The following is a 72,089-nucleotide window of genomic DNA, read 5'->3' as shown; positions in this document are numbered from 1 at the left end:
ACATGTCTTCCACACATGTCTACGAAATCACCTTCACATTCAAATACAGTTTCCTTGTGACTGACAGAGAGGTAGGCAAAGTTTAAAGTTGCTATTTCCATTACATCTCCTTAATCAGAAAAACGGTAATTTACATCTGCAGCGGAACAAAATTCCGCTCCGCTCAGCGTGTGGCTCGAACTCAAGACCCTAGGATTAAGAGTCTGACGCTCTACCGACTGAGCTAGCCGGCTACCTCGGTGAATACCTGCCGGATAGCACGTCACACAGTACTCGTTTGGGTTGGGTGGTCCCATACAGAATCTCTCCATGCTGCCTAATGTTTTCCTAACGTCACACTCGTCACGTACTTCACTTTTATGTCATAATCATTTCTGAGAGGTAAAGAAATTGCATGACAGCATGCAGAGCTAGTGGCGTCAAAATTAACACACATACTTTATGTGACTCAAAAGCCGAACGAGTTACTTTCCGACATTGTTTTAGATGTGCAAGTGCCAGTCAAAACTCGCCGTGTCGGCACTCTGCCGACCATTTCGCTAGTTAACACCGGTCTTGTTGTGTGTGTTTCAAGCTCAAGAGCATTTCGAAGCAAAAAATGGTCAACAGCAACATTCAGACGGTTTCGTACTGCTCAATTGCTACATTAAAACGGTATGTTTCTTTTTCAGAACTGGAAAAAAACGAGAGTGACAACATTCGAACCTGTAATCATCAGATCCGAAGTCCGACGCCTTATCCATTAGGCCACATGGTCACTGACGACCAACTATATCATGTATACGACTCGTCTCGAAACGCTCACACCCCTGAGGATTTGTGTTTTCGTTTTACACAGCCGCTGCCCCTTGCTCTTTCCCACCCATTCGTTACATTCAACCTCTTACGAGACCGACCAAATATAGACTGAGAAACAAGACCACACACTTTGTGCATTCGGAATCGAAGGCAGGGCGTCAATCGCCGCATTTTCTACGATGGCCATTTGCTAGTTCTGCAGAAGCGGCGGCGGCGGCTACGACGACGACGACGACAGCGAGAGGCTCTGAGATATGTGAGAAATACGTCTATAAAATGTAATTCAGACTGCCTCGTCCCACTTTATGCTGTACCGCTTTGGCAAATGCTTTATCTGCGCCATTCGCCTTAATCACATCTGAGAGTAATTCTTAAAAAAAAACGCCTGTCGCTAATTGTTCGTCATCACAGATACTGTTTGCTATACGGCCACGACGCGCAACTGATTTCCAAAATTCATCTTTCTCCTGTGTGGATGGAACGTCCGATGCCTGGTTTATTAGAGCAGTGCTCTACCACTGAGCTAAAGAGGCGCGGCCTAGCGGTACTCTTGGGTACTTCGTCCTTACGGTCGTCTGCATCATCAGACTTCAGCTGACAACACTTCATATTACCGGCTAATATTTGCAGCTATGGCGACCCATTACTGCTTGGCTACACATCTGACACGTAACCGATGTGCTCTCCAAACAACAACACTTGCATTTCAGAACATGTCTTCCACACATGTCTACAAAATCACCTTCACATTAAAATACAGTTTCCTTGTGACTGACAGAGACGTAGGCAAAGTTTAAAGTTGCTATTTCCATTACATCTCCTTAATCAGAAAAACGGTAATTTACATCTGCAGCGGAACAAAATTCCGCTCTGCCCAGCGTGTGGCTCGAACCCAAAACCCTAGGATTAAGAGTATGACGCTCTACCGACTGAGATAGCCGTCTACCTCGGTGAATGCCTGCCGGATAGCACGTCACACAGTACTCGTTTGGGTTGGGTGGTCCCATACAGAATCTCTCCATGCTGCCTAATGTTTTCCTAACGTCACACTCGTCACGTACTTCACTTTTATGTCATAATCATTTCTGAGAGGTGAAGATATTGCATGACAGCATGCTGAGCTAGTGGCGTCAAAATTAACACACATACTTTATGTGACTCAAAAGCCGAACGAGTTACTTTCCGACATTGTTTTAGATGTGCCCGTGCCAGTCAAAACTCGCCGTGTCGGCACTCTGCCGACCATTTCGCTAGTTAACACCGGTCTTGTTGTGTCTGTTTCAAGCTCAAGAGCATTTCGAAGCAAAAAATGGTCAACAGCAACATTCAGACGGTTTCGTACTGCTCAATTGCTACATTAAAACGGTATGTTTCTTTTTCAGAACTGGAAAAAAACGAGCGTGACAACATTCGAACCTGTAATCATCAGATCCGAAGTCCGACGCCTTATGCATTAGGCCACATGGTCACTGACGTCCAACTATATCATGTATACGACTCATCTCGAAACGCTCACACTGATGAGGATTTGTGTTTTCGTTTTACAAAGCCGCTGCCCCTTGCTCTTTCCCACCCATTCGTTACATTCAACCTCTTACGAGACCGACAAAATATAGACTGAGAAACAAGACCACACACTTTGTGCATTCGGAATCGAAGGCAGGGAGTCCCTCGCCGCATTTTCTACGATGGCCATTTGCTAGTTCTGCAGAAGCGGCGGCGGCGGCGACGACGACGACGACGACGACGACGACCGCGAGAGGCTCTGAGATATGTGAGAAATACATCTATATAATGTAATTCAGACTGCCTCGTCCCACTTTATGCTGTACCGCTTTGGCAAATGCTTTATCTGCGCCATTCGCCTTAATCACATCTGAGAGTAATTCTTAAAAAAAAAAACGCCTGTCGCTAATTGTTCGTCATCACAGATACTGTTTGCTATACGGCCACGACGCGCAACTGATTTCCAAAATTCATTTTTCTCCTGTGAGGATGGAACTTCCGATGCCTGGTTTATTAGGGCAGTGCTCTACCACTGAGCTAAAGAGGCGCGGCCTAGCAGTACTCTTGGGTACTTCGTCCTTACGGTCGTCTGCATCATCAGACTTCAGCTGACAACACTTCATATTACCGGCTAATATTTGCAGCTATGGCGACCAATTACTGCTTGGCTACACATCTGACACGTAACCGATGTGCTCTCCAAACAACAACACTTGCATTTCAGAACATGTCTTCCACACATGTCTACAAAATCACCTTCACATTCAAATACAGTTTCCTTGTGACTGACAGAGAGGTAGGCAAAGTTTAAAGTTGCTATTTCCATTACATCTCCTTAATCAGAAAAACGGTAATTTACATCTGCAGCGGAACAAAATTCCGCTCCGCCCAGCGTGTGGCTCGAACCCAAGACCCTAGGATTAAGAGTCTGACGCTCTACCGACTGAGCTAGCCGGCTACCTCGGTGAATACCTGCCGCGTAGCACGTCACACAGTAATCGTTTGGGTTGGGTGGTCCCATACAGAATCTCTCCATGCTGCCTAATGTTTTCCTAACGTCACACTCGTCACGTACTTCACTTTTATGTCATAATCATTTCTGCGAGGTAAAGAAATTGCATGACAGCATGCAGAGCTAGTGGCGTCAAAATTAACACACATACTTTATGTGACTCAAAAGCCGAACGAGTTACTTTCCGACATTGTTTTAGATGTGCAAGTGCCAGTCAAAACTCGCCGTGTCGGCACTCTGCCGACCATTTCGCTAGTTAACACCGGTCTTGTTGTGTGTGTTTCAAGCTCAAGAGCATTTCGAAGCAAAAAATGGTCAACAGCAACATTCAGACGGTTTCGTACTGCTCAATTGCTACATTATAACGGTATGTTTCTTTTTCAGAACTGGAAAAAAACGAGCGTGACAACATTCGAACCTGTAATCATCAGATCCGAAGTCCGACGCCTTATGCATTAGGCCACATGGTCACAGACGTCCAACTATATCATGTATACGACTCATCTCGAAACGCTCACACTGATGAGGATTTGTGTTTTCGTTTTACAAAGCCGCTGCCCCTTGCTCTTTCCCACCCATTCGTTACATTCAACCTCTTACGAGACCGACAAAATATAGACTGAGAAACAAGACCACACACTTTGTGCATTCGGAATCGAAGGCAGGGAGTCCCTCGCCGCATTTTCTACGATGGCCATTTGCTAGTTCTGCAGAAGCGGCGGCGGCGGCGGCGACGACGACGACGACGACGACGACGACGACCGCGAGAGGCTCTGAGATATGTGAGAAATACATCTATATAATGTAATTCAGACTGCCTCGTCCCACTTTATGCTGTACCGCTTTGGCAAATGCTTTATCTGCGCCATTCGCCTTAATCACATCTGAGAGTAATTCTTAAAAAAAAAAACGCCTGTCGCTAATTGTTCGTCATCACAGATACTGTTTGCTATACGGCCACGACGCGCAACTGATTTCCCAAATTCATTTTTCTCCTGTGAGGATGTAACTTCCGATGCCTGGTTTATTAGAGCAGTGCTCTACCACTGAGCTAAAGAGGCGCGGCCTAGCAGTACTCTTGGGTACTTCGTCCTTACGGTCGTCTGCATCATCAGACTTCAGCTGACAACACTTCATATTACCGGCTAATATTTGCAGCTATGGCGACCAATTACTGCTTGGCTACACATCTGACACGTAACCGATGTGCTCTCCAAACAACAACACTTGCATTTCAGAACATGTCTTCCACACATGTCTACAAAATCACCTTCACATTCAAATACAGTTTCCTTGTGACTGACAGAGACGTAGGCAAAGTTTAAAGTTGCTATTTCCATTACATCTCCTTAATCAGAAAAACGGTAATTTACATCTGCAGCGGAACAAAATTCCGCTCCGCCCAGCGTGTGGCTCGAACCCAAGAGCCTAGGATTAAGAGTCTGACGCTCTACCGACTGAGCTAGCCGGCTACCTCGGTGAATACCTGCCGGGTAGCACGTCACACAATAATCGTTTGGGTTGGGTGGTCCCATACAGAATCTCTCCATGCTGCCTAATGTTTTCCTAACGTCACACTCGTCACGTACTTCACTTTTATGTCATAATCATTTCTGCGAGGTAAAGAAATTGCATGACAGCATGCAGAGCTAGTGGCGTCAAAATTAACACACATACTTTATGTGACTCAAAAGCCGAACGAGTTACTTTCCGACATTGTTTTAGATGTGCAAGTGCCAGTCAAAACTTGCCGTGTCGGCACTCTGCCGACCATTTCGCTAGTTAACACCGGTCTTGTTGTGTGTGTTTCAAGCTCAAGAGCATTTCGAAGCAAAAAATGGTCAACAGCAACATTCAGACGGTTTCGTACTGCTCAATTGCTACATTATAACGGTATGTTTCTTTGTCAGAACTGGAAAAAAACGAGCGTGACAACATTCGAACCTGTAATCATCAGATCCGAAGTCCGACGCCTTATCCATTAGGCCACATGGTCACTGACGACCAACTATATCATGTATACGAATCATCTCGAAACGCTCACACCCCTGAGTATTTGTGTTTTCGTTTTACACAGCCGCTGCCCCTTGCTCTTTCCCACCCATTCGTTACATTCAACCTCTTACGAGACCGACCAAATATAGACTGAGAAACAAGACCACACACTTTGTGCATTCGGAATCGAAGGCAGGGCGTCCCTCGCCGCATTTGCTACGATGGCCATTTGCTAATTCTGCAGAAGCGGCGGCGGCGACGACGACGACGACGACGACCCCGAGAGGCTCTGAGATATGTGAGAAATACATCTATAAAATGTAATTCAGACTGCCTCGTCCCACTTTATGCTGTACCGCTTTGGCAAATGCTTTATCTGCGCCATTCGCCTTAATCACATCTGAGAGTAATTCTTAAAAAAAACGCCTGTCGCTAATTGTTCGTCATCACAGATACTGTTTGCTATACGGCCACGACGCGCAACTGATTTCCAAAATTCATCTTTCTCCTGTGTGGATGGAACGTCCGATGCCTGGATTATTAAAGCAGTGCTCTACTACTGAGCTAAAGAGGCGCGGCCTAGCGGTACTCTTGGGTACTTCGTCCTTACGGTCGTCTGCATCATCAGACTTCAGCTGACAACACTTCATATTACCGGCTAATATTTGCAGCTATGGCGACCCATTACTGCTTGGCTACACATCTAACACGTAACCGATGTGCTCTCCAAACAACAACACTTGCATTTCAGAACATGTCTTCCACACATGTCTACAAAATCACCTTCACATTCAAATACAGTTTCCTTGTGACTGACAGAGACGTAGGCAAAGTTTAAAGTTGCTATTTCCATTACATCTCCTTAATCAGAAAAACGGTAATTTACATCTGCAGCGGAACAAAATTCCGTTCCGCCCAGCGTGTGGCTCGAACCCACGACCCTAGGATTAAGAGTCTGACACTCTACCGACTGAGCTAGCCGGCTACCTCGGTGAATACCTGCCGGATAGCACGTCACACAGTACTCGTTTCGGTTGGGTGGTCCCATACAGAATCTCTCCATGCTGCCTAATGTTGTCCTAACGTCACACTCGTCACGTACTTCACTTTTATGTCATAATCATTTCTAAGAGGTAAAGAAATTACATGACAGCATGCAGAGCTAGTGGCGTCAAAATTAACACACATACTTTATGTGACTCAAAAGCCGAACGAGTTACTTTTCGACGTTGTTTTAGATGTGCAAGTGCCAGTCGAAACTCGCGGTGTCGGCACTCTGCCTACCATTTCGCTAGTTAACACCGGTCTCGTTGTGTGTGTTTCAAGCTCAAGAGCATTTCGAAGCAAAAAATGGTCAACAGCAACATTCAGACGGTTTCGTACTGCTCAATTGCTACATTAAAACGGTATGTTTCTTTTTCAGAACTGGAAAAAAACGAGCGTGACAACATTCGAACCTGTAATCATCAGATCCGAAGTCCGACGCCTTATGCATTAGGCCACATGGTCACAGACGTCCAACTATATCATGTATACGACTCATCTCGAAACGCTCACACTGATGAGGATTTGTGTTTTCGTTTTACAAAGCCGCTGCCCCTTGCTCTTTCCCACCCATTCGTTACATTCAACCTCTTACGAGACCGACAAAATATAGACTGAGAAACAAGACCACACACTTTGTGCATTCTGAATCGAAGGCAGGGAGTCCCTCGCCGCATTTTCTACGATGGCCATTTGCTAGTTCTGCAGAAGCGGCGGCGGCGGCGGCGACGACGACGACGACGACGACGACGACGACCGCGAGAGGCTCTGAGATATGTGAGAAATACATCTATATAATGTAATTCAGACTGCCTCGTCCCACTTTATGCTGTACCGCTTTGGCAAATGCTTTATCTGCGCCATTCGCCTTAATCACATCTGAGAGTAATTCTTAAAAAAAAAAACGCCTGTCGCTAATTGTTCGTCATCACAGATACTGTTTGCTATACGGCCACGACGCGCAACTGATTTCCCAAATTAATTTTTCTCCTGTGAGGATGTAACTTCCGATGCCTGGTTTATTAGAGCAGTGCTCTACCACTGAGCTAAAGAGGCGCGGCCTAGCAGTACTCTTGGGTACTTCGTCCTTACGGTCGTCTGCATCATCAGACTTCAGCTGACAACACTTCATATTACCGGCTAATATTTGCAGCTATGGCGACCAATTACTGCTTGGCTACACATCTGACACGTAACCGATGTGCTCTCCAAACAACAACACTTGCATTTCAGAACATGTCTTCCACACATGTCTACAAAATCACCTTCACATTCAAATACAGTTTCCTTGTGACTGACAGAGACGTAGGCAAAGTTTAAAGTTGCTATTTCCATTACATCTCCTTAATCAGAAAAACGGTAATTTACATCTGCAGCGGAACAAAATTCCGCTCCGCCCAGCGTGTGGCTCGAACCCAAGAGCCTAGGATTAAGAGTCTGACGCTCTACCGACTGAGCTAGCCGGCTACCTCGGTGAATACCTGCCGGGTAGCACGTCACACAATAATCGTTTGGGTTGGGTGGTCCCATACAGAATCTCTCCATGCTGCCTAATGTTTTCCTAACGTCACACTCGTCACGTACTTCACTTTTATGTCATAATCATTTCTGCGAGATAAAGAAATTGCATGACAGCATGCAGAGCTAGTGGCGTCAAAATTAACACACATACTTTATGTGACTCAAAAGCCGAACGAGTTACTTTCCGACATTGTTTTAGATGTGCAAGTGCCAGTCAAAACTCGCCGTGTCGGCACTCTGCCGACCATTTCGCTAGTTAACACCGGTCTTGTTGTGTGTGTTTCAAGCTCAAGAGCATTTCGAAGCAAAAAATGGTCAACAGCAACATTCAGACGGTTTCGTACTGCTCAATTGCTACATTATAACGGTATGTTTCTTTGTCAGAACTGGAAAAAAACGAGCGTGACAACATTCGAACCTGTAATCATCAGATCCGAAGTCCGACGCCTTATCCATTAGGCCACATGGTCACTGACGACCAACTATATCATGTATACGAATCATCTCGAAACGCTCACACCCCTGAGTATTTGTGTTTTCGTTTTACACAGCCGCTGCCCCTTGCTCTTTCCCACCCATTCGTTACATTCAACCTCTTACGAGACCGACCAAATATAGACTGAGAAACAAGACCACACACTTTGTGCATTCGGAATCGAAGGCAGGGCGTCCCTCGCCGCATTTGCTACGATGGCCATTTGCTAATTCTGCAGAAGCGGCGGCGGCGACGACGACGACGACGACGACGACGACGACGACGACGACGACCCCGAGAGGCTCTGAGATATGTGAGAAATACATCTATAAAATGTAATTCAGACTGCCTCGTCCCACTTTATGCTGTACCGCTTTGGCAAATGCTTTATCTGCGCCATTCGCCTTAATCACATCTGAGAGTAATTCTTAAAAAAAACGCCTGTCGCTAATTGTTCGTCATCACAGATACTGTTTGCTATACGGCCACGACGCGCAACTGATTTCCAAAATTCATCTTTCTCCTGTGTGGATGGAACGTCCGATGCCTGGATTATTAAAGCAGTGCTCTACTACTGAGCTAAAGAGGCGCGGCCTAGCGGTACTCTTGGGTACTTCGTCCTTACGGTCGTCTGCATCATCAGACTTCAGCTGACAACACTTCATATTACCGGCTAATATTTGCAGCTATGGCGACCCATTACTGCTTGGCTACACATCTAACACGTAACCGATGTGCTCTCCAAACAACAACACTTGCATTTCAGAACATGTCTTCCACACATGTCTACAAAATCACCTTCACATTCAAATACAGTTTCCTTGTGACTGACAGAGACGTAGGCAAAGTTTAAAGTTGCTATTTCCATTACATCTCCTTAATCAGAAAAACGGTAATTTACATCTGCAGCGGAACAAAATTCCGTTCCGCCCAGCGTGTGGCTCGAACCCACGACCCTAGGATTAAGAGTCTGACACTCTACCGACTGAGCTAGCCGGCTACCTCGGTGAATACCTGCCGGATAGCACGTCACACAGTACTCGTTTCGGTTGGGTGGTCCCATACAGAATCTCTCCATGCTGCCTAATGTTGTCCTAACGTCACACTCGTCACGTACTTCACTTTTATGTCATAATCATTTCTAAGAGGTAAAGAAATTGCATGACAGCATGCAGAGCTAGTGGCGTCAAAATTAACACACATACTTTATGTGACTCAAAAGCCGAACGAGTTACTTTTCGACGTCTTTTTAGATGTGCAAGTGCCAGTCGAAACTCGCGGTGTCGGCACTCTGCCTACCATTTCGCTAGTTAACACCGGTCTCGTTGTGTGTGTTTCAAGCTCAAGAGCATTTCGAAGCAAAAAATGGTCAACAGCAACATTCAGACGGTTTCGTACTGCTCCATTGCTACATTAAAACGGTATGTTTCTTTTTCAGAGCTAGAAAAAAACGAGCGTGACAACATTCGAAACTAAAATCATCAGACCCGAAGTCCGACGCCTTATCCATTAGGCCACATGGTCACTGACGACCAACTATATCATGTATACGACTCATCTCGAAACGCTCACACCCCTGAGGATTTGTGTTTTCGTTTTACACAGCCGCTGCCCCTTGCTCGTTGCCACCCATTCGTTACATTCAACCTCTTACGAGACCGACCAAATATAGACTGAGAAACAAGACCACACACTTTGTGCATTCGGAATCGAAGGCAGGGCGTCCCTCGCCGCATTTGCTACGATGGCCATTTGCTAGTTCTGCAGAAGCGGCGGCGGCGACGACGACGACGACGACGACGACGACGACGACCGCGAGAGGCTCTGAGATATGTTAGAAACACATCTATAAAATGTAATTCAGACTGCCTCGTCCCACTTTATGCTGTACCGCTTTGGCAAATGCTTTATCTGCGCCATTCGCCTTAATCCCATCTGAGAGTAACTCTTAAAAAAAAACGCCTGTCGCTAATTGTTCGTCATCACAGATACTGTTTGCTATACGGCCACGACGCGCAACTGATTTCCAAAATTCATCTTTCTCCTGTGTGGATGGAACGTCCGATGCCTGGTTTATTAGAGCAGTGCTCTACCACTGAGCTAAAGAGGCGCGGCCTCGCGGTACTCTTGGGTACTTCGTCCTTACGGTCGTCTGCATCATCAGACTTCAGCTGACAACACTTCATATTACCGGCTAATATTTGCAGCTATGGCGACCCATTACTGCTTGGCTACACATCTGACACGTAACCGATGTGCTCTCCAAACAACAACACTTGCATTTCAGAACATGTCTTCCACACATGTCTACAAAATCACCTTCACATTCAAATACAGTTTCCTTGTGACTGACAGAGACGTAGGCAAAGTTTAAAGTTGCTATTTCCATTACATCTCCTTAATCAGAAAAACGGTAATTTACATCTGCAGCGGAACAAAATTCCGTTCTGCCCAGCGTGTGCCTCGAACCCACGACCCTAGGATTAAGAGTCTGACGCTCTACCGACTGAGCTAGCCGGCTACCTCGGTGAACACCTGCCGGATAGCACGTCACACAGTACTCGTTTGGGTTGGGTGGTCCCATACAGAATCTCTCCATGCTGCCTAATGTTTACCTAACGTCACACTCGTCACGTACTTCACTTTTATGTCATAATCATTTCTGAGAGGTAAAGAAATTGCATGACAGCATGCAGAGCTAGTGGCGTCAAAATTAACACACATACTTTATGTGACTCAAAAGCCGAACGAGTTACTTTCCGACGTTGTTTTGGATGTGCAAGTGCCAGTCAAAACTCGCGGTGTCGGCACTCTGCCGACCATTTCGCTAGTTAACACCGGTCTTGTTGTGTGTGTTTAAAGCTCAAGAGCATTTCCATGCAAAAAATGGTCAACAGCAATATTCAGACGGTTTCGTACTGCTCAATTGCTACATTAAAACGGTATGTTTCTTTTTCAGAACTGGAAAAAAACGAGCGTGACAACATTCGAACCTGTAATCATCAGATCCGAAGTCCGACGCCTTATGCATTAGGCCACATGGTCACAGACGTCCAACTATATCATGTATACGACTCATCTCGAAACGCTCACACTGATGAGGATTTGTGTTTTCGTTTTACAAAGCCGCTGCCCCTTGCTCTTTCCCACCCATTCGTTACATTCAACCTCTTACGAGACCGACAAAATATAGACTGAGAAACAAGACCACACACTTTGTGCATTCGGAATCGAAGGCAGGGCGTCCCTCGCCGCATTTGCTACGATGGCCATTTGCTAGTTCTGCAGAAGCGGCGGCGGCGACGACGACGACGACGACGACGACGACGACGACGACGACCGCGAGAGGCTCTGAGATATGTGAGAAATACGTCTATAAAATGTATTTCAGACAGCCTCGTCGCACTTTATGCTGTACCTTTTTTTTTTCCTATATTGTCATTTTATACCTACAAAGGTAGGCCGGCAGCGGCCTAATATGCCGCTCTTCGGCCACAAGAAACATACAAGAGATAAAAACAGGAAGACATAATCTCAAAACACAGACATGGAGGACAAAAATCAGAAGACAACAGAGAATAAAAAGAATTGAAGTCGTTCACCGACGCAGCACTGTTTCAGTTTAAAAAAAAAAAAAAAAAAAAAAAAAACGGGCAGCACAGCACGGAACAGAGAACACTAGCACAGGTGAACGTGGAGCAGAAAACGAAGAAACACTCGAGGCACAGACAGACGGGACGAAAGACACGGACACTGCGGAGATGTGCTTCGGCGCTTGCAGGGGCACTGTCCACACCGAAAAGCTGGGGGCCTGAGAAGGGAAAAAACAGGGGGAGGGAAGGAGGGAGGGGGAGATAGGATGCCAGGGAGGAGGAGGGCAGAAAACGAAAAGAAGGGGGTGGAAGCCCAGGGAGAGGGGGAGGGGAGGTAAGGATGGGAGGAGGGAGAGAGGGAGGGAGAGAAGGGAGAGAGGGTGCCCACAGGAAAATGACAGGAGAGGGGAAGGCAAGGCTCAAAGTTGGTAGGAGGGGTAGATGGAGGGGAGGAGGGCATCATCCGGGAGGGGGAGTCGGCGGAAGCCACCTTGGGAGAGGATGTGGAGAGTGTGAAGATGGAGAGCAGGTGGGATACAGAAATACAGGCGCGGCAGTGGGTTGGGGTGGGAGAGGATGGAAGATACAAGCGAGTGTGGAGGATCAAGCTTGCGGGAGGTGTAGAGGATCCGTATCCGTTGGAGGAAGAGGAGGAGGTGTGGGAAGGGGATGAGGTCATAGAGGAGCCGCGTGGGGGAAGGGAGGCGGATGCGATAGGCGAGGCGGAGTGCATGCCGTTCAAGGATTTGAAGGGATATATGTTGTACCGCTTTGGCAAATGCTTTATCTGCGCCATTTGCCTTAATCACATCTGAGAGTAATTCTTAAAAAAAAACGCCTGTCGCTAATTGTTCGTCATCACAGATACTGTTTGCTATACGGCCACGACGCGCAACTGATTTCCAAAATTCATCTCTCTCCTGTGTGGATGGAACGTCCGATGCCTGGTTTTTTAGAGCAGTGCTCTACCACTGAGCTAAAGAGGCGCGGCCTAGCGGTACTCTTGGGTACTTCGTCCTTACGGTCGTCTGCATCATCAGACTTCAGCTGACAACACTTCATATTACTGGCTAATATTTGCAGCTATGGCGACCCATTACTGCTTGGCTACACATCGGACACGTAACCGATGTGCTCTCCAAACAACAACACTTGCATTTCAGAACATGTCTTTCACACGTGTCTACAAAATCACCTTCACCTTCAAATACTGTTTCCTTGCGACTGACAGAGACGTAGGCAAAGTTTAAAGTTGCTATTTCCATTACATCTCGTTAATCAGAAAAACGGTAATTTACATCTGCAGCGGAACAAAATTCCGTTCCGCCCAGCGTGTGGCTCGAACCCACGACCCTGGGATTAAAAGTCTGACGCTCTACCGACTGAGAAAGCCGGCTAAATTGGTGTATACATGCCGGGTAGCACGTCACACAGTACTCGTTTGGGTTGGGTGGTCCCATACAGAATCTCTCCATGCTGCCTAATGTTTTCCTAACGTCACACTCGTCACGTACTTCACTTTTATGTCATAATCATTTCTGAGAGGTAAAGAAATTGCATGACAGCATGCAGAGCTAGTGGCGTCAAAATTAACACACATACTTTATGTGACTCAAAAGCCGAACGAGTTACTTTCCGACGTTGTTTTAGATGTGCAAGTGCCAGTCAAAACTCGCGGTGTCGGCACTCTGCCGACCATTTCGCTAGTTAACACCGGTCTTGTTGTGTGTGTTTCAAGCTCAAGAGCATTTCCAAGCAAAAAATGGTCAACAGCAACATTCAGACGGTTTCGTAATGTTCAATTGCTACATTAAAACGGTATGTTTCCATTTTCAGAACTGGAAAAAAAACGAGCGTGACAACATTCGAACCTGTAATCATCAGATCCGAAGTCCGACGCCTTATCCATTAGGCCACATGGTCACTGACGACCAACTATATCATGTATACGACTCATCTCGAAACGCTCACACCCCTGAGGATTTGTGTTTTCGTTTTACACAGCCGCTGCCCCTTGCTCTTTCCCACCCATTCGTTACATTCAACCTCTTACGACACCGACCAAATATAGACTGAGAAACAAGACCACACACTTTGCGCATTCGGAATCGAAGGCAGGGCGTCCCTCGCCGCATTTGCTACGATGGCCATTTGCTACTTCTGCAGAAGCGGCGGCGGCGGCGGCGACGACGACGACGACGACGACCGCGAGAGGCTCTGAGATATGTGAGAAATACATCTATAAAATGTAATTCAGACTGCCTCGTCCCACTTTATGCTGTACCGCTTTGGCAAACGCTTTATCTGCGCCATTCGCCTTAATCACATCTGAGAGTAATTCTTAAAAAAAACGCCTGTCGCTAATTGTTCTTCATCACAGATACTGTTGGCTATACGGCCACGACGCGCAACTGATTTCCAAAATTCATCTTTCTCCTGTGTGGATGGAACGTCCGATGCCTGGTTTATTAGAGCAGTGCTCTACCACTGAGCTAAAGAGGCGCGGCCTAGCGGTACTCTTGGGTACTTCGTCCTTACGGTCGTCTGCATCATCAGACTTCAGCTGACAACACTTCATATTACCGGCTAATATTTGCAGCTATGGCGACCCATTACTGCTTGGCTACACATCTGACACGTAACCGATGTGCTCTCCAAACAACAACACTTGCATTTCAGAACATGTCTTCCACACATGTCTACAAAATCACCTTCACATTCAAATACAGTTTCCTTGTGACTGACAGAGACGTAGGCAAAGTTTAAAGTTGCTATTTCCATTACATCTCCTTAATCAGGAAAACCGTTATTTACATCTGCAGCGGAACAAAATTCCGTTCCGCCCAGCGTGTGGCTCGAACCCACGACCCTAGGATTAAGAGTCTGACGCTTTACCGACTGAGCTAGCCGGCTACCTCGGTGAATACCTGCCGGATAGCACGTCACACAGTACTCGTTTGGGTTGGGTTGTCCCATACAGAATCTCTCCATGCTGCCTAATGTTTTCCTAACGTCACACTCATCACGTACCTCACTTTTATGTCATAATCATTTCTGAGAGGTAAAGAAATTGCATGACAGCATGCAGAGCTAGTGGCGTCAAAATTAACACACATACTTTATGTGACTCAAAAGCCGAACGAGTTACTTTCCGACATTGTTTTAGTTGTGTAAGTGCCAGTCAAAACTCGCGGTGTCGGCACTCTGCCGACCATTTCGCTAGTTAACACCGGTCTTGTTGTGTGTGTTTCAAGCTCAAGAGCATTTCGAAGCAAAAAATGGTCAACAGCAACATTCAGACGGTTTCGTACTGCTCAATTGCTACATTAAAACGGTATGTTTCTTTTTCAGAACTGCTAAAAAACGAGCGTGACAACATTCGAACCTGTAATCATCAGATCCGAAGTCCGACGCCTTATCCATTAGGCCACATGGTCACTGACGACCAACTATATCATGTATACGACTCATCCCGAAACGCTCACACCTCTGAGGATTTGTGTTTTCGTTTTACACAGCCGCTGCCCCTTGCTCTTTCCCACCCATTCGTTACATTCAACCTCTTACGACACCGACCAAATATAGACTGAGAAACAAGACCACACACTTTGTGCATTCGGAATCGAAGGCAGGGCGTCCCTCGCCGCATTTGCTACGATGGCCATTTGCTACTTCTGCAGAAGCGGCGGCGGCGACGACGACGACGACGACGACGGCCGCGAGAGGCTCTGAGATATGTGAGAAATACATCTATAAAATGTAATTCAGACTGCCTCGTCCCACTTTATGCTGTACCGCTTTGGCAAACGCTTTATCTGCGCCATTCGCCTTAATCACATCTGAGAGTAATTCTTAAAAAAAAAAACGCCTGTCGCTAATTGTTCGTCATCACAGATACTGTTTGCTATACGGCCACGACGCGCAACTGATTTCCAAAATTGATCTTTCTCCTGTGTGGATGGAACGTCCGACGCCTGGTTTATTAGAGCAGTGCTCTACCACTGAGCTAAAGAGGCGCGGCCTAGCGGTACTCTTGGGTACTTCGTCCTTATGGTCGTTTGCATCATCAGACTTCGCCTGACAACACTTCATATTACCGGCTAATATTTGCAGCTATGGCGACCCATTACTGCTTGGCTACACATCTGACACGTAACCGATGTGCTCTCCAAACAACAACACTTGCATTTCAGAACATGTCTTCCACACATGTCTACAAAATCACCTTCACATTCAAATACAGTTTCCTTGTGACTGACAGAGACGTAGGCAAAGTTTAAAGTTGCTATTTCCATTACATCTCCTCAATCAGAAAAACGGTAATTTACATCTGCAGCGGAACAAAATTCCTCTCCGCCCAGCGTGTGGCTCGCACCCACGACCCTAGGATTAAGAGTCTGACGCTCTACCGACTGAGCTAGCCGGCTACCTCGGTGAATACCTGCCGGATAGCACGTCACACAGTACTCGTTTGGGTTGGGTGGTCCCATACAGAATCTCTCCATGCTGCCTAATGTTTTCCTAACGTCACACTCGTCACGTACTTCACGTTTATGTCATAATCATTTCTGAGAGGTAAAGAAATTGCATGACAGCATGCAGAGCTAGTGGCGTCAAAATTAACACACATACTTTATGTGACTCAAAAGCCGAACGAGTTACTTTCCGACGTTGTTTTAGATGTGCAAGTGCCAGTCAAAACTCGCGGTGTCGGCACTCTGCCGACCATTTCGCTAGTTAACACCGGACTTGTTGTGTGTGTTTCAAGCTCAAAGAGCATTTAGAAGCAAAAAATGGTCAACAGCAATATTCAGACGGTTTCGTACTGCTCAATTGCTACATTAAAACGGTATGTTTCTTTTTCAGAACTGGAAAAAAACGAGCGTGACAACATTCGAACCTGTAATCATCAGATCCGAAGTCCGACGCCTTATCCATTATGCCACATGGTCACTGACGACCAACTATATCATGTATACGACTCATCTCGAAACGCTCACACCCCTGGGGATTTGTGTTTCCGTTTTACACAGCCGCTGCCCCTTGCTCTTTCCCACCCATTCGTTACATTCAACCTCTTACGAGACCGACCAAATATAGACTGAGAAACAAGACCACACACTTTGTGCATTCGGAATCGAAGGCAGGGCGTCCCTCGCCGCATTTGCTACGATGGCCATTTGCTACTTCTGCAGAAGCGGCGGCGGCGACGACGACGACGACGACGACGACGACCGCGAGAGGCTATGAGATATGTGAGAAATACATCTATAAAATATAATTCAGACTGCCTCGTCCCACTTTATGCTGTACCGCTTTGGCAAATGCTTTATCTGCGCCATTCGCCTTAATCACATCAGAGAGTAATTCTTAATAAAACGCCTGTCGCTAATTGTTCGTCATCACAGATACTGTTTGCTATACGGCCACGACGCGTAACTGATTTCCAAAATTCATCTTTCTCCTGTGTGGATGGAACGTCCGATGCCTGGTTTGTTAGAGCAGTGCTCTACCACTGAGCTAAAGAGGCGCGGCCTAGCGGTACTCTTGGGTACTTCGTCCTTACGGTCGTCTGCATCATCAGACTTCAGCTGACAACACTTCATATTACCAGCTAATATTTGCAGCTATGGCGACCCATTACTGCTTGGCTACACATCTGACACGTAACCGATGTGCTCTCCAAACAACAACACTTGCATTTCAGAACATGTCTTCCACACATGTCTACAAAATCACCTTCACATTCAAATACAGTTTCCTTGTGACTGACAGAGACGTAGGCAAAGTTTAAAGTTGCTATTTCCATTACATCTCCTTAATCAGAAAAACGGTAATTTACATCTGCAGCGGAACAAAATTCCGCTCCGCCCAGCGTGTGTCTCGAACCCACGACCCTAGGATTAAGAGTCTGACGCTCTACCGACTGAAATAGCCGGCTACCTCGGTGAATACCTCCCGGATAGCACGTCACACAGTACTCGTTTGGGTTGGGTGGTCCCATACAGAATCTCTCCATGCTGCCTAATGTTTTCCTAACGTCACACTCGACACGTACTTCACTTTTATGTCATAATCATTTCTGAGAGGTAAAGAAATTGCATGACAGCATGCAGAGCTAGTGGCGTCAAAATTAACACACATACTTTATGTGACTCAAAAGCCGAACGAGTTACTTTCCGACATTGTTTTAGATGTGCAAGTGCCAGTCAAAACTCGCGGTGTCGGCACTCTGCCGACCATTTCGCTAGTTAACACCGGTCTTGTTGTGTGTGTTTCAAGCTCAAGAGCATTTCCAAGCAAAAAATGGTCATCAGCAACATTCAGACGGTTTCGTACAGCTCAATTGCTACATTAAAACGGTATGTTTCTTTTTCAGAACTGGAAAAAAACGAGCGTGACAACATTCGAACCTGTAATCATCAGATCCGAATTCCGACGCCTTATCTATTAGGCCACATGGTCACTGACGACGAACTATATCATATATACGACTCATCTCGAAACGCTCACACCCCTGAGGATTTGTGTTTTCGTTTTACACAGCCGCTGCCCCTTGCTCTTTCCCACCCATTCGTTACATTCAACCTCTTACGACACCGACCAAATATAGACTGAGAAACAAGACCACACACTTTGTGCATCGCAATCGAAGGCAGGGCGTCCCTCGCCGCATTTGCTACGATGGCCGTTTGCTACTTCTGCAGAAGCGGCGGCGGCGGCGGCGACGACGATGACGACGACGACGGCGACCGCGAGAGGCTCTGAGATATGTGAGAAATACATCTATAAAATGTAATTCAGACTGCCTCGTCCCACTTTATGCTGTACCGCTTTGGCAAACGCTTTATCTGCGCCATTCGCCTTAATCACATCTGAGAGTAATTCTTAAAAAAAAAAAAAACGCCTGTCGCTAATTGTTCGTCATCACAGATACTGTTTGCTATACGGCCACGACGCGCAACTGATTTCCAAAATTGATCTTTCTCCTGTGTGGATGGAACGTCCGATGCCTGGTTTATTAGAGCAGTGCTCTACCACTGAGCTAAAGAGGCGCGGCCTAGCGGTACTCTTGGGTACTTCGTCCTTATGGTCGTTTGCATCATCAGACTTCGCCTGACAACACTTCATATTACCGGCTAATATTTGCAGCTATGGCGACCCATTACTGCTTGGCTACACATCTGACACGTAACCGATGTGCTCTCCAAACAACAACACTTGCATTTCAGAACATGTCTTCCACACATGTCTACAAAATCACCTTCACATTCAAATACAGTTTCCTTGTGACTGACAGAGACGTAGGCAAAGTTTAAAGTTGCTATTTCCATTACATCTCCTCAATCAGAAAAACGGTAATTTACATCTGCAGCGGAACAAAATTCCTCTCCGCCCAGCGTGTGGCTCGAACCCACGACAATAGGATTAAGAGTCTGACGCTCTACCGACTGAGCTAGCCGGCTACCTCGGTGAATACCTGCCGAATAGCACGTCACACAGTACTCGTTTGGGTTGGGTGGTCCCATACAGAATCTCTCCATGCTGCCTAATGTTTTCCTAACGTCACACTCGTCACGTACTTCACGTTTATGTCATAATCATTTCTGAGAGGTACAGAAATTGCATGACAGCATGCAGAGCTAGTGGCGTCAAAATTAACACACATACTTTATGTGACTCAAAAGCCGAACGAGTTACTTTCCGACGTTGTTTTAGATGTGCAAGTGCCAGTCAAAACTCGCGGTGTCGGCACTCTGCCGACCATTTCGCTAGTTAACACCGGACTTGTTGTGTGTGTTTCAAGCTCAAGAGCATTTAGAAGCAAAAAATGGTCAACAGCAATATTCAGACGGTTTCGTACTGCTCAATTGCTACATTAAAACGGTATGTTTCTTTTTCAGAACTGGAAAAAAACGAGCGTGACAACATTCGAACCTGTAATCATCAGATCCGAAGTCCGACGCCTTATCCATTATGCCACATGGTCACTGACGACCAACTATATCATGTATACGACTCATCTCGAAACGCTCACACCCCTGAGGATTTGTGTTTCCGTTTTACACAGCCGCTGCCCCTTGCTCTTTCCCACCCATTCGTTACATTCAACCTCTTACGAGACCGACCAAATATAGACTGAGAAACAAGACCACACACTTTGTGCATTCGGAATCGAAGGCAGGGCGTCCCTCGCCGCATTTGCTACGATGGCCATTTGCTACTTCTGCAGAAGCGGCGGCGGCGACGACGACGACGACGACGACGACGACGACGACGACGACGACCGCGAGAGGCTATGAGATATGTGAGAAATACATCTATAAAATATAATTCAGACTGCCTCGTCCCACTTTATGCTGTACCGCTTTGGCAAATGCTTTATCTGCGCCATTCGCCTTAATCACATCAGAGAGTAATTCTTAAAAAAAACGCCTGTCGCTAATTGTTCGTCATCACAGATACTGTTTGCTATACGGCCACGACGCGTAACTGATTTCCAAAATTCATCTTTCTCCTGTGTGGATGGAACGTCCGATGCCTGGTTTGTTAGAGCAGTGCTCTACCACTGAGCTAAAGAGGCGCGGCCTAGCGGTACTCTTGGGTACTTCGTCCTTACGGTCGTCTGCATCATCAGACTTTAGCTGACAACACTTCATATTACCAGCTAATATTTGCAGCTATGGCGACCCATTACTGCTTGGCTACACATCTGACACGTAACCGATGTGCTCTCCAAACAACAACACTTGCATTTCAGAACATGTCTTCCACACATGTCTACAAAATCACCTTCACATTCAAATACAGTTTCCTTGTGACTGACAGAGACGTAGGCAAAGTTTAAAGTTGCTATTTCCATTACACCTCCTTAATCAGAAAAAACGGTAATTTACATCTGCAGCGGAACAAAATTCCGTTCCGCCCAGGTGTGGCTCGAACCCACGACCCTAGGATTAAGAGTCTGACGCTCTACCGACTGAGCTAGCCGGCTACATCGGTGAATACCTGCCGGATAGCACGTCACACAGTACTCGTTTGGGTTGGGTTGTCCCATACAGAATCTCTCCATGCTACCTAATGTTTTCCTAACGTCACACTCGTCACGTACTTCACTTTTATGTCATAATCATTTCTGAGAGATAAAGAAATTGCATGACAGCATGCAGAGCTAGTGGCGTCAAAATTAACACACCTACTTTATGTGACTCAAAAGCCGAACGAGTTACTTTCCGACGTTGTTTTAGATGTGCAAGTGCCAGTCAAAACTCGCGGTGTCGGCACTCTGCCGACCATTTCGCTAGTTAACACCGGTCTTGTTGTGTGTGTTTCAAGCTCAAGAGCATTTCCAAGCAAAAAATGGTCAACAGCAACATTCAGACGGTTTCGTACTGCTCAATTGCTACATTAAAACGGTATGTTTCTTTTTCAGAACTGGAAAAAAACGAGCGTGACAACATTCGAACTTGTAATCATCAGATCCGAAGTCCGACGCCTTATCCATTAGGCCACATGGTCACTGACGACGAACTATATCATGTATACGACTCATCTCGAAACGCTCACACCCCTGAGGATTTGTGTTTTCGTTTTACACAGCCGCTGCCCCTTGCTCTTTCCCACCCATTCGTTACATTCAACCTCTTACGAGACCGACCAAATATAGACTGAGAAACAAGACCACACACTTTGTGCATTCGGAATCGAAGGCAGGGCGTCCCTCGCCGCATTTGCTACGATGGCCATTTGCTACTTCTGCAGAAGCGGCGGCGGCGGCGACGACGACGACGACGACGACCGCGAGAGGCTCTGAGATATGTGAGAAATACATCTATAAAATGTAATTCAGACTGCCTCGTCCCACTTTATGCTGTACCGCTTTGGCAAATGCTTTATCTGCGCCATTCGCCTTAATCACATCTGAGAGTAATTTTTTAAAAAAAACGTCTGTCGCTAATTGTTCGTCATCACAGATACTGTTTGCTATACGGCCACGACGCGCAACTGATTTCCAAAATTCACCTTTCTCCTGTGAGGATGGAACGTCCGATGCCTGGTTTGTTAGAGCAGTGCTCTACCACTGAGCTAAAGAGGCGCGGCCTAGCGGTACTCTTGGGTACTTCGTCCTTACGGTCGTCTGCATCATCAGACTTCAGCTGACAACACTTCAGATTACCGGCTAATATTTGCAGCTATGGCGACCCATTACTGCTTGGCTACACATCTGACACGTAACCGATGTGCTCTCCAAACAACAACACTTGCATTTCAGAACATGTCTTCCACACATGTCTACAAAATCACCTTCACATTCAAATACAGTTTCCTTGTGACTGACAGAGACGTAGGCAAAGTTTAAAGTTGCTATTTCCATTACATCTCCTTAATCAGAAAAACGGTAATTTACATCTGCAGCGGAACAAAATTCCGCTCCGCCCAGCGTGTGGCTCGAACCCACGACCCTAGGATTAAGAGTCTGACGCTCTACCGACTGAAATAGCCGGCTACCTCGGTGAATACCTGCCGGATAGCATGTCACACAGTACTCGTTTGGGTTGGGTGGTCCCATACAGAATCTCTCCATGCTGCCTAATGTTTTCCTAACGTCACACTCGACACGTACTTCACTTTTATGTCATAATCATTTCTGAGAGGTAAAGAAATTGCATGACAGCATGCAGAGATAGTGGCGTCAAAATTAACACACATACTTTATGTGACTCAAAAGCCGAACGAGTTACTTTCCGACGTTGTTTTAGATGTGCAAGTGCCAGTCAAAACTCGCGGTGTCGGCACTCTGCCGACCATTTCGCTAGTTAACACCGGTCTTGTTGTGTGTGTTTCAAGCTCAAGAGCATTTCGAAGCAAAAAATGGTCAACAGCAACATTCAGACGGTTTCGTACTGCTCAATTGCTACATTAAAACGGTATGTTTCTTTTTCAGAACTGGAAAAAAACGAGCGTGACAACATTCGAACTTGTAATCATCAGATCCGAAGTCCGACGCCTTATCCATTAGGCCACATGGTCACTGACGACCAACTATATCATGTATACGACTCATCTCGAAACGCTCACACCCGTGAGGATTTGTGTTTTCGTTTTACACAGCCGCTGCCCCTTGCTCTTTCCCACCCATTCGTTACATTCAACCTCTTACGAGACCGAACAAATATAGACTGAGAAACAAGACCACACACTTTGTGCATTCGGAATCGAAGGCAGGGCGTCCCTCGCCGCATTTGCTACGATTGCCATTTGCTACTTCTGCAGAAGCGGCGGCGGCGGCGGCGGCGACGACGATGACGACGACGACGACGACGACGACGACGACCGCGAGAGGCTCTGAGATATGTGAGAAATACATCTATAAAATGTAATTCAGACTGCCTCGTCCCACTTTATGCTGTACCGCTTTGGCAAATGCTTTACCTGTGCCATTCGCCTTAATCACATCTGAGAGTAATTCTTAAAAAAAACGCCTGTCGCTAATTGTTCGTCATCACAGATATTGTTTGCTATACGGCCACGACGCGCAACTGATTTCCAAAATTCATCTTTCTCCTGTGAGGATGGAACGTCCGATGCCTGGTTTATTAGAGCAGTGCTCTACCACTGAGCTAAAGAGGCGCGGACTAGCGGTACTCTTAGGTACTTCGTCCTTACGGTCGTCTGCATCATCAGACTTCAGCTGACAACACTTCATATTACCGGCTAATATTTGCAGCTATGGCGACCCATTACTGCTTGGCTACACATCTGACACGTAACCGATGTGCTCTCCAAACAACAACACTTGCATTTCAGAACATGTCTTCCACACATGTCTACAAAATCACCTTCACATTCAATTACAGTCTCCTTGTGACTGACAGAGACGTAGGCAAAGTTTAAAGTTGCTATTTCCATTACATCTCCTTAATCAGAAAAATGGTAATTTACATCTGCAGCGGAACAAAATTCCGCTCCGCCCAGCGTGTGGCTCGAACCCACGACCCTAGAATTAAGAGTCTGACGCTCTACCGACTGAAATAGCCGGCTACCTCAGTGAATACCTGCCGGATAGCACGTCACACAGTACTCGTTTGGGTTGGGTGGTCCCATACAGAATCTCTCCATGCTGCCTAATGTTTTCCTAACGTCACACTCGTCACGTACTTCACGTTTATGTCATAATCATTTCTGAGAGGTAAAGAAATTGCATTACAGCATGCAGAGCTAGTGGCGTCAAAATTAACACACATACTTTATGTGACTCAAAAGCCGAACGAGTTACTTTCCGACGTTGATTTAGATGTGCAAGTGCCAGTCAAAACTCGCGGTGTCGGCACTCTGCCGACCATTTCGCTAGTTAACACCGGTCTTGTTGTGTGTGTTTCAAGCTCAAGAGCATTTCCAAGCAAAAAATGGTCATCAGCAACATTCAGACGGTTTCGTACAGCTCAATTGCTACATTAAAACGGTATGTTTCTTTTTCAGAACTGGAAAAAAACGAGCGTGGCAACATTCGAACCTGTAATCATCAGATCCGAATTCCGACGCCTTATCTATTAGGCCACATGGTCACTGACGACGAACTATATCATGTATACGACTCATCTCGAAACGCTCACACCCCTGAGGATTTGTGTTTTCGTTTTACACAGCCGCTGCCCCTTGCTCTTTCCCACCCATTCGTTACATTCAACCTCTTACGACACCGACCAAATATAGACTGAGAAACAAGACCACACACTTTGTGCATCGGAATCGAAGGCAGGGCGTCCCTCGCCGCATTTGCTACGATGGCCGTTTGCTACTTCTGCAGAAGCGGCGGCGGCGACGACGACGACGACGACGACGACGACGACGACGACGACGACGACGACGACGACCGCGAGAGGCTCTGAGATATGTGAGAAATACATCTATAAAATGTAATTCAGACTGCCTCGTCCCACTTTATGCTGTACCGCTTTGGCAAATGCTTTATCTGCGCCATTCGCCTTAATCACATCTGAGAGTAATTCTTAAAAAAAACGCCTGTCGCTAATTGTTCGTCATCACAGATACTGTTTGCTATACGGCCACGACGCGCAACTGATTTCCAAAATTCATCTTTCTCCTGTGAGGATGGAACGTCCGATGCCTGGTTTATTAGAACAGTGCCCTACCACTGAGCTAAAGAGGCGCGGCCTAGCGGTACTCTTGGGTACTTCGTCCTTACGGTCGTCTGCATCATCAGACTTCAGCTGACAACACTTCATATTAGCGGCTAATATTTGCAGCTATGGCGACCCATTACTGCTTGGCTACACATCTGACACGTAACCGATGTGCTCTCCAAACAACAACACTTGCATTTCAGAACATGTCTTCCACACATGTCTACAAAATCACCTTCACATTCAAATACAGTTTCCTTGTGACTGACAGAGACGTAGGCAAAGTTTAAAGTTGCTATTTCCATTACATCTCCTTAATCAGAAAAACGGTAATTTACATCTGCAGCGGAACAAAATTCCGCTCCGCCCAGCGAGTGGCTCGAACCCACGACCCTAGGATTAAAAGTCTGACGCTCTACCGACTGCGCTAGCCGGCTACCTCGGTGAATACCTGCCGGATAGCACGTCACACAGTACTCGTTTGGGTTGAGTGGTCCCATACAGAATCTCTCCATGCTGCCTAATGTCTTCCTAACGTCACACTCGTCACGTACTTCACTTTTATGTCATAATCATTTCTGAGAGGTAAAGAAATTGCATGACAGCATGCAGAGCTAGTGGCGTCAAAATTAACACACACACTTTATGTGACTCAAAAGCCGAACGAGTTACTTTCCGACGTTGTTTTAGATGTGCAAGTGCCAGTCAAAACTCGCGGTGTCGGCACTCTGCCGACCATTTCGCTAGTTAACACCGGTCTTGTTGTGTGTGTTTCAAGCTCAAGAGCATTTCCAAGCAAAAAATGGTCAACAGCAACATTCAGACGGTTTCGTACTGCTCAATTGCTACATTAAAACGGTATGTTTCTTTTTCAGAACTGGAAAAAAACGAGCGTCACAGCATTCGAACCTGTAATCATCAGATCCGAAGTCCGACGCCTTATCCATTAGGCCACATGGTAACTGACGACCAACTATATCATGTATACGACTCATCTCGAAACGCTCACACCCCTGAGGATTTGTTTTTTCTTTTTACACAGCCGCTGCCCTTGCTCTTTCCCACCCATTCGTTACATTCAACCTCTTACGAGACCGCCCAAATATAGACTGAGAAACAAGACCACACACTTTGTGCATTCGGAACCGAAGGCAGGGCGTCCCTCGCCGCATTTGCTACGATGGCCATTTGCTACTTCTGCAGAAGCGGCGGCGGCGGCGGCGACGACGACGACGACGACGACCGCGAGAGGCTCTGAGATATGTGAGAAATACATCTATAAAACGTAATTCAGACTGCCTCGTCTCACTTTATGCTGTACCGCTTTGGCAAATGCTTTATCTGCGCCATTCGCCTTAATCACATCTGAGAGTAATTCTTAAAACAAACGCCTGTCGCTAATTGTTCGTCATCACAGATACTGTTTGCTATACGGCCACGACGCGCAACTGATTTCCAAAATTCATCTTTCTCCTGTGAGGATGGAACGTACGATGCCTGGTTTATTAGAACAGTGCTCTACCACTGAGCTAATGAGGCGCGGCCTAGCGGTACTCTTGGGTACTTCGTCCTTACAGTCGTCTGCATCATCAGACTTCAGCTGACAACACTTCATATTACCGGCTAATATTTGCAGTTATGGCGACCCATTACTGCTTGGCTACACATCTGTCACGTAACCGATGTGCTCTCCAAACAACAACACTAGCATTTCAGAACATGTCTTCCACATATGTCTACAAAATCACCTTCACATTCAAATACAGTTTCCTTGTGACCGACAGAGACGTAGGCAAAGTTTAAAGTTGCTATTTCCATTACATCTCCTTAATCAGAAAAACGGTAATTTACATCTGCAGCGGAACAAAATTCCGTTCCGCCCAGCGTGTGGCTCGAACCCACGACCCTAGGATTAAGAGTCTGACGCTCTACCAACTGAGCTAGCCGGCTACCTCGGTGAATATCTGCCGGATAGCACGTCACACAGTACTCGTTTGGGTTGGGTGGTCCCATACAGAATCTGTCCATGCTGCCTAACGTTTTCCTAACGTCACACTCGTCACGTACTTCTCTTTTATGTCATAATCATTTCTGAGAGGTAAAGAAATTGCATGACAGCATGCAGAGCTAGTGGCGTCAAAATTAACACACATACTTTATGTGACTCAAAAGCCGAACGAGTTACTTTCCGACGTTGTTTTAGATGTGCAAGTGCCAGTCAAAACTCGCGGTGTCGGCACTCTGCCGACCATTTCGCTAGTTAACACCGGTCTTGTTGTGTGTGTTTCAAGCTCAAGAGCATTTCCAAGCAACAAATGGTCAACAGCAACATTCAGACGGTTTCGTACTGCTCAATTGCTACATTAAAACGGTATGTTTCTTTTTCAGAACTGGAAAAAAACGAGCGTCACAGCATTCGAACCTGTAATCATCAGATCCGAAGTCCGACGCCTTATCCATTAGGCCACATGGTCACTGACGACCAACTATATCATGTATACGACTCATCTCGAAACGCTCACAACCCTGAGGATTTGTGTTTTCGTTTCACACAGCCGCTGCCCTTGGTCTTTCCCACCCATTCGTTACATTCAACCTCTTACGAGACCGACCAAATATAGACTGAGAAACAAGACCACACACTTTGTGCATTCGGAATCGAACTCAGGGCGTCCCTCGCCGCATTTGCTACGATGGCCGTTTGCTACTTCTGCAGAAGCTTCGGCGGCGGCGACGACGACGACGACGACGACGACGACGACGACCGCGAGAGGCTCTGAGATATGTGAGAAATACATCTACAAAATGTAATTCAGGCTGCCTCGTCCCACTTTATGCTGTACCGCTTTGGCAAATGCTTTATCTGCGCCATTCGCCTTAATCACATCTGGGAGTAATTCTTAAAACAAACGCCTGTCGCTAATTGTTCGTCATCACAGATACTGTTTGCTATACGGCCACGACGCGCAACTGATTTCCAAAATTCATCTTTCTCCTTTGAGGATGGAACGTACGATGCCTGGTTTATTAGAACAGTGCTCTACCACTGAGCTAAAGAGGCGCGGCCTAGCGGTACTCTTGGGTACTTCGTCCTTACGGTCGTCTGCATCATCAGACTTCAGCTGACAACACTTCGTATTAGCGGCTAATATTTGCAGCTATGGCGACCCATTACTGCTTGGCTACACATCTGACACGTAACCGATGTGCTCTCCAAACAACAACACTTGCATTTCAGAACATGTCTTCCACACATGTCTACAAAATCACCTTCACGTTCAAATACAGTTTCCTTGTGACTGACAGAGACATAGGCAAAGTTTAAAGTTGCTATTTCCATTACATCTCCTTAATCAGAAAAACGGTAATTTACATCTGCAGCGGAACAAAATTAAGCTCCGCCCAGCGAGTGGCTCGAACCCACGACCCTAGGATTAAAAGTCTGACGCTCTACCGACTGCGCTAGCCGGCTACCTCGGTGAATACCTGCCGGATAGCACGTCACACAGTACTCGTTTGGGTTGGGTGGTCCCATACAGAATCTGTCCATGCTGCCTAATGTTTTCCTAACGTCACACTCGTCACGTACTTCACTTTTATGTCATAATCATTTCTGAGAGGTAAAGAAATTGCATGACAGCATGCAGAGCTAGTGGCGTCAAAATTAACACACATACTTTATGTGACTCAAAAGCCGAACGAGTTACTTTCCGACGTTGTTTTAGATGTGCAAGTGCCAGTCAAAACTCGCGGTGTCGGCACTCTGCCGACCATTTCGCTAGTTAACACCGGTCTTGTTGTGTGTGTTTCAAGCTCAAGAGCATTTCCAAGCAAAAAATGGTCAACAGCAACATTCAGACGGTTTCGTACTGCTCAATTGCTACATTAAAACGGTATGTTTCTTTTTCAGAACTGGAAAAAAACGAGCGTGACAACATTCGAACCTGTAATCATCAGATCCGAAGTACGACGCCGTATCCATTAGGCCACATGCTCACTGACGACTAACTATATCATGTATACGACTCATCTCGAAACGCTCACACCCCTGAGGATTTGTGTTTTCGTTTTACACAGCCGCTGCCCCTTGCTCTTTCCCACCCATTCGTTACATTCAACCTCTTACGAGACCGACCAAATATAGACTGAGAAACAAGAACACACACTTTGTGCATTTGGAATCGAACTCAGGGCGTCCCTCGCCGCATTTGCTACGATGGCCGTTTGCTACTTCTGCAGAAGCGGCGGCGGCGGCGACGACGACGACGACCGCGAGAGGCTCTGAGATATGTGAGAAATACATCTATAAAATGTAATTCAGACTGCCTCGTCCCACTTTATGCTGTACCGCTTTGGCAAATGCTTTATCTGCGCCATTCGCCTTAACCACATCTGAGAGTAATTCATAAAAAAAAACGCCTGTCGCTAATTGTTCGTCATCACAGATACTGTTTGCTATACGGCCACGACGCGCAACTGATTTCCAAAATTCATCTTTCTCCAGTGAGGATGGAACGTCCGATGCCTGGTTTATTAGAACAGTGCTCTACCACTGAGCTAAAGAGGCGCGTCCTAGCGGTACTCTTGGGTACTTCGTCATTACGGTCGTCTGCATCATCAGACTTCAGCTGACAACACTTCATATTACCGGCTAATATTTGCAGCTATGGCGACCCATTACTGCTTGGCTACACATCTGACACGTAAGCGATGTGCTCTCCAAACAACAACACTTGCATTTCAGAACATGTCTTCCACACATGTCTACAAAATCACCTTCACATTCAAATACAGTTTTCTTGTGACTGACAGAGACGTAGGCAAAGTTTAAAGTTGCTATTTCCATTACATCTCCTTAATCAGAAAAACGGTAATTTACATCTGCAGCGGAACAAAAATCCGCTCCGCCCAGCGAGTGGCTCGAACCCACGACCATAGGATTAAAAGTCTGACGCTCTACCGACTGCGCTAGCCGGCTACCTCGGTGAATACCTGCCAGATAGAACGTCACACAGTACTCGTTTGGGTTGGGTGGTCCCATACAGAATCTCTCCATGCTGCCTAATGTCTTCCTAACGTCACACTCGTCACGTACTTCACTTTTATGTCATAATCATTTCTGAGAGGTAAAGAAATTGCATGACAGCATGCAGAGCTAGTGGCGTCAAAATTAACACACATACTTTATGTGACTCAAAAGCCGAACGAGTTACTTTCCGACGTTGTTTTAGATGTGCAAGTGCCAGTCAAAACTCGCGGTGTCGGCACTCTACCGACCATTTCGCTAGTTAACACCGGTCTTGTTGTGTGTGTTTCAAGCTCAAGAACATTTCCAAGCAAAAAATGGTCAACAGCAACATTCAGACGGTTTCGTACTGCTCAATTGCTACATTAAAACGGTATGTTTCTTTTTCAGAACAGGAAAAAAACGAGCGTGACAACATTCGAACCTGTAATCATCAGATCCGAAGTCTGACGCCTTATCCATTAGGCCACATGGTCACTGACGACCAACTATATCATGTATACGACTCAATTCGAAACGCTCACACCCCTGAGGATTTGTGTTTTCGTTTTATACAGCCGCTGCCAATTGCTCTTTCCCACCCATTCGTTACATTCAACCTCTTACGAGACCGACCAAATATAGACTGAGAAACAAGACCACACACTTTGTGCATTCGGAATCGAACTCAGGGCGTCCCTCGCCGCATTTGCTACGATGGCCGTTTGCTACTTCTGCAGAAGCGGCGGCGGCGGCGACGACGACGACGACGACGACGACGACCGCGAGAGGCTCTGAGATATGTGAGAAATACATCTATAAAATGTAATTCAGACTGCCTCGTCCCACTTTATGCTGTACCGCTTTGGCAAATGCTTTATCTGCGCCATTCGCCTTAATCACATCTGAGAGTAATTCTTAAAACAAACGCCTGTCGCTAATTGTTCGTCATCACAGATACTGTTTGCTATACGGCCACGACGCGCAACTGATTTCCAAAATTCATCTTTCTCCTGTGAGGATGGAACGTACGATGCCTGGTTTATTAGAACAGTGCTCTACCACTGAGCTAAAGAGGCGCGGCCTAGCGGTACTCTTGGGTACTTCGTCCTTACGGTCGTCTGCATCATCAGACTTCAGCTGACAACACTTCATATTACCGGCTAATATTTGCAGTTATGGCGACCCATTACTGCTTGGCTACACATCTGTCACGTAACCGATGTGCTCTCCAAACAACAACACTAGCATTTCAGAACATGTCTTCCACATATGTCTACAAAATCACCTTCACATTCAAATACAGTTTCCTTGTGACCGACAGAGACGTAGGCAAAGTTTAAAGTTGCTATTTCCATTACATCTCCTTAATCAGAAAAACGGTAATTTACATCTGCAGCGGAACAAAATTCCGTTCCGCCCGGCGTGTGGCTCGAACCCACGACCCTAGGATTAAGAGTCTGACGCTCTACCAACTGAGCTAGCCGGCTACCTCGATGAATATCTGCCGGATAGCACGTCACACAGTACTCGTTTGGGTTGGGTGGTCCCATACAGAATCTGTCCATGCTGCCTAATGTCTTCCTAACGTCACACTCGTCACGTACTTCACTTTTATGTCATAATCATTTCTGAGAGGTAAAGAAATTGCATGACAGCATGCAGAGCTAGTGGCGTCAAAATTAACACACATACTTTATGTGACTCAAAAGCCGAACGAGTTACTTTCCGACGTTGTTTTAGATGTGCAAGTGCCAGTCAAAACTCGCGGTGTCGGCACTCTGCCGACCATTTCGCTAGTTAACACCGGTTTAGTTGTGTGTGTTTCAAGCGCAAGAGCATTTCCAAGCAAAAAATGGTCAACAGCAACATTCAGACGGTTTCGTACTGCTCAATTGCTACATTAAAACGGTATGTTTCTTTTTCAGAACTGGAAAAAACGAGCGTGACAACATTCGAACCTGTAATCATCAGATCCGAAGTACGACGCCTTATCCATTAGGCCACATGGTCACTGACGACCAACTATATCATGTATACGACTCATCTCGAAACGCTCACACCCCTGAGGATTTGTGTTTTCGTTTTACACAGCCGCTGCCCCTTGCTCTTTCCCACCCATTCGTTACATTCAACCTCTTACGAGACCGACCAAATATAGACTGAGAAACAAGACCACACACTTTGTGCATTCGGAATCGAACTCAGGGCGTCCCTCGCCGCATTTGCTACGATGGCCGTTTGCTACTTCTGCAGAAGCGGCGGCGGCGGCGACGACGACGACGACGACGACGACGACGACGACCGCGAGAGGCTCTGAGATATGTGAGAAATACATCTATAAAATGTAATTCAGACTACCTCGTCCCACTTTATGCTGTACCGCTTTGGCAAATGCTTTATCTGTGCCATTCGCCTTAATCACATCTGAAAGTAATTCTTAAAAAAAAACGCCTGTCGCTAATTGTTCGTCATCACAGATACTGTTTGCTATACGGCCACGACGCGCAACTGATTTCCAAAATTCATCTTTCTCCAGTGAGGATGGAACGTCCGATGCCTGGTTTATTATAACAGTGCTCTACCACTGAGCTAAAGAGGCGCGGCCTAGCGGTACTCTTGGGTACTTCGTCCTTACGGTCGTCTGCATCATCAGACTTCAGCTGACAACACTTCATATTAGCGGCTAATATTTGCAGCTATGGCGACCCATTACTGCTTGGCTACACATCTGACACGTAACCGATGTGCTCTCCAAACAACAACACTAGCATTTCAGAACATGTCTTCCACATTTGTCTACAAAATCACCTTCACATTCAAATACAGTTTCCTTGTGACCGACAGAGACGTAGGCAAAGTTTAAAGTTGCTATTTCCATTACATCTCCTTAATCAGAAAAACGGTAATTTACATCTGCAGCGGAACAAAATTCCGTTCCGCCCAGCGTGTGGCTCGAACCCACGACCCTAGGATTAAGAGTCTCACGCTCTACCAACTGAGCTAGCCGGCTACCTCGGTGTATATCTACCGGATAGCACGTCACACAGTACTCGTTTGGGTTGGGTGGTCCCATACAGAATCACTCCATGCTCCCTAATGTTTTTCTAACGTCACACTCGTCACGTACTTCACTTTTATGTCATAATCATTTCTGAGAGGTAAAGAAATTGCATGACAGCATGCAGAGCTAGTGGCGTCAAAATTAACACACATATTTAAGTGACTCAAAAGCCGAACGAGTTACTTTCCGACGTTGTTTTAGATGTGCAAGTGCCAGTCAAAACTCGCGGTGTCGGCACTCTGCCGACCATTTCGCTAGTTAACACCGGTCTTGTTGTGTGTGTTTCAAGCTCAAGAGCATTTCCAAGCAAAAAATGGTCAACAGCAACATTCAGACGGTTTCGTACTGCTCAATTGCTACATTAAAACGGTATGTTTCTTTTTCAGAACTGGAAAAAACGAGCGTGACAACATTCGAACCTGTAATCATCAGATCCGAAGTACGACGCCTTATCCATTAGGCCACATGGTCACTGACGACCAACTATATCATGTATACGACTCATCTCGAAACGCTCACACCCCTGAGGATTTGTGTTTTCGTTTTACACAGCCGCTGCCCCTTGCTCTTTCCCACCCATTCGTTACATTCAACCTCTTACGAGACCGACCAAATATAGACTGAGAAACAAGACCACACACTTTGTGCATTCGGAATCGAACTCAGGGCGTCCCTCGCCGCATTTGCTACGATGGCCGTTTGCTACTTCTGCAGAAGCGGCGGCGGCGGCGACGACGACGACGACGACGACGACGACGACCGCGAGAGGCTCTGAGATATGTGAGAAATACATCTATAAAATGTAATTCAGACTACCTCGTCCCACTTTATGCTGTACCGCTTTGGCAAATGCTTTATCTGTGCCATTCGCCTTAATCACATCTGAAAGTAATTCTTAAAAAAAAAACGCCTGTCGCTAATTGTTCGTCATCACAGATACTGTTTGCTATACGGCCACGACGCGCAACTGATTTCCAAAATTCATCTTTCTCCAGTGAGGATGGAACGTCCGATGCCTGGTTTATTATAACAGTGCTCTACCACTGAGCTAAAGAGGCGCGGCCTAGCGGTACTCTTGGGTACTTCGTCCTTACGGTCGTCTGCATCATCAGACTTCAGCTGACAACACATCATATTAGCGGCTAATATTTGCAGCTATGGCGACCCATTACTGCTTGGCTACACATCTGACACGTAACCGATGTGCTCTCCAAACAACAACACTTGCATTTCAGAACATGTCTTCCACACATGTCTACAAAATCACCTTCACATTCAAATACAGTTTCCTTGTGACTGACAGAGACATAGGCAAAGTTTAAAGTTGCTATTTCCATTACATCTCCTTAATCAGAAAAACGGTAATTTACATCTGCAGCGGAACAAAATTCGGCTCCGCCCAGCGAATGGCTCGAACCCACGACCCTAGGATTAAAAGTCTGACGCTCTACCGACTGCGCTTGCCGGCTACCTCGGTGAATACCTGCCGGATAGCACGTCACACAGTACTCGTTTGGGTTGGGTGGTCCCATACAGAATCTCTCCATGCTGCCTAATGTCTTCCTAACGTCACACTCGTCACGTACTTCACTTTTATGTCATAATCATTTCTGAGAGGTAAAGAAATTGCATGACAGCATGCAGAGCTAGTGGCGTCAAAATTAACACACATACTTTATGTGACTCAAAAGCCGAACGAGTTACTTTCCGACGTTGTTTTAGATGTGCAAGTGCCAGTCAAAACTCGCGGTGTCGGCACTCTGCCGACCATTTCGCTAGTTAACACCGGTCTTGTTGTGTGTGTTTCAAGCTCAAGAGCATTTCCAAGCAAAAAATGGTCAACAGCAACATTCAGACGGTTTCGTACTGCTCAATTGCTACATTAAAACGGTATGTTTCTTTTTCAGAACTGGAAAAAAACGAGCGTCACAGCATTCGAACCTGTAATCATCAGATCCGAAGTCCGACGCCTTATCCATTAGGCCACATGGTCACTGACGACCAACTATATCATGTATACGACTCATCTCGAAACGCTCACACCCCTGAGGATTTGTGTTTTCGTTTTACACAGCCGCTGCCCTTGCTCTTTCCCACCCATTCGTTACATTCAACCTCTTACGAGACCGACCAAATATAGACTGAGAAACAAGACCACACACTTTATGCATTCGGAATCGAACTCAGGGCGTCCCTCGCCGCATTTGCTACGATGGCCGTTTGCTACTTCTGCAGAAGCGGCGGCGGCGGCGGCGACGACGACGACGACGACGACGACGACCGCGAGAGGCTCTGAGATATGTGAGAAATACATCTATAAAATGTAATTCAGACTGCCTCGTCCCACTTTATGCTGTACCGCTTTGGCAAATGCTTTATCTGCGCCATTCGCCTTAATCGCATCTGAGAGTAATTCTTAAAAAAAAAACGCCTGTCGCTAATTGTTCGTCATCACAGATACTGTTTGCTATACGGCCACGACGCGCAACTGATTTCCAAAATTCATCTTTCTCCTGTGAGGATGGAACGTCCGATGCCTGGTTTATTAGAACAGTGCTCTACCACTTTTTTTTTTTTTTTTTTTTTTTTTTTGGGCCTCCCTTCTCCCCACACAGCCCATCCATTCGCTCTCCTTTTATGCCTTCTTCGGCGAGCTTCTATGCTATATAGACTGATTTTTTTTTCAAATTTACTGCGACAGTTAGGGAAATGAAATGATGTTTGGCTTCTTCGCCATGTGAGGCTTCTCCTCCGTAGAACTGAAAATTTAAAAATTAAGGCTTCTTGGGAATTAATAAATTGTCACTCTTGCTTCATACTGAAAAAAATTAAACAAAAATAGAAAGATTGTAACTGAGGAACACGTGCAAGAAGCTTCCACTGCATTGTAGGCAACGAAACCACCATCCGATATTACCGAGATCCTGGAAAATCATCATAGATGAAAGTAGTTGCTGGAGATATGGGGTTCATCCAGCAGTATGTGTGAAGCCGCAGTGCCGTTTCGGGGTTCTGTCCGAGGCCTTCACGGCTACCGTAGCGGCCCTGGGGCACACGAAGTCCCCACCGTACTTCACCCTCAACAGCGATCCCCTACTTTGGCCTGTGACTACATTTTTCGTAGACGAGGGCTATTAAGATGTTTATCCAATCCCTTGTCTCTGAAACAGAATGTGTAACATGTTACCAAAAGTTTTTTTTTGTGGTCCCTGCGCGTACATATCTGATAATATTTTGCTCGTTCGTATAATTCGTATTCTAAAACACGGTCATTGCCGTGTTCAGATATAACGTAATGTACATAATTGCCAAACAACCACAACACAGCATTGGTTTTCTGGACAGGGAAGAAAACACCATCGGGGAAGAGTAATTTTTCAACATTGATCTCAGTACTAACAGTTCTGGTTATAAAGGCTACCCGCCGTTGGAGTCCCCTCCATATTTCGGCGTATCCGCCACAGAGAAAGCGGTGGATCAATGTGTCAACTGCGTCACATCGGGTGCACACAATCGTGTCACTAAGACCAATGGAGTGCAACTTTTCGTTAGTGGAAACTACGTTATTAACAACTCGGTACCAGGTTGCCTGAATGTCGGAAGACAGTTCACGATTACTAATATTTTTCCAAATTCTTTTCCAGTCTTTGTCGGGATATCTGCACTCCATTTTGTTGACATGTTCTTTCGTTGTTAAGAGTTCCATTAATTTCCTGCAATTCCTTGATTGTGGATTCGTGACAATACTGTCCATGTAGCTAATCTCTAAAAAGAACTGGCGAATATATTTCAATTTATAATTAATTCCGCCTATATTTATGGGTGGACGTAAATTTTCTGGCTGTAGGAGTCGATACAGCCTGGCTGTAATACTATGTGGATGTTTTTCTATAATTTGTAGGGTCCTCTTTATATATAACGCCGTAGTCTTCCGCCATATATCTGTTAAACCTAGGCCACCTTCAGCGGAAGGTAACGTAACTGTACCGGCTGCTACTCTAAAAATATTCCCTGTCCATATAAATCGGCAAATGATACTCATTATACGTTTGGCAATGGGTTTCGAAACTGGCAATATTTGACCTATATATATAGCTTTTGATAAAATGGACCAATTAATTATTCTGATTCGTTGTTTAATGTTCAGATGTCTGGTCTGATTGAGTATTGTGGCTCCTCTGATTGTATCCAGTACTTTCTTCCAATTGTAGGTCATGGTCTGAAGCGGACATCGGTAAAAGGTGACACCCAGAGCGGTGTGACGATCGACGGAGCGTGCCCATTCCAAACGGACATCTTGAAGACCTTTAAGATTTAAAAACGAACTCTTCACCTCGTTAACCCTAGCGCCTGTAGCTTCACAAAAGATCTGAATATTCGTAGTTAATTTCTCTAAATCTTCGTTACTACGAATAACCACTCCAACGTCATCAGCATATGCATTGGTGACGTTGTTAACGCCAGATATCGTGATGCCCTCAAGATCGACATCGAGTCTCCTTAGTAAAGGCTCCAGTGCAACAACATACAGGAGCATTGACAAAGGACTTCCCTGCGGGACGCCGTTGCGAATTTCAATGGGTGGAGTGAAATGCCCATTTACAGACACTTGTGTTTGGATGCCTTCAACAATGTTAATTAAAACTTGGACAAAATGTTGACTAAAACCCACATAGGTCAACGTTCTGAACAAAAATAAGTGGTTGACCCTGTCAAAAGCCTTTGAGAAGTCGATAAAGGCAAGGCCTCCTGGTGAGGATGACGTTGCAAAAATTGCAGAGACATCCCTATATTCACAAACAGTTTTAAAAATATTCCGCCCCGAGAGACAGGTTTGGTGGTCACCTATGATCTTCTCCATTAGAGGTCTCAGTCTTTCCTTCAGTACACGTGCAATTATTTTATAATCCGAGTTCATCAAACATATTGGTCTCAATTGATTGAGATCTTTAACTGTCGCGTTCCTTCCCTTTGGTATTAGCACAGTTACGCTTTCTTTGAACTCGCGTGGAACAGTAACACCTTGCAACACTTCATTTATCACTTCTGTGAATTGATTACCGATGAGAGGCCAAAATTTACAATAAAACTCTACAGGCAAGCCATCAGGCCCTGGGGACTTACGGGTAGGCGAATATTTAAGTATATCAAACACCTCCTCACATGTGATCGCAGTGGTAAGGGACACATTGTCCTCGTCATTGATAACGTTGTCGATACCTGTAGTTCGTAGCAAATCGTTCGCACAGTCTAGATTATACCGGGTATCAGTATATAACGTACGATAAAATCCATAAACTGCATTTAAAATGTCAGAGTGTTCCGTCAGCACTCGGTTATCGCCCACTCTAAGACAAGCAATAAACGCTCGTCTTCTATTTCTTTCATGTTCGAGTAAGTGGTACAGCGATGCGTTTTCGTCCTCCACCGTTGTCGGGACACGAGATTTAATTTTTAAACCCTCCAGCTGTGGTCGCTTGAGACTTATGAGGTGAGCCTTGATCTTCTTTATTTCAATGAAAACCTCATCAGTCATCTGCTGAGCTGATAGTTCCCTTAAGCATGTATAGTAAAATTCAACGGTATTGCGAGACCACACCGCTCGCTCCCTCCCGTAAGCTATTAGGGATGATCTCAATTTCTTTTTAGCACATGAGGTCCACCACGCAAGGCGAGAGCTGTATTTATGGCGCATACGTAGAGCAGCCTGCCATACCTCCGCTACTGTTCTTGATAGGGCACCCTCGAACAACATATGGGTATTCAGCTTCCATAAGGGGCGACCCCAATACGTTCCTTGCTTCTGAAACCGAATGCTGCATTTCACTGCGAGATGGTCCGAAAAGGTAGTGGGAATTACTTCGATACTACTGATTTTATTTTCCAGGTTTGCTGTGACGTATATTCTGTCTATTCTGCTTTGCGAGCGACTACTGATGTACGTAAATTTGACTAACGTGGGGTATTTGCTTTCCCACACGTCTGTCCACTTCATGTTTGTCACCAAAGCCGCCAGTTCCCTGGAGAAGTTAAAATTTGGTCGCTGATCCTTTTTGTGAAGTACACAATTAAAGTCACCACCGATTAAAGCTTCCGCCGGATTCCCCTTAAGTAAATAGACCATATCGTTCTTAAAAAAATTAGCCCTATCATCTCTAGCGTTGTTACCAGAGGGGACATATACATTTAAAACAGTAGTAGTAAAAATTTTACAACTGATGCCCCTCCCATTTTCTAACAGACAGATATCCTTCACATCAATACCATCTTTGACAAGGATCGCAGTCCCACATGTGGCTTCCGGTGCAATATTTAAAATCTCTTGAAAACCTGGGACATAAAAGTTGTGGACATTAAATTCCTGTAGGAGGGCTATATCAGTATCCGACTGGTAAAGGAAATCTTTTAAAGAAGCGACTTTCGTTTCACTGCGAATCCGATTTATATTGATCGTGGTCACATTATATGTCAGTTCCGTTGGCATAGGTGCAGGTAAAAGAAATTGGCTAATGAAGTATACCCCATGCAGAGTCACGTCTGTACCATTCCATTCTGTCTGTCAGAAAGAAAAATAGACATTAAAAAAAAAAAAATTAAATGCCACTAGCATGTGTCAGGTCCATCTCCATTCCGTGGTCGGTGCGATCTTCTTGGGCATCGGCCCAATCAAGTCCTTTTCCTGAGACAGTTCGGTCTAAATCCATAGTAGTGCCGGTCTGCAAACCTGCGACGCCAAGCGGTGCGCGAGGTTGTTGTTGAAGATCATCTGCATCGGCACGACTCATCTCCGCTTCAGTACACTCGTTAACTCGTGCTACTGGGCATGATTCTCGTAGTCGTTCATTATCCCTTAAATGTTTTAACTTTTCCCGCAATGCAGGAGCTAAACTCTCTGCTGCTTTGTGTGCCAATCTCCTCTTCTTGCCTTTCTTCGAAGATCTCTTCGGCGATCTAGCAGGAGATGAAGTTTGCGACCTGTCAGGAGAAGTACCGGATGATACGTCTGACGTCGCCTGTTCCTTTTTTCGGACAAAAGTCCGCGTATCGCATTCCACAACGGCAGAAGGAGGCGCATCTTTTTCCATGGCTCCCACTGGTAGCAACCCAGTCTCCAATTCTACACTATCGCTCGTTGTGGTTTCCTTGACGCAAGTGTCTTCTGTGGCCGCCAACGTGAAACCAATGTCCAGATTGCTATCTTCGTTCATAGTTCCCGCAGAGTGGATGCCTGGAGCGTCCACTCCTCGGAAGCTAGTGGCAATATCCTCACGTTGGTGGGAATCCTGACGACGCAAGGAAACCTCCGTTGCGGGTATTTGGGGATCTTCGGCCGAGTCCGCGGAAGAACGAGCAACCACAGTGGGAGAGTTGGAAAAAGTTGGCGTCGGCATAGATTCGAGGGGCGCGGAGCTGATCGGCAGACCATCCGCAAATCTAGAGCTTGAAGCCGGAGTATCATCGACAACCGCCCGCGAGGCAGCAGGCTCCCCGCGCACAGGCGGCACCGACTCGCCTCGGCTGCGGAAGTCAGCAGCGGCAGCGTATGACAATTTCATACCAACAACAGGGCCGGAACTCGGCATCTCGTCACGCGGTAACTGCGGGACACGCCTCCGTGAACATTCTGCACGAATGTGTTCCGTGGAATTGCATAAAGCGCAAGTCCGCGGTTGCCCATCATAGATAATCAAAGCACGATACCCACAAATATTAAGATAAGAGGGGACATGCTTCTGTAATTCAATCTTAATTTGCCTTACGCCGTTCAAGACAGGAAACATATGAGCTTCAGACCACCTTTCTGCCACATTGGAAATAATTCTGCCATAAGGCCGAAGGGCAACATTAAGTTCTTCGGGCGGAATTTCAAAAGGGAGCTCAAACACTCTGATCGTACGAATCCCGTACCCAGCATGACTAACAGCAACGTCACTCACATTCCCATCAGAATGATTAAACTTCACGCTACCTCCGCAACGATCCACAATGGAACTACATAATTCTGGACTTTTCATCTTCAGATACACAGCATTTGTCACAAACGAGAGATAAACTCCGACAACATCATCACCGTTAATCAATACTTTTTCGATAAACCATGCTTTAATTTCAAATGCTTTAGGTCGAACGAAATTTCGATCGAAAGTAAACTTGATTGTGTCTTTCCTCAAATAATTCGACCTATTCATTCTAGAACTTCATGAATACAAGTGCAACACGAGTAGCGGCTTAGCGGCACCACTAACCTCAAACGCAGCGACTCAGCCTGTGTTTACTACAGCCAGACGTCCAGCTCCGCCACACGTCCGTCCCGCTCGGCGGCTGACTCGCAACTGCCACTGAGCTAAAGAGGCGCGGCCTAGCAGTACTCTTGGGTACTTCGTCCTTACGGTCGTCTGCATCATCAGACTTCAGCTGACAACACTTCATATTACCGGCTAATATTTGCAGCTATGGCGACCCATTACTGCTTGGCTACACATCTGACACGTAACCGACGTGCTCTCCAAACAACAACACATGCATTTCAGAACATGTCTTCCACACATGTCTACAAAATCACCTTCACATTCAAATACAGTTTCCTTGTGACTGACAGAGACGTAGGCAAAGTTTAAAGTTGCTATTTCCATTACATCTCCTTAATCAGAAAAACGGTAATTTACATCTGCAGCGGAACAAAATTCCGCTCCGCCCAGCGAGTGGCTCGAACCCACGACCCTAGGATTAAAATTCTGACGCTCTACCGACTGCGCTAGCCGGCTACCTCCGTGAATACCTGCCGGATAGCACGTCACACAGTACTCGTTTGGGTTGGGTGGTCCCATACAGAATCTCTCCATGCTGCCTAATGTCTTCCTAACGTCACACTCGTCACGTACTTCACTTTTATGTCAAAATCATTTCTGAGAGGTAAAGAAATTGCATGACAGCATGCAGAGCTAGTGGCGTCAAAATTAACACACATATTTAAGTGACTCAAAAGCCGAACGAGTTACTTTCCGACGTTGTTTTAGATGTGCAAGTGCCAGTCAAAACTCGCGGTGTCGGCACTCTGCCGACCATTTCGCTAGTTAACACCGGTCTTGTTGTGTGTGTTTCAAGCTCAAGAGCATTTCCAAGCAAAAAATGGTCAACAGCAACATTCAGACGGTTTCGTACTGCTCAATTGCTACATTAAAACGGTATGTTTCTTTTTCAGAACTGGAAAAAAACGAGCGTCACAGCATTCGAACCTGTAATCATCAGATCCGAAGTCCGACGCCTTATCCATTAGGCCACATGGTCACTGACGACCAACTATATCATGTATACGACTCATCTCGAAACGCTCACACCCCTGGGGATTTGTGTTTTCGTTTTACACAGCCGCTGCCCTTGCTCTTTCCCACCCATTCGTTACATTCAACCTCTTACGCGACCGACCAAATATAGACTGAGAAACAAGACCACACACTTTGTGCATTCGGAATCGAACTCAGGGCGTCCCTCGCCGCATTTGCTACGATGGCCGTTTGCTACTTCTGCAGAACTGGCGGCGACGACGACGACGACGACCGCGAGAGGCTCTGAGATATGTGAGAAATACATCTATAAAATGTAATTCAGACTGCCTCGTCCCACTTTATGCTGTACCGCTTTGGCAAATGCTTTATCTGCGCCATTCGCCTTAATCACATCTGAGAGTAATTCTTAAAACAAACGCCTGTCGCTAATTGTTCGTCATCACAGATACTGTTTGCTATATGGCCACGACGCGCAACTGATTTCCAAAATTCATCTTTCTCCTGTGAGGATGGAACGTACGACGCCTGGTTTATTAGAACAGTGCTCTACAACTGAGCTAAAGAGGCGCGGCCTAGCGGTACTCTTGGGTACTTCGTCCTTACGGTCGTCTGCATCATCAGACTTCAGCTGACAACACTTCATATTAGCGGCTAATATTTGCAGTTATGGCGACCCATTACTGCTTGGCTACACATCTGACATGTAACCGATGTGCTCTGCAAACAACAACACTTGCATTTCAGAACATGTCTTCCACACATGTCTACAAAATCACCTTCACATTCAAATACAGTTTCCTTGTGACTGACAGAGACATAGGCAAAGTTTAAAGTTGCTATTTCCATTACATCTGCTTAATTAGAAAAACGGTAATTTACATCTGCAGCGGAACAAAATTCCGCTCCGCCCAGCGAGTGGCTCGAACCCACGACCCTAGGATTAAAAGTCTGACGCTCTACCGACTGTGCTAGCCGGCTACCTCGGTGAATACTTGCCGGATAGCACGTCACACAGTACTCGTTTGTGTTGGGTGGTCCCATACAGAATCTCTCCATGCTGCCTAATGTCTTCCTAACGTCACACTCGTCACGTACTTCACTTTTATGTCATAATCATTTCTGAGAGGTAAAGAAATTGCATGACAGCATGCTGAGCTAGTGGCGTCAAAATTAACACACATACTTTATGTGACTCAAAAGCCGAACGAGTTACTTTCCGACGTTGTTTTAGATGTGCAAGTGCCAGTCAAAACTCGCGGTGTCGGCACTCTGCCGACCATTTCGCTAGTTAACACCGGTCTTGTTGTGTGTGTTTCAAGCTCAAGAGCATTTCCAAGCAAAAAATGGTCAACAGCAACATTCAGACGGTTTCGTACTGCTCAATTGCTACGTTAAAACGGTATGTTTCTTTTTCAGAACTGGAAAAAAACGAGCGTGACAACATTCGAACCTGTAATCATCAGATCCGAAGTACGACGCCTTATCCATTAGGCCACATGGTCACTGACGACCAACTATATCATGTATACGACTCATCTCGAAACGCTCACACCCCTGAGGATTTGTGTTTTCGTTTTACACAGCCGCTGCCCTTGCTCTTTCCCACCCATTCGTTACATTCAACCTCTTACGAGACCGACAAAATATAGACTGAGAAACAAGACCACACACTTTGTGCATTCGGAATCGAACTCAGGGCGTCCCTCGCCGCATTTGCTACGATGGCCGTTTGCTACTTCTGCAGAAGCGGCGGCGGCGACGACGACGACGACGACCGCGAGAGGCTCTGAGATATGTGAGAAATACATCTATAAAATGTAATTCAGACTGCCTCCTCCCACTTTATGCTGTACCGCTTTGGCAAATGCTTTATCTGCGCCATTCGCCTTAATCACATCTGAGAGTAATTCTTAAAAAAAACGCCTGTCGCTAATTGTTCGTCATCACAGATACTGTTTGCTATACGGCCACGACGCGCAACTGATTTCCAAAATTCATCTTTCTCCTGTGAGGATGGAACGTCCGATGCCTGGTTTATTAGAACAGTGCTCTACCACTGAGCTAAACAGGCGCGGCCTAGCGGTATTCTTGCGTACTTCGTCCTTACGGTCGTCTGCATCATCAGACTTCAGCTGACAACACTTCATATTAGCGGCTAATATTTGCAGCTATGGCGACCCATTACTGCTTGGCTACACATCTGACACGTAACCGATGTGCTCTCCAAACAACAACACTTGCATTTCAGAACATGTCTTCCACACATGTCTACAAAATCACCTTCACATTCAAATACAGTTTCCTTGTGACTGACAGAGACGTAGGCAAAGTTTAAAGTTGCTATTTCCATTACATCTCCTTAATCAGAAAAACGGTAATTTACATCTGCAGCGGAACAAAATTCCGCTCCGCCCAACGAGTGGCTCGAACCCACGACCCTAGGATTAAAAGTCTGACGCTCTACCGACTGCGCTAGACGGCTACCTCGGTGAATACCTGCCGGATAGCACGTCACACAGTACTCGTTTGGGTTGGGTGGTCCCATACAGAATCTCTCCATGCTGCCTAATGTCTTCCTAACGTCACACTCGTCACGTACTTAACTTTTATGTCATAATCATTTCTGAGAGGTAAAGAAATTGCATGACAGCATGCAGAGCTAGTGGCGTCAAAATTAACACACATACTTTATGTGACTCAAAAGCCGAACGAGTTACTTTCCGACGTTGTTTTAGATGTGCAAGTGCCAGTCAAAACTCGCGGTGTCGGCACACTGCCGACCATTTCGCTAGTTAACACCGGTCTTGTTGTGTGTGTTTCAAGCTCAAGAGCATTTCCAAGCAAAAAATGGTCAACAGCAACATTCAGACGGTTTCGTACTGCTCAATTGCTACATTAAAACGGTATGTTTCTTTTTCAGAACTGGAAAAAAACGAGCGTCACAGCATTCGAACCTGTAATCATCAGTTCCGAAGTCCGACGCCTTATCCATTAGGCCACATGGTCACTGACGACCAAGTATATCATGTATACGACTCATCTCGAAACGCTCACACCCCTGAGGATTTGTGTTTTCGTTTTACACAGCCGCTGCCCTTGCTCTTTCCCACCCATTCGTTACATTCAACCTCTTACGAGACCGACCAAATATAGACTGAGAAACAAGACCACACACTTTGTGCATTCGGAATCGAACTCAGGGCGTCCCTCGCCGCATTTGCTACGATGGCCGTTTGCTAGTTCTGCAGAAGCGGCGGCGGCGCCGGCGACGACGACGACGACGACGACGACGACGACGACGATAGCGAGAGGCTCTGAGATATGTGAGAAATACATCTATAAAATGTAATTCAGACTGCCTCGTCCCACTTTATGCTGTACCGCATTGGCAAATGCTTTATCTGCGCCATTCGCCTTAATCACATCTGAGAGTAATTCTTAATAAAACGCCTGTCGCTAATTGTTCGTCATCACAGATACTGTTTGCTATACGGCCACGACGCGCAACTGATTTCCAAAATCCATCTTTCTCCTGTAAGGATGGAACGTCCGATGCCTGGTTTATTAGAACAGTGCTCTACCACTGAGCTAAAGAGGCGCGGCCTAGCGGTACTCTTGGGTACTTCGTCCTTACGGTCGTCTGCATCATCAGACTTCAGCTGACAACACTTCATATTTCCGACTAATATTTGAAGTTATGGCGACCCATTACTGCTTGGATACACATCTGACACGTAACCGATGTGCTCTCCAAACAACAACACTTGCATTTCAGAACGTGTCTTTGACACATGTCTACAAAATCACCTTCACCTTCAAATAAAGTTTCCTTGCGACTGACAGAGACGTAGGCAAAGTTTAAAGTTGCTATTTCCATTACATCTCCTTAATCAGGAAAACGGTAATTTACATCTGCTGCGGAACAAAACTCCGTTCCGCCCAGCGTGTGGCTCGAAGCCACGACCCTGGGATTAAGAGGCTGACGCTCTACCGACTGAGCTAGCCGGCTACCTCAGAGAATACCTGCCGTGTAGCACGTCACACAGTACTCGTTTGGGTTGGGTGGTCCCATATTGAATCTCTCCATGCTGCCCAATGTTTTCCTAACGTCACACTCGTCACGTACTTCACTTTTATGTCATAATCATTTCTGAGAGGTAAAGAAATTGCATGACAACATGCAGAGCTAGTGGCGTCAAAATTAACACACATACTTTAAGTGACTCAAAAGCCGAACAAGTTACTTTCCGACGATGTTTTAGATGTGCAAGTGCCAGTCAAAACTCGCGGTGTCGGCACTCTGCCGACCATTTCGCTAGTTAACACCGGGCTTGTTGTGTGTGTTTCAAGCTCAAGAGCATTGCCGAGCCAAAAATGGTCAACAGCTACATTCAGACGGTTTCGTACTGCTCAATTGCTACATTAAAACGGTATGTTTCTTTTTCAGAACTGGAAAATCACGAGCGTGACAGCATTCGAACATGTAATCTTCAGATCCGAAATACGACACCTTATCCATTAGGCCACACGGTCACTGACGACCAACTATAACATGTTACGACTCATCTCGAAACGCTCACACCCCCTGAGGATTTGTGTTTTCGTTCTACACAGCCGCTGCCCCTTGCTCTTTCCCACCCATTCATTACATTCAACCTCTTACGAGACCGACCAAATATAGACTGAGAAACAAGACCACACACTTTGTGTATTCGGAATCGAAGGCAGGGCTTCCCTCGCCGCATTTGCTACGATGGCCATTTGCTAGTTCTGCAGAAGCGGCGGCGGCGACGACGACGACGACGACGACGACGACGACGACGACGACGACGACGACGACGACGACGACGACCGCGAGAGGCTCTGAGATATGTGAGAAATACATCTATAAAATGTAATTCAGACTGCCTCGTCCCACTTTATGCTGTACCGCTTTGGCAAATGCTTTATCTGCGCCATTCGCCTTAATCACATCTGAAAGTAATTCTTAAAAAAAAACGCCTGTCGCTAATTGTTCGTCATCACAGACACTGTTTGCTATACGGCCACGACGCGCAACTGATTTCCAAAATTCATCTTTCTTCTGTGAGGATGGAACGTCCGATGCCTGGTTTATTAGAACAGTGCTCTACCACTGAGCTAAAGAGGCGCGGCCTAGCGGTACTCTTGGGTACTTCGTCCTTACGGTCGTCTGCATCATCAGACTTCAGCTGACAACACTTCATATTAGCGGCTAATATTTGCAGCTATGGCGACCCATTACTGCTTGGCTACACATCTGACACGTAACCGATATGCTCTGCAAACATCAACACTTGCATTTCAGAACATGTCTTCCACACATGTCTACAAAATCACCTTCACATTCAAATACAGTTTCCTTGTGACTGACAGAGACATAGGCAAAGTTTAAAGTTGCTATTTCCATTACATCTGCTTAATCAGAAAAACGGTAATTTACATCTGCAGCGGAACAAAATTCCGCTCCGCCCAGCGAGTGGCTCGAACCCACGACCCTAGGATTAAAAGTCTGACGCTCTACCGACTGCGCTAGACGGCTACCTCGGTGAATACCTGCCGGATAGCACGTCACACAGCACTCGTTTGGGTTGGGTGGTCCCATACAGAATCTCTCCATGCTGCCTAATGTCTTCCTAACGTCACACTCGTCACGTACTTCACTTTTATGTCATAATCATTTCTGAGAGGTAAAGAAATTGCATGACAGCATGCAGAGCTAGTGGCGTCAAAATTAACACACATACTTTATGTGACTCAAAAGCCGAACGAGTTACTTTCCGACGTTGTTTTAGATGTGCAAGTGCCAGTCAAAACTCGCGGTGTCGGCACTCTGCCGACCATTTCGCTAGTTAACACCGGTCTTGTTGTGTGTGTTTCAAGCTCAAGAGCATTTCCAAGCAAAAAATGGTCAACAGCAACATTCAGACGGTTTCGTACTGCTCAATTGCTACATTAAAACGGTATGTTTCTTTTTCAGAACTGGAAAAAAAACGAGCGTCACAGCATTCGAACCTGTAATCATCAGTTCCGAAGTCCGACGCCTTATCCATTGGGCCACATGGTCACTGACGACCAACTATATCATGTATACGACTCATCTCGAAACGCTCACACCCCTGAGGATTTGTGTTTTCGTTTTACACAGCCGCTGCCCTTGCTCTTTCCCACCCATTCGTTACATTCAACCTCTTACGAGACCGACCAAATATAGACTGAGAAACAAGACCACACACTTTGCGCATTCGGAATCGAACTCAGGGCGTCCCTCGCCGCATTTGCTACGATGGCCGTTTGCTACTTCTGCAGAAGCGGCGGCGGCGGCGACGACGACGACGACGACGACGACGACTACCGCGAGAGGCTCTGAGATATGTGAGAAATACATCTATAAAATGTAATTCAGACTGCCTCGTCCCACTTTATGCTGTACCGCTTTGGCAAATTCTTTATCTGCGCCATTCGCCTTAATCACATCTGAGAGTAATTCTTAAAAAAAAACGCCTGTCGCTAATTGTTCGTCATCACAGATACTGTTTGCTATACGGCCACGACGCGCAACTGATTTCCAAAATTCATCTTTCTCCTGTGAGGATGGAACGTCCGATGCCTGGTTTATTAGAACAGTGCTCTACCACTGAGCTAAAGAGGCGCGGCCTAGCGGTACTCTTGGGTACTTCGTCCTTACAGTCGTCTGCATCATCAGACTTCAGCTGACAACACTTCATATTAGCGGCTAATATTTGCAGCTATGGCGACCCATTACTGCTTGGCTACACATCTGACACGTAACCGATGTGCTCTCCAAACAACAACACTTGCATTTCAGAACATGTCTTCCACACATGTCTACAAAATCACCTTCACATTCAAATACAGTTTCCTTGTGACTGACAGAGACGTAGGCAAAGTTTAAAGTTGCTATTTCCATTACATCTCCTTAATCAGAAAAACAGTAATTTACATCTGCAGCGGAACAAAATTCCGCTCCGCCCAGCGAGTGGCTCGAACCCACGACCCTAGGATTAAAAGTCTGACGCTCTACCGACTGCGCTAGCCGGCTACTTCGGTGAATACCTGCCGGATAGCACGTCACACAGTACTCGTTTGGGTTGGGTGGTCCCATACAGAATCTCTCCATGCTGCCTAATGTCTTCCTAACGTCACACTCGTCACGTACTTCACTTTTATGTCATAATCATTTCTGAGAGGTAAAGAAATTGCATGACAGCATGCAGAGCTAGTGGCGTCAAAATTAACACACATACTTTATGTGACTCAAAAGCCGAACGAGTTACTTTCCGACGTTGTTTTAGATGTGCAAGTGCCAGTCAAAACTCGCGGTGTCGGCACTCTGCCGACCATTTCGCTAGTTAACACCGGTCTTGTTGTGTGTGTTTCAAGCTCAAGAGCATTTCCAAGCGAAAAATGGTCAACAGCAACATTCAGACGGTTTCGTACTGCTCAATTGCTACATTAAAACGGTATGTTTCTTTTTCAGAACTGGAAAAAAAACGAGCGTGACAGCATTCGAACCTGTAATCATCAGATCCGAAGTCCGACGCCTTATCCATCAGGCCACATGGTCACTGACGACCAACTATATCATGTATACGACTCATCTCGAAACGCTCACACCCCTGAGGATTTGTGTTTTCGTTTTACACAGCCGCTGCCCTTGCTCTTTCCCACCCATTCGTTACATTCAACCTCTTACGAGACCGACCAAATATAGACTGAGAAACAAGACCACACACATTGTGCATTCGGAATCGAAGGCAGGGCGTCCCTCGCCGCATTTGCTACGATGGCCATTTGCTAGTTTTGCAGAAGCGGCGCTGGCGACGACGACGACGACGACGACGACGACGATGAGCGCGAGAGGCTCTGAGATATGTGAGAAATTCATCTATAAAATGTAGTTCAGACTGCCTCGTCCCACTTTATGCTGTACCGCATTGGCAAACGCTTTATCTGCGCCATTCGCCTTAATCACATCTGAGAGTAATTCTTAATAAAACGCCTGTCGCTAATTGTTCGTCATCACAGATACTGTTTGCTATACGGCCACGACGCGCAACTGATTTCCAAAATCCATCTTTCTCCTGTAAGGATGGAACGTCCGATGCCTGGTTTATTAGAACAGTGCTCTACCACTGAGCTAAAGAGGCGCGGCCTAGCGGTACTCTTGGGTACTTCGTCCTTACGGTCGTCTGCATCATCAGACTTCAGCTGACAACACTTCATATTTCCGACTAATATTTGAAGTTATGGCGACCCATTACTGCTTGGATACACATCTGACACGTAACCGATGTGCTCTCCAAACAACAACACTTGCATTTCAGAACATGTCTTTCACACATGTCTACAAAATCTCCCTCCCCTTCAAATACAGTTTCCTTGCGACTGACAGAGACGTAGGCAAAGTTTAAAGTTGCTATTTCCATTACATCTCGTTAGTCAGAAGAACGGTAATTTACATCTGAAGCGGAACAAAATTAAGTTCCGCTCAGCGTGTGGCTCGAACCCACGACCCTGGGATTAAGAGTCTGACGCTCTACCGACTGAGCTAGCCGGCTACCTCGGTGAATATCTGCCAGGTAGAACGTCACACAGTGCTCGTTTGGGTTGGGTGGTCCCATACAGAATCTCTCCATGCTGCCTAATGTTTTCCTAACGTCACACTCGTCACGTACTTCACTTTTATGTCATAATCATTTCTGAGAGGTAAAGAAATTGCATGACAACATGCAGAGCTAGTGGCGTCAAAATTAACACACATACTTTATGTGACTCAAAAGCCGAACAAGTTACTTACCGACGTTGTTTTAGATGTGCAAGTGCCAGTCAAAACTCGTGGTGTCGACACTCTGCCGACCATTTCGCTAGTTAACACCGGTCTTGTTGTGTGTGTTTCAAGCTCAAGAGAATCTCCAAGCAAAAAATGGTCAACAGCAACATTCAGAAGGTTTCGTACTGCTCAATTGCTACATTAAAACGGTATGTTTCTTTTTCAGAACTGGAAAAAAACGAGCGTGACACAATTCGAACCTGTAATCATCAGTTCCGAAGTCCGACGCCTTATCCATTGGGCCACATGGTCACTGACGACCAACTATATCATGTATACGACTCATCTCGAAACGCTCACACCCCTGAGGATTTGTGTTTTCGTTTTACACAGCCGCTGCCCTTGCTCTTTCCCACCCATTCGTTACATTCAACCTCTTACGAGACCGAACAAATATAGACTGAGAAACAAGACCACACACTTTGTGCATTCGGAATCGAACTCAGGGCGTCCCTCGCCGCATTTGCTACGATGGCCGTTTGCTACTTCTGCAGAAGCGGCGGCGGCGGCGACGACGACGACGACGACGACGACGACGACTACCGCGAGAGGCTCTGAGATATGTGAGAAATACATCTATAAAATGTAATTCAGACTGCCTCGTCCCACTTTATGCTGTACCGCTTTGGCAAATTCTTTATCTGCGCCATTCGCCTTAATCACATCTGAGAGTAATTCTTAAAAAAAAACGCCTGTCGCTAATTGTTCGTCATCACAGATACTGTTTGCTATACGGCCACGACGCGCAACTGATTTCCAAAATTCATCTTTCTCCTGTGAGGATGGAACGTCCGATGCCTGGTTTATTAGAACAGTGCTCTACCACTGAGCTAAAGAGGCGCGGCCTAGCGGTACTCTTGGGTACTTCGTCCTTACAGTCGTCTGCATCATCAGACTTCAGCTGACAACACTTCATATTAGCGGCTAATATTTGCAGCTATGGCGACCCATTACTGCTTGGCTACACATCTGACACTTAACCGATGTGCTCTCCAAACAACAACACTTGCATTTCAGAACATGTCTTCCACACATGTCTACAAAATCACCTTCACATTCAAATACAGTTTCCTTGTGACTGACAGAGACGTAGGCAAAGTTTAAAGTTGCTATTTCCATTACATCTCCTTAATCATAAAAACAGTAATTTACATCTGCAGCGGAACAAAATTCCGCTCCGCTCAGCGAGTGGCTCGAACCCACGACCCTAGGATTAAAAGTCTGACGCTCTACCGACTGCGCTAGCCGGCTACTTCGGTGAATACCTGCCGGATAGCACGTCACACAGTACTCGTTTGGGTTGGGTGGTCCCATACAGAATCTCTCCATGCTGCCTAATGTCTTCCTAACGTCACACTCGTCACGTACTTCACTTTTATGTCATAATCATTTCTGAGAGGTAAAGAAATTGCATGACAGCATGCAGAGCTAGTGGCGTCAAAATTAACATACATACTTTATGTGACTCAAAAGCCGAACGAGTTACTTTCCGACGTTGTTTTAGATGTGCAAGTGCCAGTCAAAACTCGCGGTGTCGGCACTCTGCCGACCATTTCGCTAGTTAACACCGGTCTTGTTGTGTGTGTTTCAAGCTCAAGAGCATTTCCAAGCGAAAAATGGTCAACAGCAACATTCAGACGGTTTCGTACTGCTCAATTGCTACATTAAAACGGTATGTTTCTTTTTCAGAACTGGAAAAAAAACGAGCGTGACAGCATTCGAACCTGTAATCATCAGATCCGAAGTCCGACGCCTTATCCATCAGGCCACATGGTCACTGACGACCAGCTATATCATGTATACGACTCATCTCGAAACGCTCACACCCCTGAGGATTTGTGTTTTCGTTTTACACAGCCGCTGCCCTTGCTCTTTCCCACCCATTCGTTACATTCAACCTCTTACGAGACCGACCAAATATAGACTGAGAAACAAGACCACACACATTGTGCATTCGGAATCGAAGGCAGGGCGTCCCTCGCCGCATTTGCTACGATGGCCATTTGCTAGTTTTGCAGAAGCGGCGCCGGCGACGACGACGACGACGACGACGACGATGAGCGCGAGAGGCTCTGAGATATGTGAGAAATTCATCTATAAAATGTAGTTCAGACTGCCTCGTCCCACTTTATGCTGTACCGCATTGGCAAACGCTTTATCTGCGCCATTCGCCTTAATCACATCTGAGAGTAATTCTTAATAAAACGCCTGTCGCTAATTGTTCGTCATCACAGATACTGTTTGCTATACGGCCACGACGCGCAACTGATTTCCAAAATCCATCTTTCTCCTGTAAGGATGGAACGTCCGATGCCTGGTTTATTAGAACAGTGCTCTACCACTGAGCTAAAGAGGCGCGGCCTAGCGGTACTCTTGGGTACTTCGTCCTTACGGTCGTCTGCATCATCAGACTTCAGCTGACAACACTTCATATTTCCGACTAATATTTGAAGTTATGGCGACCCATTACTGCTTGGATACACATCTGACACGTAACCGATGTGCTCTCCAAACAACAACACTTGCATTTCAGAACATGTCTTTCACACATGTCTACAAAATCTCCCTCCCCTTCAAATACAGTTTCCTTGCGACTGACAGAGACGTAGGCAAAGTTTAAAGTTGCTATTTCCATTACATCTCGTTAGTCAGAAGAACGGTAATTTACATCTGAAGCGGAACAAAATTAAGTTCCGCTCAGCGTGTGGCTCGAACCCACGACCCTGGGATTAAGAGTCTGACGCTCTACCGACTGAGCTAGCCGGCTACCTCGGTGAATTTCTGCCAGGTAGAACGTCACACAGTGCTCGTTTGGGTTGGGTGGTCCCATACAGAATCTCTCCATGCTGCCTAATGTTTTCCTAACGTCACACACGTCACGTACTTCACTTTTATGTCATAATCATTTCTGAGAGGTAAAGAAATTGCATGACAACATGCAGAGCTAGTGGCGTCAAAATTAACACACATACTTTATGTGACTCAAAAGCCGAACAAGTTACTTACCGACGTTGTTTTAGATGTGCAAGTGCCAGTCAAAACTCGTGGTGTCGACACTCTGCCGACCATTTCGCTAGTTAACACCGGTCTTGTTGTGTGTGTTTCAAACTCAAGAGAATCTCCAAGCAAAATATGGTCAACAGCAACATTCAGAAGGTTTCGTACTGCTCAATTGCTACATTAAAACGGTATGTTTCTTTTTCAGAACTGGAAAAAAACGAGCGTGACACAATTCGAACCTGTAATCATCAGATCCGAAGTCCGACGCCTTATCTATTAGGCCACATGGTCACTGACGACCAACTATATCATGTATACGACTCATCTCGAAACGCTCACACCCCTGAAGATTTGTGTTTTCGTTTTACACAGCCGCTGCCCCTTGCTCTTTCCCACCCATTCGTTACATTCAACCTCTTACGAGACCGACCAAATATAGACTGAGAAACAAGACCACACACTTTGTGCATTCGGAATCGAAGGCAAGGCGTCCCTCGCCGCATTTGCTACGATGGTCATTTGCTACTTCTGCACAAGCGGCGGCGACGACGACGACGACGACGACGACGATGACGACGACCGCGAGAGGCTCTGAGATATGTGAGAAATACATCTATAAATTGTAATTCAGACTGCCTCGTCCCACTTTATGCTGTACCGCTTTGGCAAATGCTTTATCTGCGCCATTCGCCTTAATCACATCTGAGAGTAGTTCTTAAAAAAACGCCTGTCGCTAATTGTTCGTCATCACAGATACTGTTTGCTATACGGCCACGACGCGCAACTGATTTCCAAAATTCATCACTCTCCTGTGAGGATGGAACTTACGACACCTGGTTTATTAGAGCAGTACTCTACCACTAACCTAAAGATGCGCGGCCTAGCGGTTCTCTAGGATACTTCGTCCTTACGGTAATCTGCATCATCAGACTTCAGCTGACAACACTTCATATTACCGGCTAATATTTGCAGCTATGGCGACCCATTGCTGCTTGGCTACACATCTGACACGTAACCGATGTGCTCTCCAAACAACAACACTTGCATTTCAGAACATGTCTTTCACACGTGTCTACAAAATCACCTTCACCTTCAAATACAGTTTCCTTGCGACTGACAGAGACGTAGGCAAAGTTTAAAGTTGCTATTTCCGTTACATCTCGTTAATCAGAAAAACGGTAATTTACATCTGCAGCGGAACAAAATTCCGTTCCGCCCAGCGTGTGGCACGAACCCACGACCCTGGGATTAAGAGTCTGGCGCTCTACCGACTGAGCTAGCAGGCTACCTCGGGGTATACATGCCGGGTAGCACGTCACACAGTACTCGTTTGGGTTGGGTGGTCCCATACAGAATCTCTCCATGCTCCCTAATGTTTTTCTAACGTCACACTCGTCACGTACTTTAGTTTTATGTCATAATCATATCTGAGAGGTTAAGAAATTGCAAGACAAAATGCAGAGTTAGTGGCGTCAAAGTTAACACACATACTTCATGTGACTCAAAAACCGAACGAGTTACTTTCCGACGTTGTTTTAGATGTGCAAGTGCCAGTCAAACCTCGCTGTGTCGGCACTCTGCCGACCATTTCGCTAGTTAACATTGGTCTTGTTGTGAGTGTTTCAAGCTCAAGAGCATCTCCAAGCAAAAAATGGTAAACAGCAACATTCAGACGGTTTCGTATTGCTCAACTGCTACATTAAAATGGTATGTTTCTTTTTCAGAACTGGAAAAACACGAGCGTGACAGCGCTCGAACCTGTAATCTTCAGATCCGAAGTCCGACGCTTATCCATTAGGCCACACGGTCACTGACGACCAACCATAACATGTATATGACTTATCTCGAAACGCTCACACCCCTGAGGATTTGTGTTTTCGTTCTACACAGCCGCTGCCCCTTGCTCTTTCCCACCCATTCGTTACATTCAACCTCTTACGATACCGTCCAAATATAGACTGAGAAACAAGACCACACACTTTGTGCATTCGGAATCGAAGGCAGGGCGTCCCTCGCCGCATTTGCTACGATGGCCATTTGCTACTTCTGTAGAAACGGCGGCGGCGACGACGACGACGTCGACGACGACGACGACGACGACCGCGAGAAGCTCTGAGATATGTGAGAAATACATCCATAAAATGTAATTCAGACTGCCTCGTCCCACTTTACGCTGTACCGCTTTGGCAAATGCTTTATCTGCGCCATTCGCCTTAATCACATCTGAGAGTTATTTTCTAAAAGACGCCGGTCGCTAATTGTTCGTCATCACAGATACTGTTTGCTATACGGCCACGACGCGCAACTGATTTCCAAAATTCATCTTTCTCCTGTGAGGATGGAACTCCCGATGCCTGGTTTATTAGAGCAGTACTCTACCACTGAGCTAAAGAGGCGCGGCCTAGCGGTACTCTAGGATACTTCGTCCTTACGGTAATCTGCGTCATCAGACTTCAGCTGACAACACTTCATATTACCGGCTAATATTTGCAGCTATGGCGACCCATTGCTGCTTGGCTACACATCTGACACGTAACCGATGTGCTCTCCAAACAACAACACTTGCATTTCAGAACATGTCTTTCACACGTGTCTACAAAATCACCTTCACCTTCAAATACAGTTTCCTTGCGACTGACAGAGACGTAGGCAAAGTTTAAAGTTGCTATTTCCATTACATCTCGTTAATCAGAAAAACGGTAATTTACATCTGCAGCGGAACAAAATTCCGTTCCGCCCAGCTTGTGGCACGAACCCACGACCCTGGGATTAAGAGTCTGACGCTCTACCGACTGAGCTAGCAGGCTACCTCGGTGCATACATGCCGGGTAGCACGTCAGACAGTACTCGTTTGGGTTGGGTGGTCCCATACAGAATCTCTCCATGCTCCCTAATGTTTTTCTAACGTCACACTCGTCACGTACTTCACTTTTATGTCATAATCATTTCTGAGAGGTTAAGAAATTGCATGACAACATGCAGAGCTAGTGGCGTCAAAGTTAACACACATACTTTATGTGACTCAAAAACCGAAGGAGTTACTTTTCGACGTTGTTTTAGATGTGCCAGTCAAAACTCGCGGTGTCGGCACTCTGCCGACCATTTCGCTAGTTAACACCGGTCTTGTTGTGTGTGTTTCAAGCTCAAGAGCATCTCCAAGCAAATAATGGTAAACAGCAACATTCAGACGGTTTCGTATTGCTCAATTGCTACATTAAAATGGTATGTTTCTCTTTCAGAACTGGAAAAACACAAGCGTGACAGCATTCGAACCTGTAAACTTAAGATCCGAAGTCCGACGCTTATCCATTAGGCCACACGGTCACTGACGACCAACCATAACATGTATATGACTTATCTCGAAACGCTCACACCCCTGAGGATTTGTGTTTTCGTTCTACACAGCCGCTGCCCCTTGCTCTTTCCCACCCATTCGTTACATTCAACCTCTTACGAGACCGACCAAATATAGACTGAGAAACAAGACCACACACTTTTTCCATTCTGAATCGAAGGCAGGGCGTCCCTCGCCGCATTTGCTACGATGGCCATTTGCTACTTCTGCAGAAGCGGTGGCGGGTACGACGACGACGACGACGACGACGACGACCGCGAGAGGCTCTGAGATATGTGAGAAATACATCTATAAAATGTAATTCAGACTGCCTCGTCCCACTTTATGCTGTACCGCTTTGGCAAATTCTTTATCTGCGCCATTCGCCTTAATCACATCTGAGAGTAATTCTTATAAGAACGCCGGTCGCTAATTGTTCGTCATCACAGATACTGTTTGCTATACGGCCACGACGCGCAACTGATTTCCAAACTTCATCATTCTCCTGTGAGGATGGAACTTACGACACCTGGTTTATTAGAGCAGTACTCTACCACTGAGCTAAAGAGGCGCGGCCTAGCGGTAATCTTGGGTACTTCGTCCTTATGGTCGTCTGCATCATCAGACTTCAGCTGACAACACTTCATATTACCGGCTAATATTTGCAGCTATGGCGACCCATTGCTGCTTGGCTACACATCTGACACGTAACCGATGTGCTCTCCAAATAACAACACTTGCATTTCAGAACATGTCTTTCACACGTGTTTACAAAATCACCTTCACCTTCAAATACAGTTTCCTTGCAACTGACAGAGACGTAGGCAAAGTTTAAAGTTGCTATTTCCATTACATCTCGTAAATCAGAAAAACGGTAATTGACATGTGCAGCGGAACAAAATTCCTTTCCACCCAGTGTGTGGCTCGAACCCACGACCCTGGGATTAAGAGTCTGACGCTCTACCGACTAAGCTAGCTGGCTACCTCGGTGTATACATTCCGGGTAGCACGTCACACAGTACTCGTTTGGGTTGGGTGGTAACATACAGAATCTCTCCATGCTCCCTAATGTTTTTCTAACGTCACACTAGTCACGTACTTCACTTTTATGTCATAATCATTTCTGAGAGGTAAAGAAATTGCATGACAACATGCAGAGCTAGTGGCGTCAAAGTTAACACACATACTTCATGTGACTCAAAAGCCGAACGAGTTACTTTCCGACGTTGTTTTAGATGTGCAAGTGCCAGTCAAAACTCGCGGTGTCGGCACTCTGCCGACCATTTCGCTAGTTACCACCGGTCTTGTTGTGTGTGCTTCAAGCTCAAGAGCATCTCCAAGCAAAAAATGGTCAACAGCAACATTCAGACGGTTTCGTACTGCCTAATTGCTACACTAAAACGGTATGTTTCTTTTTCAAACCTGGAAAAACACGAGCGTGACAACATTCGAACCTGTAATCTTCAGATCTGAAGTCCGACGCTTATCCATTAGGCCACACGGTCACTGAAGACCAACTATAACATGTATACGACTCATCTCGAAACGCTCACACCCCTGAGGATTTGTGTTCTCGTTCTACACAGCCGCTGCCCCTTGCTCTTCCCCACCCATTCGTTACATTCAACCTTTTACGAGGCCGACCAAATATAGACTGAGAAACAAGACCACACACTTTGTGCATTCGGAATCGAAGGCATGGCGTCCCTCGCCGCATTTGCTACGATGGTCATTTGCTACTTCTGCAGGAGCGGCGGCGGCGACGACGACGACGACGACGACGACCGCGAGAGGCTCTGAGATATGTGAGAAATACATCTATAAAATGTAATTCAGACTGCCTCGTCCCACTTTATTCTGTACCGCTTTGGCAAATTCTTTATCTGCGCCATTCGCCTTAATCACATCTGAGAGTAATTCTTAAAAAAACGCCGGTCGCTAATTGTTCGTCATCACAGATCCTGTTTGCTATACGGCCACGACGCGCAACTGATTTCCAAAATTCATCATTCTCCTGTGAGGATGGAACTTACAACACCTGGTTTATTAGAGCAGTACTCTACCACTTTTTTTTTATTTACTTTTTATTTTTTAGTTTTGCTTTGGGCCTCCCTTCTCCCCACACAGCCCATCCATTCGCTCTCCTTTTATGCCTTCTTCGGCGAGCTTCTATGCTATATCGTCTGATTTTTTTCAAATTTACTGTGACAGTTAGGGAAATGAAATGATGTTTGGCTTCTTCGCCATGTGAGGCTTCTCCTCCGTAGAACTGAAAATTGAAAAATTAAGGCTTCTTGGGAATTAATAAATTGTCACTCTTGCTTCATACTGAAAAAAATTAAACAAAAATAGAAAGATTGTAACTGATGAACACGTGCAAGAAGCTTCCACTGCATTGTGTGCAACGAAACCACCTTCCGATATTACCGAGATCCTGGAAAATCATCATAGATGAAAGTAGTTGCTGGAGATTTAGGGTTCATCCAGCAGTAAGTGTGAAGCCGCAGTGCCGTTTCGGGGTTCTGTCCGAGGCCTTCACGGCTACCGTAGCGGCCCTGGGGCACACGAAGTCCCCACCGTACTTCACCCTCAACAGCGATCCCCTACTTTGGCCTGTGACTACATTTTTCGTAGACGAGGGCTATTAAGATGTTTATCCAATCCCTTGTCTCTGAAACAGAATGTGTAACATGTTACCAAAAGTTTTTTTGTGTTCCCTGCGCGTACATATCTGATAATATTTTGCTCGTTCGTATAATTCGTATTCTAAAACACGGTCATTGCCGTGTTCAGATATAACGTAATGTACATAATTGCCAAACAACCACAACACAGCATTGGTTTTCTGGACAGGGAAGAAAACACCTTCGGGGAAGAGTAATTTTTCAACATTGATCTCAGTACTAACAGTTCTGGTTATAAAGGCTACCTGCCGTTGGAGTCCCTTCCATATTTCGGCGTATCCGCCACAGAGAAAGCGGTGGATCAATGTGTCAACTGCGTCACATCGGGTGCACACAATCGTGTCACTAAGACCAATGGAGTGCAACTTTTCGTTAGTGGAAACTACGTTATTAACAACTCAGTACCAGGTTGCCTGAATGTCGGAAGACAGTTCACGATTACTAATATTTTTCCAAATTCTTTTCCAGTCTTTGTCGGGATATCTGCACTCCATTTTGTTGACATGTTCTTTCGTTGTTAAGAGTTCCATTAATTTCCTGCAATTCCTTGATTGTGGATTCGTGACAATACTGTCCATGTAGCTAATCTCTAAAAAGAACTGGCGAATATATTTCAATTTATAATTAATTCCGCCTATATTTATGGGTGGACGTAAATTTTCTGGCTGTAGGAGTCGATACAGCCTGGCTGTAATACTATGTGGATGTTTTTCTATAATTTGTAGGGTCCTCTTTATATATAACGCCGTAGTCTTCCGCCATATATCTGTTTAACCTAGGCCACCTTCAGCGGAAGGTAACGTAACTGTACCGACTGCTACTCTAAAAATATTCCCTGTCCATATAAATCGGCAAATGATACTCATTATACGTTTGGCAATGGGTTTCGAAACTGGCAATATTTGACCTATATATATAGCTTTTGATAATATGGACCAATTAATTATTCTGATTCGTTGTTTAATGTTCAGATGTCTGGTCTGATTGAGTATTGTGGCTCCTCTGATTGTATCCAGTACTTTCTTCCAATTGTAGGTCATGGTCTGAAGCGGACATCGGTAAAAGGTGACACCCAGAGCGGTGTGACGATCGACGGAGCGTGCCCATTCCAAACGGACATCTTGAAGACCTTTAAGATTTAAAAACGAACTCTTCACCTCGTTAACCCTAGCGCCTGTAGCTTCACAAAAGATCTGAATATTCGTAGTTAATTTCTCTAAATCTTCGTTACTACGAATAACCACTCCAACGTCATCAGCATATGCATTGGTGACGTTGTTAACGCCAGATATCGTGATGCCCTCAAGATCGACATCGAGTCTCCTTAGTAAAGGCTCCAGTGCAACAACATACAGGAGCATTGACAAAGGACTTCCCTGCGGGACGCCGTTGCGAATTTCAATGGGTGGAGTGAAATGCCCATTTACAGACACTTGTGTTTGGATGCCTTCAACAATGTTAATTAAAACTTGCACAAAATGTTGACTAAAACCCACATAGGTCAACGTTCTGAACAAAAATAAGTGGTTGACCCTGTCAAAAGCCTTTGAGAAGTCGATAAAGGCAAGGCCTCCTGGTGAGGATGACGTTGCAAAAATTGCAGAGACATCCCTATATTCACAAACAGTTTTAAAAATATTCCGCCCCGAGAGACAGGTTTGGTGGTCACCTATGATCTTCTCCATTAGAGGTCTCAGTCTTTCCTTCAGTACACGTGCAATTATTTTATAATCCGAGTTCATCAAACATATTGGTCTCAATTGATTGAGATCTTTAACTGTCGCGTTCCTTCCCTTTGGTATTAGCACAGTTACGCTTTCTTTGAACTCGCGTGGAACAGTAACACCTTGCAACACTTCATTTATCACTTCTGTGAATTGATTACCGATGAGAGGCCAAAATTTACAATAAAACTCTACAGGCAAGCCATCAGGCCATGGGGACTTACGGGTAGGCGAATATTTAAGTATATCAAACACCTCCTCACATGTGATCGCAGTGGTAAGGGACACATTGTCCTCGTCATTGATAACGTTGTCGATACCTGTAGTTCGTAGCAAATCGTTCGCACAGTCTAGATTATACCGGGTATCAGTATATAACGTACGATAAAATCCATAAACTGCATTTAAAATGTCAGAGTGTTCCGTCAGCACCCGGTTATCGCCCACTCTAAGACAAGCAATAAACGCTCGTCTTCTATTTCTTTCATGTTCGAGTAAGTGGTACAGCGATGCGTTTTCGTCCTCCACCGTTGTCGGGACACGAGATTTAATTTTTAGCCCTCCAGCTGTTGTCGCTTGAGACTTATGAGGTGAGCCTTGATCTTCTTTATTTCAATGAAAACCTCATCAGTCATCTGCTGAGCTGATAGTTCCCTTAAGCATGTATAGTAAAATTCAACGGTATTGCGAGACCACATCGCTCGCTCCCTCCCGTAAGCTATTAGGGATGATCTCAATTTCTTTTTAGCACATGAGGTCCACCACGCAAGGCGAGAGCTGTATTTATGGCGCATACGTAGAGCAGCCTGCCATACCTCCGCTACTGTTCTTGATAGGGCACCCTCGAACAACATATGGGTATTCAGCTTCCATAAGGGGCGACCCCAATACGTTCCTTGCTTCTGAAACCGAATGCTGCATTTCACTGCGAGATGGTCCGAAAAGGTAGTGGGAATTACTTCGATACTACTGATTTTATTTTCCAGGTTTGCTGTGACGTATATTCTGTCTATTCTGCTTTGCGAGCGACTACTGATGTACGTAAATTTGACTAACGTGGGGTATTTGCTTTCCCACACGTCTGTCCACTTCATGTTTGTCACCAAAGCCGCCAGTTCCCTGGAGAAGTTAAAATTTGGTCGCTGATCCTTTTTGTGAAGTACACAATTAAAGTCACCACCGATTAAAGCTTCCGCCGGATTCCCCTTAAGTAAATAGACCATATCGTTCTTAAAAAAATTAGCCCTATCATCTCTAGCGTTGTTACCAGAGGGGACATATACATTTAAAACAGTAGTAGTAAAAATTTTACAACTGATGCCCCTCCCATTTTCTAACAGACAGATATCCTTCACATCAATACCATATTTGACAAGGATCGCAGACCCACATATGGCTTCCGGTGCAATATTTAAAATCTCTTGAAAACCTGGGACATAAAAGTTGTGGACATTAAATTCCTGTAGGAGGGCTATATCAGTATCCGACTGGTAAAGGAAATCTTTTAAAGAAGCGACTTTCGTTTCACTGCGAATCCGATTTATATTGATCGTGGTCACATTATATGTCAGTTCCGTTGGCATAGGTGTAGGTAAAAGAAATTGGCTAATGAAGTATACCCCATGCAGAGTCGCGTCTGCACCATTCCATTCTGTCTGTCAGAAAGAAAAATAGACATTAAAAAAAAAAAATTAAATGCCACTAGCATGTGTCAGGTCCATCTCCATTCCGTGGTCGGTGCGATCTTCTTGGGCATCGGCCCAATCAAGTCCTTTTCCTGAGACAGTTCGGTCTAAATCCATAGTAGTGCCGGTCTGCAAACCTGCGACGCCAAGCGGTGCGCGAGGTTGTTGTTGAAGATCATCTGCATCGGCACGACTCATCTCCGCTTCAGTACACTCGTTAACTCGTGCTACTGGGCATTGTTCTCGTAGTCGTTCATTATCCCTTAAATGTTTTAACTTTTCCCGCAATGCAGGAGCTAAACTCTCTGCTGCTTTGTGTGCCAACGTCCTCTTCTTGCCTTTCTTCGAAGATCTCTTCGGCGATCTAGCAGGAGATGAAGTTTGTGACCTGTCAGGAGAAGTACCGGATGATACGTCTGACGTCGCCTGTTCCTTTTTTCGGACAAAAGTCCGCGTATCGCATTCCACAACGGCAGAAGGAGGCGCATCTTTTTCCATGGCTCCCACTGGTAGCAACCCAGTCTCCAATTCTACACTATCGCTCGTTGTGGTTTCCTTGACGCAAGTGTCTTCTGTGGCCGCCAACGTGAAACCAATGTCCAGATTGCTATCTTCGTTCATAGTTCCCGCAGAGTGGATGCCTGAAGCGTCCACTCCTCGGAAGCTAGTGGCAATATCCTCACGTTGGTGGGAATCCTGACGACGCAAGGAAACCTCCGTTGCGGGTATTTGGGGATCTTCGGCCGAGTCCGCGGAAGAACGAGCAACCACAGTGGGAGAGTTGGAAAAAGTTGGCGTCGGCATAGATTCGAGGGGCGCGGAGCTGATCGGCAGACCATCCGCAAATCTAGAGCTTGAAGCCGGAGTATCATCGACAACCGCCCGCGAGGCAGCAGGCTCCCCGCGCACAGGCGGCACCGACTCGCCTCGGCTGCGGAAGTCAGCAGCGGCAGCGTATGAATACTTCATACCAACAACAGGGCCGGAACTCGGCATCTCGTCACGCGGTAACTGCGGGACACGCCTCCGTGAACATTCTGCACGAATATGTTCCGTGGAATTGCATAAAGCGCAAGTCCGCGGTTGCCCATCATAGATAATCAAAGCACGATACCCACAAATATTAAGATAAGAGGGGACATGCTTCTGTAATTCAATCTTAATTTGCCTTACGCCGTTCAAGACAGGAAACATATGAGCTTCAGACCACCTTTCTGCCACATTGGAAATAATTCTGCCATAAGGCCTAAGGGCAACATTAAGTTCTTCGGGCGGAATTTCAAAAGGGAGCTCAAACACTCTGATCGTACGAATCCCGTACCCAGCATGACTAACAGCAACGTCACTCACATTCCCATCAGAATGATTAAACTTCACGCTACCTCCGCAACGATCCACAATGGAACTACATAATTCTGGACTTTTCATCTTCAGATACACAGCAGTTGTCACAAACGAGAGATAAACCCCGACAACATCATCACCGTTAATCAATACTTTTTCGATAAACCATGCTTTAATTTCAAATGCTTTAGGTCGAACGAAATTTCGATCGAAAGTAAACTTGATTGTGTCTTTCCTCAAATAATTCGACCTATTCATTCTAGAACTTCATGAATACAAGTGCAACACGAATAGCAGCTTAGCAGCACCACTAACCTCAAACGCAGCGACTCAGCCTGTGTTTACTACAGCCAGACGTCCAGCTCCGCCACACGTCCGTCCCGCTCGGCGGCTGACTCGCAACTGGCCACTGAGCTAAAGAGGCGCGGCCTAGCGGTAATCTTGGGTACTTCGTCCTTATGGTCGTCTGCATCATCAGACTTCAGCTGACAACACTTCATATTACCGGCTAATATTTGCAGCTATGGCGACCCATTGCTGCTTGGCTACACATCTGACACGTAACCGATGTGCTCTCCAAATAACAACACTTGCATTTCAGAACACGTCTTTCACACGTGTCTACAAAATCACCTTTACCTTCAAATACAGTTTCCTTGCAACTGACAGAGACGTAGGCCAAGTTTAATGTTGCTATTTCCATTACATCTCGTAAATCAGAAAAACGGTAATTGACAAGTGCAGCGGAACAAAATTCCGTTCCACCCAGCGTGTGGCTGGAACCCACGACCATGGGATTAAGTGTCTGACGCTCTACCGACTAAGCTAGCTGGCTACCTCGGTGTATACATTCCGGGTAGCACGTCACACAGTACTCGTTTGGGTTGGGTGGTCCCATACAGAATCTCTCCACGCTCCCTAATGTTTTTCTAACGTCACACTCGTCACGTACTTCACTTTTAGGTCATAATAATTTCTGAGAGGTAAAGAAATGGCATGACAACATGCAGAGCTAGTGGCGTCAAAGTTAACACACATACTTCATGTGACTCAAAAGCCAAACGAGTTACTTTCCGACGTTGTTTTAGATGTGCAAGTGCCAGTCAAAACTCGCGGTGTCGGCACTCTGCCGGCCATTTCGCTAGTTACCACCGGTCTTGTTGTGTGTGTTTCAAGCTCAAGAGCATCTCCAAGCAAAAAATGGTCAACAGCAACATTCAGACGGTTTCGTACTGCTTAATTGCTACATTAAAACGGTATGTTTCTTTTTCAGAACTGAAAAAACACGGGCGTTGCAGCATTCAAACCTGTAATCTTCAGATCCGAAGTCCGACGCTTATCCATTAGGCCACACGGTCACTGACGACCAACTATAACCTGTATACGACTCATCTCGACACGCTCACACCCCTGAGGATTTGTGTTTTCGTTCTACACAGCCGCTGCCCCTTGCTCTTTCCCACCCATTCGTTACATTCAACCTCTTACGAGACCGACCAAATATAGACTGAGAAACAAGACCACACACTTCGTGCATTCGGAATCGAAGGCAGGGCGTCCCTCGCCGCATTTGCTACGATGGCCATTTGCTACTACTGCAGAAGCGGCGGCGGCGGCGACGACGACGACGACGACGACGACGACCGCGAGTGGCTCTGAGATATGTGAGAAATACATCTATAAAATGTAATTCAGACTGCCTCGTCAGACTTTATGCTGTACCGCTTTGGCAAATTCTTTATCTGCGGAATTCGCCTTAATCACATCTGAGAGTAATTCTTATGAGAACGCCGGTCGCTAATTGTTCGTCATCACAGATACTGTTTGCTATACGGCCACGACGCGCAACTGATTTCCAAAATTCTTCACTCTCCTGTGAGGATGGAACTTACGACACCTGGTTTATTAGAGCAGTACTCTACCACTGTGCTAAAGAGGCGCGGCCAAGCGGTACTCTTGGGTACTTCGTCCTTACGGTCGTCTGCATCATCAGACTTCAGCTGACAACACTTCATATTACCGGCTAATATTTGCAGCTATGGCGACCCATTGCTGCTTGGCTACACATCTGACACGTAACCGATGTGCTCCCCAAACAACAACACTTGCATTTCAGAACATGTCTTTCACACGCGTCTACAAAATCACCTTCACCTTCAAATACAGTTTCCTTGCGACTGACAGAGACGTAGGCAAAGTTTAAAGTTGCTATTTCCATTACATCTCGTTAATCAGAAAAACGGTAATTGACATGTGCAGCGGAACAAAATTCCGTACCGCCCAGTGTGTGGCTCGAACCCACGACCCTGTGATTAAGAATCTGTCGCTCTACCGACTGAGCTGGCAGGGTACCTCGCTGTATTCATTCCGGGTAGCACGTCACACAGTACTCGTTTGGGTTGGGTGGTCCCATACAGAATCTCTCCATGCTGCCTAATGTTTTTCTAACGTCACACTCGTCACGTACTTCACTTTTATGTCATAATCATTTCTGAGAGGTAAAGAAATTGCATGACAACATGCAGAGCTAGTGGCGTCAAAGTTAACACACATACTTCATGTGACTCAAAAGCCTAACGAGTTACTTTCCGACGTTGTTTTGGATGTGCAAGTGCCAGTCAAAACTCGCAGTATCGGCACTCTGCCGGCCATTTCGCTAGTTACCGCCGGTCTTGTTGTGTGTGTTTCAAGCTCAAGAGCATTTCCAAGCAAAAAATGGTCAACAGCAACATTCAGACGGTTTCGTACTGCTCAATTGCTACATTAAAAAGGTATGTTTCTTTTTCAGAACTGGAAAAAAACGAGCGTGACAACATTCGAACCTGTAATCATCAGATCTGAAGTCCGACGCTTATCCATTAGGCCACACGGTCACTGAAGACCAACTATAACCTGTATACGACTCATCTCGAAACGCTCACACCCCTGAGGATTTGTGTTTTCGTTTTACAAAGCCGCTGTCCCTTGCTCTTTCCCACCCATTCGTTACATTCAACCTCTTACGAGACAGACCAAATATAGACTGAGAAACAAGACCACACACTTTGTGCATTCGGAATCGAAGGCAGGGCGTCAATCGCCGCATTTGCTACGATGGCCATTTGCTACTTCTGCAGAAGCGGCGGCGGCGACGACGACGACGACGACGACGACGACGACGACGACGACGTCGACGTCGACGACCGCGAGAGTCTCTGAGGTAGGTGAGAAATACATATATAAAATGTAATTCAGACTGCCTCGTCCCAAATTATGCTGTACCGCTTTGGCAAATGCTTTGTCTGCGCCATTCGCCTTAATCACATCTGAGAGTAATTTTTAAAAAAAACTCCTGTCGCTAATTGTTCGTCATCACAGATACTGTTTGCTATACTGCCACGACGTGCAACTGATTTCCAAAATTCAGCTTTCCCTTGTGAGGATGGAACTTACGACGCCTGGTTTATTACAGCAGTGCTCTACCACTGAGCTAAACACGCGCGGCCTAGCGGTACTCTTGGATACTTCATCCTTATGGTCGTCTGCATTATCAGACTTCAGCTGACAACACTTCATATTACCGGCTAATATTTGCAGCTATGGCGACCCATTACTGCTTGGCTACACATGTGACACGTAACCGATGTGAACTCCAAACAACAACACTTTGCATTTCAGAACATGTCTTCCACACATGTCTACAAAATCACCTTCACATTCAAATACAGTTTCCTTGTGACTGACAGAGGCGTAGGCAAAGTTTAAAGTTGCTATTTCCATTACATCTACTTAATCAGAAAAACGGTAATTTACATCTGGAGCGGAACAAAATTCCATTCAGCCCAGCGTGTGGCTCGAACCCACGACCCTAGGATTAAGAGTCTGTCGCTCTACCGACTGAGCTAGCCGGCTACTTCGGTGAATACCTGCCTGATAGCACGTCACACGGTACTCGTTTGGGTTGGGTGGTCCCATACAGAATCTCTCCATGCTGCCTAATGTTTTCCTAACGTCACACTCGTCACGTACTTCACTTTTATGTCATAATCATTTCTGAGAGGTAAAGAAATTGCATGACAGCATGCAGAGCTAGTGGTGTCAAAATTAACACACATACTTTATGTGACTCAAAAGCCGAACGAGTTACTTTCCGACGTTGTTTTAGATGTGCAACTGCCAGTCAAAACTCGGAGGTGTCGGCACTCTGCCGACCATTTCGCTAGTTAACACCGGTCTTGTTGTGTGTGTTTCAAGCTCAAGAGCATTTCCAAGCAAAAAATGGTCAACAGCAACATTCAGACGGTTTCGTACTGCTGAATTGCTACATTAAAACGGTATGTTTCTTTTTCAGAACTGGAAAAACACGAGCGTGACAGCATTCGAACCTATAATCTTCAGATCCGAAGTCCGAGGCTTATCCATTAGGCCACACGGTCACTGACGAGCAACTATAACATGTATACGACTCATCTAGAAACGCTCACACCCACGAGAATTTGCGTTTTCGTTCTACACAGCCGCTGCCCCTTGCTCTTTCCCACCCATTCGTTACATTCAACCTCTTACGAGACCGATCATATATAGACTGTGAAACAAGACCACACACTTTGTGCATTCGGAATCGAAGGCAGGGCGTCAATCGCCGCATTTGCTACGATGGCCATTTGCTACTTCTGCAGAAGCGGCTGCGGCGACGACGACCGCGAGAGGCTCTGAGATATGTGAGAAATACATCTATAAAATGTAATTCAGACTGCCTCGTCCCACTTTATGCTGTACCGCTTTGGCAAATTCTTTATCTGCGCCATTCGCCTTAATCACATCTGAGAGTAATTCTTAGAAAACGCCGGTCGCTAATTGTTCGTCATCACAGATACTGTTTGCTATACGGCCACGACGCGCAACTGATTTCCAAAATTCATCATTCTCCTGTGAGGATGGAACTTACGACACCTGGTTTATTAGAGCAGTACTCTACCACTGAGCTAAAGAGGCGCGGCCTAGCGGTACTCATGGGTACTTCGTCCTTATGGTCGTCTGCATCATCAGACTTCAGCTGACAACACTTCATATTACCGGATAATATTTGCAGCTATGGCGACCCATTGCTGCTTGGCTACACATCTGACACGTAACCGATGTGCTCTCCAAACAACAACACTTGCATTTCAGAACATGTCTTTCACACGTGTCTACAAAATCACCTTCACCTTCAAATACAGTTTCCTTGCGACTGACAGAGACGTAGGCAAAGTTTAAAGTTGCTATTTCCATTACATCTCGTTAATCAGAAAAACGGTAATTTACATCTGCAGCGGAACAAAATTTCGTTCCGCCCAGCGTGTGGCTCGAACCCACGACCCTGGGATTAAAAGTCTGACGCTCTACCGACTGAGATAGCCGGCTACCTCGGTGTATATATGCCGGGTAGCACGTCACACAGTACTCATTTGGGTTGGGTGGTCCCATACAGAATCTCTCCATGCTCCCTAATGTTTTTCTAACGTCACACTCGTCACGTACTTCTCTTTTATGTCATAATCATTTCTGAGAGGTAAAGAAATTGCATGACAACATGCAGAGCTAGTGGCGTCAAAGTTAACACACATACTTCATGTGACTCAAAAGCCGAACGAGTTACTTTCCGACGTTGTTTTAGATGTGCAAGTGCCAGTCAAAACTCGCGGTGTCGGCACTCTGCCGACCATTTCGCTAGTTACCACCGGTCTTGTTGTGTGTGTTTCAAGCTCAAGAGCATCTCCAAGCAAAAAATGGTCATCAGCAACATTCAGACGGTATCGTACTGCTTAATTGCTACATTAAAACGGTATGTTTCTTTTTCAGAACTGGAAAAACACGACCGTGATAGCATTCGAACCTGCAATTTTCAGATCCGAAGTCCGAGGCTTATCCATTAGGCCACACGGTCACTGACGACCAACTATAACATGTATACGACTCATCTCAAAACGCTCACACCCCGGAGGATTTGTGTTTTCGTTCTACACAGCCGCTGCCCCTTGCTCTTTCCCACCCATTCGTTACATTCAACCTCTTACGAGACCGACCAAATATAGACTGTGAAACAAGACCACACACTTTGTGCATTCGTAATCGAAGGCAGGGCGTCCATCGCCGCATTTGCTACGATGGCCATTTGCTACTTCTGCAGAAGCGGCTGCGGCGGCGACGACGACCGCGAGAGGCTCTGAGATATGTGAGAAATACATCTATAAAATGTAATTCAGACTGCCTCGTCCCACTTTATGCTGTACCGCTTTGGCAAATTCTTTATCTGCGCCATTCGCCTTAATCACATCTGAGAGCAATTCTTAGAAAACGCCGGTCGCTAATTTTTCGTCATCACAGATACTGTTTTTATACGGCCACGACGCGCAACTGATTTCCAAAATTCATCATTCTCCTGTGAGGATGGAACTTACGACACCTGGTTTATTAGAGCAGTACTCTACCACTGAGCTAAAGAGGCGCGGCCTAGCGGTACTCATGGGTACTTCGTCCTTACGGTCGTCTGCATCATCAGACTTCAGCTGACAACACTTCATATTAGCGGCTAATATTTGCAGCTATGGCGACCCATTACTGCTTGGCTACACATCTGACACTTAACCGATGTGCTCTCCAAACAACAACACTTGCATTTCAGAACATGTCTTTCATACGTGTCTACAAAATCACCTTCACATTCAAATACAGTTTCCTTGTGACTGACAGAGACGTAGGCAAAGTTTAAAGTTGCTATTTCCATTACATCTCGTTAATCAGAAAAACGGTAATTTACATCTGCAGCGGAACAAAATTCCGTTCCGCCCAGCGTGTGGCTCGAACCCACGACCCTGGGATTAAGAGTCTGACGCTCTACCGACTGAGCTAGCCGGCTACCTCGTTGTATACATGTCGGGTAGCACGTCACACTGTATTCGTTTGGGTTGGGTGGTCCCATACAGAATCTCTCCATGCTCCCTAATGTTTTTCTAACGTCACACTTGTCACGTACTTCT

General features: G+C 45.9%; 4 non-coding genes across 4 annotated transcripts; all 4 read right to left on the bottom strand.

The window, feature by feature from the left end:
• Positions 1-19,337: 19,337 nt before the first annotated feature.
• Positions 19,338-19,410, bottom strand: Trnak-cuu (transfer RNA lysine (anticodon CUU)). Its single transcript has one exon. It is a non-coding gene; the product is annotated as a tRNA-Lys (tRNA).
• Positions 19,411-26,966: 7,556 nt separating this feature from the next.
• Trnak-cuu (transfer RNA lysine (anticodon CUU)) lies at positions 26,967-27,039 on the bottom strand. The gene has a single exon. It is a non-coding gene; the product is annotated as a tRNA-Lys (tRNA).
• A 4,472-nt stretch (positions 27,040-31,511) lies between these two features.
• Positions 31,512-31,584, bottom strand: Trnak-cuu (transfer RNA lysine (anticodon CUU)). The gene has a single exon. It is a non-coding gene; the product is annotated as a tRNA-Lys (tRNA).
• A 1,450-nt stretch (positions 31,585-33,034) lies between these two features.
• On the bottom strand, positions 33,035-33,107 carry Trnak-cuu (transfer RNA lysine (anticodon CUU)). Its single transcript has one exon. It is a non-coding gene; the product is annotated as a tRNA-Lys (tRNA).
• Between the last annotated feature and the right edge of the window lie 38,982 nt (positions 33,108-72,089).

The sequence above is a fragment of the Schistocerca gregaria genome, chromosome 7 (genome assembly GCF_023897955.1).
Source record: "Schistocerca gregaria isolate iqSchGreg1 chromosome 7, iqSchGreg1.2, whole genome shotgun sequence".
Lineage (NCBI taxonomy): Eukaryota > Metazoa > Arthropoda > Insecta > Orthoptera > Acrididae > Schistocerca > Schistocerca gregaria.
Note: the sequence above shows the minus strand (reverse complement) of the source record. Positions and strands in the feature narration are given on the sequence as shown.